The 71,243-nt window shown below is 37.4% G+C and overlaps 5 protein-coding genes and 1 long non-coding RNA gene across 8 annotated transcripts in view; 4 read left to right on the top strand and 2 right to left on the bottom strand.

Moving 5' to 3' along the window:
- The window catches only part of LOC105053866 (exonuclease 1), a 20,628-nt gene extending 10,306 nt beyond the window's left edge, over positions 1 to 10,322 (bottom strand). For both annotated transcript variants that reach the window (XM_073252136.1, XM_073252137.1), the window contains exons 1-7: positions 10,068 to 10,322; positions 7,707 to 7,826; positions 7,298 to 7,421; positions 6,962 to 7,099; positions 6,578 to 6,787; positions 5,067 to 5,241; positions 4,895 to 4,968 (exon numbers count right to left, since the gene is read on the bottom strand). In XM_073252136.1, the coding sequence (XP_073108237.1) occupies positions 4,895 to 4,968; positions 5,067 to 5,241; positions 6,578 to 6,787; positions 6,962 to 7,099; positions 7,298 to 7,421; positions 7,707 to 7,826; positions 10,068 to 10,228 (1,002 nt within the window). In that variant the 5' untranslated portion in view covers positions 10,229 to 10,322. The remainder of the gene's footprint in view (positions 1 to 4,894; positions 4,969 to 5,066; positions 5,242 to 6,577; positions 6,788 to 6,961; positions 7,100 to 7,297; positions 7,422 to 7,706; positions 7,827 to 10,067) is intronic.
- Positions 10,323 to 20,323: 10,001 nt separating this feature from the next.
- LOC105053873 (glucosamine inositolphosphorylceramide transferase 1) lies at positions 20,324 to 24,792 on the top strand. The gene is made up of 4 exons (XM_010935199.4): positions 20,324 to 20,654; positions 20,752 to 20,874; positions 22,623 to 22,790; positions 22,927 to 24,792. Exons 1-4 carry the CDS (start codon positions 20,394 to 20,396, stop codon positions 24,610 to 24,612), a joined length of 2,238 nt encoding a protein of 745 aa, XP_010933501.1. The 5' UTR covers positions 20,324 to 20,393; the 3' UTR covers positions 24,613 to 24,792.
- A 165-nt stretch (positions 24,793 to 24,957) lies between these two features.
- On the bottom strand, positions 24,958 to 30,503 carry LOC105053881 (uncharacterized). Its single transcript, XM_010935212.4, has 5 exons — positions 30,063 to 30,503; positions 29,762 to 29,895; positions 27,706 to 27,853; positions 25,433 to 25,539; positions 24,958 to 25,354 (listed from the first exon to the last, which is right to left on the bottom strand). Exons 1-5 carry the CDS (start codon positions 30,376 to 30,378, stop codon positions 25,313 to 25,315), a joined length of 747 nt encoding a protein of 248 aa, XP_010933514.2. The 5' UTR covers positions 30,379 to 30,503; the 3' UTR covers positions 24,958 to 25,312.
- Positions 30,504 to 44,615: 14,112 nt separating this feature from the next.
- LOC105053889 (methylmalonate-semialdehyde dehydrogenase [acylating], mitochondrial) lies at positions 44,616 to 52,318 on the top strand. The gene is made up of 19 exons (XM_010935224.3): positions 44,616 to 44,750; positions 44,833 to 44,930; positions 45,052 to 45,126; positions 45,229 to 45,390; positions 45,486 to 45,564; positions 45,684 to 45,838; positions 46,066 to 46,129; positions 47,254 to 47,333; positions 47,809 to 47,874; positions 48,098 to 48,148; positions 48,270 to 48,421; positions 48,576 to 48,666; positions 49,977 to 50,057; positions 50,765 to 50,842; positions 51,041 to 51,076; positions 51,145 to 51,188; positions 51,315 to 51,393; positions 51,767 to 51,857; positions 51,976 to 52,318. The coding sequence occupies exons 1-19, from the start codon at positions 44,726 to 44,728 to the stop codon at positions 52,080 to 52,082; spliced, it is 1,614 nt and encodes a 537-aa protein (XP_010933526.1). The 5' UTR covers positions 44,616 to 44,725; the 3' UTR covers positions 52,083 to 52,318.
- A 1,290-nt stretch (positions 52,319 to 53,608) lies between these two features.
- Positions 53,609 to 61,887, top strand: LOC105053902 (uncharacterized). The gene is made up of 3 exons (XR_002165496.3): positions 53,609 to 53,976; positions 56,746 to 57,409; positions 57,529 to 61,887. It is a non-coding gene; the product is annotated as an uncharacterized lncRNA (long non-coding RNA).
- A 6,075-nt stretch (positions 61,888 to 67,962) lies between these two features.
- Positions 67,963 to 71,243, top strand: part of LOC105053909 (gamma-glutamyl peptidase 5) — a 5,323-nt gene continuing 2,042 nt past the window's right edge. The window contains exons 1-3 of one of the 2 annotated variants that reach the window (XM_019846037.3): positions 67,963 to 68,471; positions 70,922 to 71,088; positions 71,187 to 71,243. The exon at positions 71,187 to 71,243 is cut by the window's right edge and continues 111 nt beyond it. In XM_019846037.3, the coding sequence (XP_019701596.1) occupies positions 68,279 to 68,471; positions 70,922 to 71,088; positions 71,187 to 71,243 (417 nt within the window). In that variant the 5' untranslated portion in view covers positions 67,963 to 68,278. The remainder of the gene's footprint in view (positions 68,472 to 70,921; positions 71,089 to 71,186) is intronic. The other variant, XM_010935251.4, reaches the window with a different exon arrangement.

Raw genomic sequence — 71,243 nt, 5'->3', positions numbered from 1 at the left:
CCTATTAAACTCCTTTTTTGCCCTTCAATCTAAACTGAAAACTTTGTTTAAATTTGATAGAAGCTGGTTGGAATTTGATGGTATCTCAAACATTGTATCTGATGCTTGGAAGTATGTTGGTTCACACTCTAATGCTGCATCAAACTTAGTCCAAAAATTGAGAGCCACCAGAATTGCACTAAAAGATTGGTCGGCTTTGGTGAGAAGACAAAGTAGAGCTGATAAAGAAAAACTAATGGGAGAAATTCAGAAGTTGGACCAAAGGGAGGAGATTGCCCCTCTCTCACCTTCCGATAGAGACCTTAAGGAGGCTTATAGACTTGAATTGCAAAATATTTTTAAAGCTGAGGAAATTTACTGGAAGCAAAGGTCAAAGGTGAAATGTTTGATGGAGGGAGATTGTAATACAGCTTTCTTTCATAAGATAGTAAGTTATCATAGAAAAATAAATTGGATCAGCTCCATTGAATGGAATGGTACTGAGGTTTCAGATTTGAAAGGCATCAAGAATGCCTTCACCGATCATTTTAAAGGGATGTTTGACAAGCTGCCTACTGCAACTGTGGAACTGGATTAGGAGGCTCTTTCTAAGGATTCATGCTGAGATCTCACTAGTCTTGGTCTTCATTTTATGTTAAAAGAAATCAAACAAGCTGTGTTTAGCTTTCAAGAGGACAAGAGCCCAGGTCCAGATGACTTCTCTATGTGCTTCTTTCAACACTTTTGGGATATTGTTAGTGCTGATATCTTGTTCCTTTTCAAGCAAATCTCTGAAAATAACCTCAACTTGGAAAGGTTGAACTATACTATCGTCTCTTTAATTCCAAAAAAAGATGCAGCGAAAACTCCTTCGGACTTCAGGCCAATTAGCCTCATCCACAGTTGTATGAAGATTTTCACTAAGGTCTTGGCTAATAGATTGTAGCGTTTCATGCATCAGCTTATTGACCAAGCACAAACAGCTTATATTAAAGGAAGGTCTATTCTTAATAATGTTTTCCGTGCACATGAGATTACTTTTTTCACAAGAAAGTTAAAAGAGGAGAGTGTGGTGTGTAAACTGGATTTCTCTAAGGCTTTTGATAGAATAGACCCTTTCTACCTCATCAAAATCCTCTTTTTCAAAAAGTTTCCTCCTTGGTGGATTGATTGGATTAAAAATATTCTGATGTCTAACAAAGTGGCTGTGAATGTCAATGGAGAATTAGGGGATTGGATTTTGGGTAGGCATGGGCTTGGATAAGGAGATCCACTCTCACTTGTTTTGTTCATTATTGCGGTGGATCCTCTTTGCCGCCTTCTAAATCATGCAGCTTCATGTGGAATCTTTAAGGGATTGGGCAGTCCATGGATTCGTGGTGGCACCAAAATGCTTCAATATCCAAACGACACTAATTTTTGCTAAAACTAGAAAGGAATTCATGGTAGTGTTAAAAATTATTCTATATAGTTTTGAGCTGACTTCGGGTCTTTCAATTAATTACCGCAAGAGTTCCATCTCCCTTGTTGGCCATGTTGGTGATAATGTAGAGGCTTGTGCTAGGTGGCTCAACTACTCTTTCTCTCCTTTGCCTCTAAAATATATGCGGTTACCACTTTGTAGAAATAAAGCTTCAAGGAATGATTGGCTTTTGTTTCTTCAAAAATTTGAATGAAAATTGGCAGCTTGGAAAGGGAAATACCTATCTTTTGGGGGAAGACTAATTCTTGTTAATACTGTTCTCATTGCCCTCCCTCTCTATTACATGTCCTTGTTCAAATTACCTGTGTGGGTTGTGAGAAAAATTGATAGGTTGAGGAGATCCTTTTTATGGAATGCAAACAAGATGGTCAATGGAGTATCTTGTAAAGTTAATCGGAGCATTGTGTGTCTTCAAAAGGATGAGGGTGGATTAGGTGTATTGGACATCAATCAGTTCAATCAATCCCTTCTTGCCAAATGGGGATAGAGATATCTAACTCAAGATTCGGGTTTATGGAGAAAGCAAGTGCACTTTGCCTATCATAAAAAGGTGGAACTATCAATGTCTTGGAAGCCAAGAAGGAAATGTTTGAATATTTGGAAGGATATCATTGATGCTCTGCCTATGGTCTAAAATAGATCAAGGTTTCACTTTGGTAATGGGAAGGATATCCTTTTTTGCAAGAACACTTGGACTTCTGATGCTCCTCTATAGACTTTGTTCCCGAAGCTATTCAACATCAACAGGAAAAAGAATGGAGTGATTGCTGACTTTTATAATTTTAGATCTTCGAGTTGAAGACTCAAAAGGCCCAGGCACTCTTCATTGCAGATTCAGACAGAATTTGATTGTCTCCTTTCTATCCTTACTATTATCAGCCCAAATCAGGATTGCGATCATGTCACTTGGGAACTTGGTGGAAAAGGCTCCTTCTCTGCTACATCTTGTTACCACTTCATCAATTCAAAAGGGGTGAAATATGAGTTTGCTAAATCTCTCTAGGCTCTTCCTGCCCCACTCAAAGTTAGATGTTTTTTGTGGCTTTGTTGGAAGAAAAAACTGAATACTAGAGAGTTACTTCAAAGAAAAACTGGTAAGCATTTGGGAGGATGTGTCCTTTGTGGTCAGAGGATGGAAAATATTGATCATATCTTTTTCTCCTTTCAATTATTCTCCTATATCTGAATGAATATTTGTCTTTGCCTTGGCGTTTTGCACCCTTAAACTTCTTTCACTGATCTTAGTATGAGGTGGAGAAAAAATATGTTTTCAGTAACTGCACGGCCGATTGTAGTTTTTCTCTTCACTGCAATCATTTGGAATTGTGGGAAAGAACACAATGCGAGGATCTTCTTAAACAAGTTATCTTCAGTTGATTCCATTGCTATACAAGGGCTCAAAACATTTATTGAGTGGTCTTCTTTATGCCACCAGAAGATACTTCCTGAAATTTGTAGAATTTGGAATAAAATTGGTGTTCTTGCTTCATCTCTTCAGTGATTGGAACAACATCTTGAATGACAATGTTACTCTTCCTTCGAATGAAGCTCTCTTTGTTGATTACTAGTACATGATGTAGGCTACCATCTTAGTCTCAAAATGGAGGCAAAGTATCTATCGTATTTTGTTTTGAGTATCATGGTCTCAATGGTACTTGAAGTATCAGCTGTATTTGGTTCTCTTCTAGAATGGTGAAGCAGAAACTTCAGGAACAGGACTTGCCTATGTTAGAACTCTTTATAACCCCTCCCCAAATGTTCTAATCCCTGTATATACCTCCTTTCTTTTTGACTTTGTTATGTAAATCTTTCTTATCAATAAATTCTGGTGGCATTTGCCTCCTTTATCATCAAAAAGAAAAAGACTATCTGGTCTCGAAGATCACTTGTGCATGCATGGTTCTCATGTTCCTTATACTTTGTCAATTGTAGTACATTAAATCTGTATTTCAGAACTAGCTAGCAAATCATCAATTCCACCAAGAATGGTTTACCTTACAAGTTCTCCATAGAATAATTTTGAAAAGCTGGTTTTCTAGAACAACCTGTAGAGTCTCATTTCTTCCTCTTAGTATGCAATGCTATTATTAATATAACCACAACATTTCTCGTATACTTCAATATATGGTCGGTGCACAAATCTTTTAAGGATCCCCAAGATTCCATCCTCATATATCAGCAAAGGATAAAAATTAACAAACAATAAATGAGTAAAAGAGAAAAAGACAGCACAGAATACCATAAAGAGCTAGCCTTGTCCCAGCTATTTGGGTTAGCTTTATTTGTGCTCATTAGCCAAGATTTCCTATTTAGAGTTACCTCCAATGTTATTACAAAAGACAACCTAGACAATCCTGGCCTGATTCCACCACAATTAGGCAAGGATGCTGCATCATCTAAACTAAGGGGATGCCATAGGATTCTCAAATGTTGAATTTTGGATTTCTTTTACTTTGAAATATTTCTTATCGCGATCTATCAGCCAAATGTCAACCTCTATCTTTCTTCATCCAAGCTTGGGACCAGCACTGGTGGAATTGGAGCACAAGATATCATGGTTTTGAAGAAAAGTGCAGGATAAAACAAGTGAACCACTACAGAACTTGGCTTACAGGATCTAATTGATTGGTTAAGCTACTGCTCCTTCATGATAAGCTATCAAGGGATTTTTTTTAAAAAAAAAAATCAAAAATGACAATCTACCTAGCAAGCAAAAACTCACAATTATCCAATTCGAATGGCACACATGGAAATCTAGATGAGTACCTAAGGTCAGTTATCTACCCTTTCCACATCACCTGAGGTCTCAGCATCAGTACAGTTCCAAATTCTTCCTACATTCAAGGCATGAGTAAGTTCAAAGGAGTGAATCTCTTATGCAGACTGTTCACATGGGATAACTACTCAAACAGGTCAGTTCGTTCATGGAGCTCAATATGACAAACTGACACCAGGCACGAGGTACAATCTAAACAAGTATAAAGAATAAGTCCGTCACCTATAAACTTGCAGAAAGCAGATGGCTCATCAAGAAACTATGATATAAGTGGGATACCTTACATTCCATAGCTATTTTTATGAATAGCATGTTAAAAAGAGTGGCATTTCTATCACAAACTTATTAAGAAAACAGGAAAAAATAATCATATAAAGAAATGGTATCGATATATGACAAAAATTGGTCAAAGATGTTAAATACAAAGAATTAGACCATGAAGTGGATGATGCTTCCCTTGATAAGGGAAGATGGTTGTCAGTGAGTACACATCTGTGCACATGCTTGCACACAAACTGACATCAAGAAAGCTAGATGATGACATATATTGTAATGGATGAAAGATACTAACTTTATGAAGCAGAAGTTCATAATAAGCACTAAAATACATGCGTAATCTATCATTAAAAAAAAAAATCAAACTGATTCAATTGTACCTGGAATGGCATCTTTGTTAATGGATCAAGATCTCCTTGAGCTATTCCTTTAGCTACATTTTGCGGTAACCATGTATGAGAGGTTAAGAAAAGATGTTATCACAATGAAAAAGGAGATATATCAAAGTAATACATCGATACAGAATTAATCAAATATACTATCAAGGATATGGGCCCAAAAAATCCAAGTCTTCGCCGAGGTCATGAGGAACATCCAATACATGCACGATGTCTTCTTTCACAGGATCATAAACTCTCTGATGCTGGAAAGCCCAAATTGCTTTCTTGAAAGTTTCTTCATACAAAGGTGGGACAGAGACAGCACTGTACCTTAAGTGCTTGATTACCTGAAATAAATAATCCATCAAACACATCACTTATTTGAACACAATGAAGTTAGAAATTAATGGTGTAGCTTCAATATGGAACAGTTACAACCAACAGGGACAAATGATGTATAATTGTCCTTAGTTCTCCCCTGCACTTGATACATCACCACTGCCATCTTTAACATGCCATACAAAATTCAGATAATCAACCAGTTCAGTCCAAATATTACATTCAAGAGGTCCATAACTAGATAGTGCAATAACCAAGTTAGAGGGATGCGAAAGACAAGTAATCTTGCCCTTTTTGGGGGTTAAAAGGCAAGTAATCATTGTTTTCCCATATGCCACTCTACATTTATTGACCATCACCTTAAATCCAGATACTATTTTGCTTATCTCTCTTTCAGATTTATTAGGCCTTGACTGTAGTGTTTAGTCAGCACAACACCAACCAACAGGTGCACCAGGTCAACCACCTTTAATGATCACATACAACTCAGGAAGGGAAGGAAACGAATAAAAGCATGCACATGGTGACCCAAGGAAATTTGAGAATGCAGGCTCATGCATTGTTGGAAAAGAATGAGTGCACAAATTAAGTTACCATGATATTAAATTAGCATATAGAAGTTCTTCCCCAGTATTCTTACATCTCGACCTTTTCCAAAGCACCACTTCCCCTTCCTAGAGCAGTACACTGATGATCTCTTTTTTCTCTTTTCTTTCTTCACACAGCAGCTAACCAATTAAACACCAAAAATTGTGACCTAGCATAGAAAAAACAGCCATGCAACTGGAAAAACTAGCAGCGATGACAGAAAGTAGACAAACTTTGTGTTTTGGTTCTGAACAGCTGTGCTATTGGAAAAAAACTAAAAGGTACAGACATGAAAACTATTCCAGCTTTGTTCTTTCAAATTGGACAAACACTATCCTACAACTGAGAGTATTTATCAGAAATGGGCAATGAAGATAAAACTATTAAATTCAACTAAGAGAGTAATAACCGAAAAATGGCAACAAAAGACATGAACAAAAATGAACAAGCATGCACATCCACTCCCTCACACATAAATGCACTCAGCGTCTGCACACAGCCACACATACCAAACCCCCTCCCACGGGCATATGAATTTGAGTGTTGATGCATCCCTTCATGTACTCGGTTTATGTGAACAGTCAGCATTATATAATTATCATAGCAAATTAGAGTTCATGTAACACTAAAGAATGCATCAACAGAAATATTTCATTCTTACAGGTGCATCAGCAATTCAATGCTAAGTCACTCTTTTAGGGATATTATTTACCTGCTGTCAATAACAAATGATGAAACCCGAAATTTATCCTTTACCTTCTCATAATTTTTTAGCTTCTGGACAAGTGCATGAGCCCGTTTGACACCCATACCAGGCAATGACTGCAGGTAGTCGCACCCACTAAAAACGCACATCTCAAGTAACATCTGTTTAGTGAATCCAGTAAAGTCTAGCTCCTTATTCCGGCCTAACTTTGAGCTCTGAAACTCAACTCCCTGCCCAAATTTGTCCATTTTGAAGATAATCTAGAAGAAATATTTTCAGAATTAGCATCCCAGAAAACAAGGCAATGACAGCACAACAAACAGATTCACATAGAAAAGGGGAGCACATTAAGAGAAAGAAGGGGGAAGGTGGGAAAGGTGCCATAGCATATTTTTATGAACTAGCAGACAACCAGTCATGTAACAAATACTTACTCTGGAACAGCCAAATGGAATCAAGTCTGAGTCTTCAGTGATGACTGCATCAACAAGCTTGTTCATGGACAGGAATGTCATTTGAGCATCAGCCTCATAAGGTGCCACAATATAATCCACTTTTTCCTGCTTCAAGACCTGCAACAGAGCATTTGTAATGGATTGTAGATATTGCATGAAATTATTTCCGAATGAAGATACAGACAAAGAGTCAATCATGAAAAGCATAAAATGGTTAGTTTTAGAATGGCAAGAAATGTAATCTCCATACCAAAAGTAAACAGTCCTTTTCAAATAGTTGTATCTTTAAGAGCATAGAATATTGTTTTACTCTACCTGTATTAATTCAAAAGCAATAGAAGGTGAAATATCGACAGCTTTTTGGTAACATTCATAGGCGGCAGAAGAATTGCCAGTTGCCTCATGTTCCATTGCACGCTCAAGATTTTCTTTCCTTGCCCTGCATTATAATATGAGTTTATAGCATGAGTTAGGAATTTTTTTCCCGAACAACTGACAAAATGCAAACATTATTTCCTATCAATAGTGTCAGAGTTAATACAGTGAAAAAAAATTGTATAACTTGCACCTTTTCTTTTTGTAGCTAATAGACTGTTAAAGATGTAGCAACATTTTCAACAGCAAGATACTAGCCCTTATTATTATACTTCAATGCATGCAATTGAAATCAAAGTATGGTGTTACCACTGTATCTTCTAAAGACATGACTAATTTTGACAAGTACCTCGCCCGCTTCATTTCTTGGTCACTCTTCATTGGGAGAAGCCCTCCATCAAATATGAGAATAGGTTTGACACCATGATGCCGTAACATATTTACTCTGTGCATGCAATAATCAATATGCCTGGAGATTCAAGAACAAAGTTAATTTCATTTAACTTCGTATAAATGAAATATGAAAAAAAAGTCGTTATAGGTCGATATACAAATTTGTTTCCCAAATAGCCAATATAGCAGATATACAAAGATGATACTAATGAATTGCTCCGCTTCCACATTCGAGGAAGCATGTATCAAGGTTTTAAATCTCATAGGATGGAGCTGTCCCATTTTTCCTATTGAATGGGACATGCCACTGTCCTGCCCCATCCCGAACACCTCAGAAAGGGGATGTCCCAAGGCATACTAATCAGGATGCTGTGACGATGACAAGATGCTTTGACACATGAGATGGTACCCTAACCCGATGTCCTATGGGATGTCCTACTTGGACTTAAATCCTTGGCATGTATACTTCAAATTACTCCATCAAAGGAAAGGCATGAATGACAAAATTTAACTTTGAGAAGCACAACTATGAAAAGAAGAAAGTATGAAAGACGTAAATCATAACTATTGAAGCCTTTGGGACAGACTTGCTGGCTTATATATGGTGAATATGACAAAAAAAGAATTAGTGAAAGATGAGGTCAAAGAGGGAAATTTGTGGTGGTGAAAATAAAGAGGAGAAAAAAAAACATAAGCTTATTGATGACTATTGTGAAGAATGTAAAAGGAACTCTAGGAAAAATTAGAAATGGAAAGGAAAAAAGGGCATATTTGCTACTACGGAGCAGCGATAATTGACAGCTATATATTTAAATAAAGGAGATGTCATTATGGCAGAAATTGGCACTTTATAACAAGGTTTAAAGTCATTGCTATCTTGTCGTACAACAAATGCAACTGTTTGGTTTTTTAGGGCATTTTTAGTTTCTAGAAGGAGTTGAAACAGAGATCAAAATGACATGGAGATCATGAAACTGACTAGTTGAGTTAGAAGCTCCATTCCATGTTCTCAGGGCTTCTTATACTTTTGCACAATAATGTCAGTCAGGAAAATGGATCGTGTAAATTCACCAAAAAAAAAAAAAGCCAGAAGAGTACAAATTACCCATCATAAACTTGTAAATCCAAGCATGTAAACATATTCGCATAAATGAAATTAACATGATCAGAATAGAAATTTTCATTCTCCGTTTCAAGGGGCTTCTTGTACATTTTCCGTCATTCACAAATCACAATAATTGTCGACCAAGAAAATTTGTGGCACAAGCATTTTTATAGTCCATATAAACGTCTAAGTTTATTCACACGAGCACGTTTCCATTCATAAGGCAAGCTGGTATAAGGTTCCACATCTTGCTCGTTATTTCATTTAACAACAAGTGGCAAGCAAGTAGTGTACAACTAAAAGATCAGGTAACCTTGAGGTTTTACAAGTTCACTCCTTTTCTTATTCGTCTTCCTTTTGTGCAGGTTTGCCTTAATAACCATATACGCAGGCGCTAAGGGGAAAAGGAAAGATTTAAGAAATTAGACCTAAGGAAAGAAAAAAAATACAAGTGCATGTTGCATTATCTTTTTTGTGATTACTTCATTGTTTTTCTCCTTTCAATAGGGGGGGAGGGTGCATATTCCTTCCTTTTCTTATTTATTTTAAAACGGAAATTCTTTTCTCAGAAAAAGTATAATACGACGGGAGAAGGAACTGAAAAGTTATACGAAGAAAAGAGAGTGTGAAATCATCTTTCTATGACCACAAATTTCTTCCTTTTCTTCTGTTTTCCTTTTCCATACGGGTTTGTTGAAAAAGAAAATCGTAGAGAAAGAGAACAAATATTCAAAATGAATTCGTCCCGACTCTAAGAAAGAAAGGAAGACCTGTGTCAAACTTTCTTTAGATGATCAAAATTCCCTTCTTTTCTTCATTCCTTCAAATGGGTTCGTAAAAAAAATATAAAAATGCGAAAAGATTAAAAATTCGTAACAGAAATAAGGAAATAACACGGACCCAAGTTCTATATTCCAGCTTTTTGTTTTCTTTTCGTTTGAGATTTATTTAACAAGAACCTCGATGAATTAAAAAAATGGCAAAAAAAAAAAAAACCGAAACAAAAACTCACGGCCAAATGAGGCAAAGGTTGAGGAAACATGAATCAAGAACAGAGACCCCGGATCAGAAAAGGGAAAAGATTGCGAAAAGAACACAAATACCTTTCTTTATCTGGTATTATGGCATGGATTGTGAAAAAGAATCACGAAAATTTCTCTCAAGAAATGAAACAAGAACCGGAAGAAAGGGATGGAAGAATGGGTACAGTACTTGGATGTGGGCAGGCCCTTGCAGAGCTGGACGCTGCAAGAGAGGGCACCCTTGTGGAGCCAGGAATAGGTGTCCACCGCCACGGTCTGCCCGCGGAGCTCCTCCGCGTTGATGGGCGCCATGATCGACTTAAGCTGTGGGAGAAGCCCCTGGATCCCCATCCCCAATTCCTCCTCTTCGATCCCTCCCAACCCCGATCGATCGATATTTCCCTCTTCTCTCTTCTCCTCTTTCCCTCGTCCCCCTTTCGCTCGCCTCGTAGCTTGCCCCCAAGAAATAATGAGTGGGAGATCGGGCGGGAAACGAAATCGGGGAGATGGGCACGTGCTGTTCGCGTGTCCTTAGCATTTGAGGTTTTACTTTGGTAGGTGGTACTAATGGAGGCATGGTAATTAGCACTGAAGCGGCAAGAAAATTTGCTCGTCATGCGGCTAAAAAAGAATGTCAAAGAACATTTGGCTCGCTCTTAGTTCTCACGATTTAAGAAAGGTCTGCTCCGTGAAATATATCGTTTGGAAAATAGATAACAGGTTTTTTTTGAGAAAAAAGGGACGGGTTATGTGCATAAAATATTGGTCATTTGAGATAAATGAGAGATGTTGCTGCACTTCTTCGATGGAATGTGATGAGTTAGGAAAGCTCAGATTGCTTACCCAGCTGGAGTAGATGGGTACTAGTCTAGATCTTGGACGAAAATTCACTCACCAAAAAATGAAATGAGGTTTTTTCTACAGAAGGCCCTTCAAAGCCTAAATTACAAAGTGTTGGAGAGAAAAAACAATGAAGAAAGGTAGTAAGAATAAATAGTGTTTGGAGAGGGATAGTATCTAAAGAATTCTCCCTTTTTCAATCTTTTTTTTCTTATAGGAGAAGGTTTATTAGGTGATTAGCAACCACAGTAACCCAAGTAGTAGATTGTTGAAAAGCTGTTAGTGATTGGTTACCGACCAACTGTCCATCTATGAAAAGTAAGCACCATTATAACATAATACCAATTCAGCATCATCCGCATGCCAATAATTTTTTATAGTTCTCGAAATATAGCATAGCCAATGGAGAATCAGAGCGGAGATGAAATGAGATCGGTTGAAAATCGATGATGAAGATCTTGTCCAAGAGCCAACCTTATGTAGTCGGTCATCAATTGATGACATTATCGCTACGTGGGGCATACATTTTAAGTCATCCGTATTATAATGCTTTGTATCTGTCACATCCTTGAAAATCGAAAACGTTATCAGATTGACTAGATTTGGCCCAACAAGAGATGACCCTACTCAACATTCAAACCCATATATGTATATTGGCTTTTCAAATTATGCTACTCTAGATTTATATCTAAATAGAAAAAAAAAATGTTGCTGATTTTTTTTTTAAATCCCTAGAACTCATAATATCTTAGGCACTCTTTGTTTAAGCCTTGGCATATTTGTTCGGCTAAAAATCTAAATCCATGCAAATTCATTCATCAATGCCGCATTTGACCTATGATCAACATCAATAAATTCGTGTTACAGTCAGTTTTTCAACTATTTATAATAATTGAAGACCTAATTAAAAAAAACTAGCTAGAATATATTATTTGGATTTTTTGTTCATGTATAACAGTATAAGTATCCAAGTTTTTCTCGATAAATAACTAATATAAGATTAAATACATGCTAGTATGGATCCTTATAACATTTTTAGTGGATTAAAACATAGGCATACATCCAATTGCTAAACTAAAATTTATGATATCCATATTCTTCCTTCCCCTCTACCTTTCTATTTTAAGTCTGTATCACGTTCATATATGTTGGCTCTAGTCTACTCTAGTATATGGACATCTATTCCATTTGCTACACCTAAATTCATTATGCTCACAATTATCTTTACCACTTTGCCTTTCCATTTCAAAACATGCATCGCATGTGTCACGTTGCAATCTTTCCACACTATTGGGACAAGAAAACATCGAATACAATACTTTGTAAAGATATAAAAAAATTACAAATTAGTTTGCGTGAAATAATTTATAGATTATAATTACTTCTTTATCATATCAAGTGCTGGATGATTTCGAAGAAGAGTTTGTGACCTTGCTGACCACCTTTCCCTCCCCCTTGCCTATCTCTTTTTTTTTTTTTTTTTTCTTTTTTAAAAGAGTCTATCGTATTGAAGAAGGTCCATCGTATCATGTCCCCTGTTTTTCTTTCTGTACAAATGTAAGAGGAGAAAGAGTTGAAATTTTTAAACTTATTTTTTTTCTTATAATTAGCATACCTGCTTTCAAATAACTAGACACTCCAAGGAGATAAGTGAAGAGTGAGTGGTAGTTTCATAAACACCTTCCTCTCCTCCATGCCCAATTTTTTATGTTCTTTTGTTTATTTTTTATCGATACATATTACACATTCCATTTGTTTGAATCACTGCATATTCACTTAAGGACAACTAAATAAGAAAAAGTGCGACAATTAATGGAGAGGATTTTTGTCGTGTCTTCTCCAAATGATCTTAAATAATAGAATCAGTTGTCTTTGAAATTCTCTATTGTATTAAACAAGCCATTTGCATTGCAAATATAATATTATTGATTGTAATAACTAGTCACATCGAAGAAAAAAGTTTGAGGGGGCAAGTAAAGGGCTCAATAGCTACGACACTTGTAGCTTGTGATTGAAGAAGCAACAAATGCTAGCTGCAAAAATATAATATTTTTTATATGTTTTTTATTTGGAATAACTATGGTCAGCCTGCCATCACAGCTACTCAAATGCGAGTTTTCAAGAGGGGTCAACCAACACAAATTCAACATCTTTTTATATAATTCTATAATGGTGCGTTTGATTCATGTTCCGAAATAAGTAGATTGGAATAAAAATTAGGATAGTCGTATCTTTCAATATTTATAATTCATAATTGACATCAAAATTAAAATTAAAATAAAATTTAAATATTAAAAAAAATAAAAATTAATTTTGAGAGATTAGATTATCCTTATTCCTCTTGGAATCAGATAAAAATAGGATTCTCTTCGATTAAACACCCCGAATAGAATTACTTCACTACAGTAAAAAGAGTAGTTGGCGATGCTAATAAATTTTTTTTCCAATGCCAATAAGCGTATGAAAGCTTCGTGCCGACGCTTTACAGTGTTGAAAGTTTAAAATTTGTCAATGCTAAAAAATATCGATAATGACAAAATTCGGATGCGGTGTGTCTCAAGGTTTTTTAAAAACTTCGATAAGAAAAACATTTGCGACGCTTTTAAACATCGTTAATAAGTGGCTAACGATGCTTATAAGCGTCATTAATAGAATGGTTAATAATACTTAAAAACATCATCAGTTTTTTTTTTAAACAAAATATGTACATAAATATGAATATAAAATTTGCTGTATAAAATTATATTAATTAAACAACATAAATCTGTACAAATACGACCACCCATGTTATTGTTAATAGCAAATTTGGGCTAAAAGACATTGTTTTATATGAATAAAAACAAAGTGTTGATGTTGGTCCATTACAATCAAAAGTTCAACAAAATAAAAGCATATAGAAAACATGGGGCTACTACAAAAAAAAAAGATGTCAATCATCTGCAGGTGGATGGCCATCGCTGTCTCCACAAGTGCCGACGTGCCGCCATCTCCACGAATGCCTGACGTGTCGGGAGCCTACAAGAAACATATAAAAAGCTTGAGTTGCAAATCCATATATAAAAATAAATTAATCATTAAATTGATACAAATTTATATATTTAATAATATATATTTACATGGGATGCGACGCATGGTGTCACCTGGCATTTACATAAATAAAAATCAGAATCAGTTAACATAAATAATAATTTAACATAATAATTAATGTAAAATATATACATCATAAATATTTATTACCAATAACAATTAAACAGTAGTGTCTCCTTCAAATTCCGTCCTAACCAACGTCGCTGTAGCATTTACATTATCAGCTGGCACAAAATTGTAAGGCATCCATAGTATATAATGTCATCATCATCTTTCACTTGGTTTTCCATATCATATAAGTCTCTTGGTTTTGTTTTGATGATAGTAACCCAATCCTTATCTTTTGCATCTTATACATAAAATGCTTGATAAGCTTGAGATGAAAAAATGAATGGATCATCCTTCAATAACACACCAGTGTGTATCAATCTTGAAAAATTTACAAGTGTAAATCTATTTGCATCTTGTTTTAAATCCCTTGGTGAGTTTATATCTATCCAATCACATCCAAACAATACTACTTTAAATTTTTCATAATAATCTAACTCATAGATATCTTTAAGTGCACCATAATAGATTTTTCCATCCACTTTCGCCATAACACTGCTATTCTGTGTTTTTCTAAATTTTTTACACTTTTTTGTATGAAATTTAAAGTCATTAATTATGAAACCATTATATTTATTCACAATCTTGTTAGATCCTCGAGCAAGGGCTATTAATTCATTTGAATTATTTTTCTCCATCATCTTTGATATCTAAAAAAAAATGATATGAAGTGTTGATGACTCATTCGATGTTAAATATGTATCCAAAATTGATGTATCCTTTAATTAAATATATCTTAAACCTAATTCGAAAGCCACATAAGGAATAACTCGACCAACCATCGCTGCTCAATCTTTGTATTAGGACGAATGTTATGATTGGCTAGTCGTCGAGAAATTAAAAATTTACTACATAAAATATAAATATTTGATTTAGAACATTATATCTGATATAATATTTAAAAATTTATTGTCTAGATCGTTATTACCTGGAATAACCATTAACAAGATAAATGAAGATGGTTTCATGCACATCCACGGTGGTAAATTATAAAGTATCAAAACGACTGGTCAAGTGCTATAGGTAGAACTCAGGATTTGAAATGGATTGAAGTTATTAGAAGCTAAACCCAACCTAGCACTGCGAACATCAGAAGTAAAATTAGGATATCTATCATCAAATACTTTCCATGCAAGACTATCTATTGGATGTCGCAATATTCCATCCTTCGTGTGTCCTTCATCGTGCTATCTCATTGATGTAACTGTTTTTGATGATGCATAGATTCTTTTCAATCGGGTATAAAAGAAAGTAATACAATACCTTCGTCGGTTTCTTTTCACTCTGTGTTGCATCCACTTCATTCATTACATCATCCTGATCTTCTTTATATGTTATCCTTCATGAAAATCTACATACATTGCATGACTCTTGATTAACATTTTCATTTTGATATAACATACAATCTTTCGGATAACTATGAATCTTTTTATATCTAAGATCCAATTCCTTTACTCATAATAAGATGGTGGTAAACCAATGTCTTCTAAAAATGCATCCTTTAATAACTTGAGCAGTATGGTAAAACTCTTGCCAAACCATTCATTCAAATATTTTAAATAGAATAAATATACAAGAAAAAAAATCTTGAAGAATTTCGTACAACTCGGATATAATTCTTCATCTGCATCTTTCATTAAGGTGTGATATCGAGCTGTCTCATCATTAGATACATGTATAGGCTCCTCAACATGTATACACTCCGTATGCGTACATCCCTTAAACATCTCAACTGCTTCATGTGTACTATTAGATTCTCTTAAATTTTGAACACCAAGTCCAAAAACATATGTGATTAAACCCCTCATATCATCATCTCTTACAGGATTGTCTTGTAGGTCAGTGGATCCAAAATCAGATAGGAGTTGGTTATGTGATGATGGCAACATAGATTCTCCATGAAAAATCCGATCAGTATAACTTCTTAAAAAACCATTCTATATCAAATGTTCTTCAACAATTTGTGGATTTAAGGAAGAACTATTTATATATTTCCAGCATGGACATAAAATCTTTTCATTCAAACTACTTTTCTCCATATCAAATTTAATGAAATCATGAACTCTATCTAAATATTTTTTGCTATTTTTTGGTCTATTTATGCAACTTTTGTCCATTGTAGGATAAAAATGATCGAACTTGCAGCTTACCTAAAAATAAGAAAAATTATACGGTCAATATTAATGCAATGAGTAAAAATATCAGTCATTTTATACAACCCAAAAAATAACAACTATTGTAGTTCATTATAATAACTGAAGACTCAAAAACACAATTAGATATGATATTAATAGTAGACTAGAAAAATAACTCAATAGCTAAATACCATTTTATCATTCAAAATGGTTTACATGGTAAATGCATCCTATTATCAACTAATAGGTAAAGAAGGTTCTATCTTATTCAGAAAATATATTAATTTTATAGGTCAATTATAGTAATCAAACGTCATACAACAGGGGCCGAAAGAAATTTCGACAATATTTTTTTTAGTTCTTCTGTGTAAAGAGAACAAAAAAAAATACTGTCCGAATTTTTTTTCGAACTCTCAATATACCGTTTGATTATTGTAATGACATATAAAATTATTTATATTTTCCAAACTGTCCATACTGGACAATCAATTGACCAATGTATATAATTTTTTTATCCATACAAAAATAAATAAATATATGAATATAGTAGAATATGTACATTAATCAAAAAATAAATCTATGGTTCTATGCAATATAAATTTTATTAAAATTAACTCATAATTAATACAGTCTGGCATCTTTCATCGATCTGAACATGCAGGACGTGCGATAACTGGATGCCTTGGACGCCAATTAGGACCAGAGGCCTGAGTGCACAGGGCCGAGACCCAAGTCCCATGTATCTAATTAATTAATTAATTAAACAATAAAGTGATCTATAAACAAATAGAATTTCATATTATAAGTAATAATCTCATCTCAATTGACATAAATATAGCTTAGATTTTAACTAATTAGCATTACTATTTTCAGATCTAAGGATAAATTTTAAAAAATTAATCAAAAATTTTAAAAATAACAAAATATCCACAAACAAATAGAATTTCATAGTACAAATAATAATCCCAACTAAACTGCCATGAGCATACCTTATATTTTTACTAATTTTTTATTTTTTTTCAGATTTAACATAAATAAATAGAAAATTAATCTAAATGAATAGAAAACATACCTGCTAGTGGTGGCCCATGGTGGCGGCATCAGTTTCGACGACAGGGACTGGCCGATGACGGCGAGCAGACCTCGTCGGAGCTGGACGTCAGTAGCATGGCATAGGGAAGACGTTGGAGAGAAGAGGGGAAGAGGAGGAGAGAAAAAGAGAAAAAAGGGAAGGCCAGGCCTGTTGGTGGGGAGGAGGGGGTGTAAGCCATTGGTTCCAACGATGGGGACTGGTCGGCGGTGGCAAGTAGACCTCATCGGAGCTGGACGGCGACAGCGCAGCACAGAAAAGACGTCAGAGAGAAGAGGGGAAGAGGAAAAAGAAAAGAGAGAAGCCCACGAAAATGGTGTGTGTAGGCATCGGAGGAAAGCGGGAGGCCAGGATGGGTGCCGACGATCGGAGAGCAAGGGGTGCGGAGGACCACGGGCGAGTGCAAGGGGGGTCTGGGAGCAAGGGGCATGGAGGACCACCGATGGGGGTCGGGGAGGAGGGGGCGGTGGTCGGAGGAAGCGAGAGACATCGAAGGAAAGCAAGAGGCAATGATGGGTGTCGATAGTCGGGGAGCGAGGCACGCAGAGGACCATGGGTGGGTGTGATGGGGGGGGTGGATAGGGTTAGGGCATGGGGGAGAAGGAGAGGCAATTAAGCAAGCCTATCGATACTTTTTAGCACCGTTAATTGATGACACTAAAAAGCGTCAGAAAATTTAAAATCTAACGATGCTTTTCCTAAAAGCATTAGCATTGACCTTGGTTATACTTTATGATGCTTTAAAGCATCGTTAAATCTCCAATGCTTTCAAAAAATGTTGGCAGGTCGCAACTTTACAATGTTTTAAAACATCGTTAAATCTTTGATACTTTCAAAACGTGTCAACAAGTTCGCACGACTTGCCGATGTTTATCAAAAGCATCGGTAAATAACTATTAGGAATTTACTATTTTACTATAGTGCTTATTCTTATTCCTACTCCATAATTTAGCCATCCCCCAACTAAACATGCCCTAAATTTCATGGTATTAGAAATAATACTTCCATATCCAAGTATATTAAGCATGGCATAACAATTAGACCTCTCTCTCCTTATTCTATGAGGAGAAAAAAGATATTCGCAAGTTTTCTCCCCTACAATATGAGTCTCTGTTCTTATCGACCTTGAGTTCACCTCCCCCTTCGCTCTCCCACCCTCCTCTTTCTCTATTTTCTTTCACTCCCCCCCCCCCCAATATAATATTCCCAGCCCATTAAATCTAGTGAGATTTCACAAAATTATCCAAACAGATCATTAAAATCCTAAAAGCTCATTTCAAATCATGACATTTCAAAGCCCCTTAATGATAACAACCTATACATGCATGTATTGGTCTTCTAGCATTTAATAGAAAGATTTATCTTATAGAACTTGTTTGGTTTATGAAAAGTGTTGCGGCTCGTTTTGGCTAAGTCGAAAGGCTGACGTTTGGTCCTTATGCAGGAAGTACTGAAGTGACCTGCAAAAAAAGTTTGGACAGAAAATTTTCGCTCTTGCGAGGACCCTCCGACAACATGCCAGATTCGAGACATTCAGGATACTACTGTAATATAAAAAAAATTTACTTGATTATAATATTTTTCTAAAAGTTGATGCCTAGATATCATAATATAATATCTAGCAAAGTGGTTCATGCATATTTGGTTAACCATAGAAAAGCGACATACAAAATATACTTTTCAAAATAACTTATATTTGGTTGAGTACATATTTTATTAGAAAAATTATATAAAATATCCATTATGCCCTAATAAAGTTATATAAAATATCTATAAACATCACATGTATAATTTTAAATAGCTATTTTTAAATATTTTAAAATTTAAATGATTTAAATATATTTTTAAATATTTAAAAAATATAAATTTTAATAGTTAGATAACTTTTTTATATTATGATAAATTTTAACGGCTTATTTTTAGTAGTTTGGCATTAACTATTAAAATAGCTATTAAAAAATCATGATGGCTTAAGGATATTGTGGTGAAAAAAGTTACCTCATTTTTTATGAAAGACATAATTTTTTTCATGTCACATAGATTTTTCTTTTGAATGAAACATGAAATATTTACTCTCATCATGAGGTATTTTTTAATTTTACTTTGACCATATTTTTCCTCTCTTCGACTTAACGAGTCCATAACCTCCTCGTGGATGCCACATCCACATCCTCCCGCTCGAGTAATTCAAACTAACGTGTCCAACCGGTCAATCTTCTTATCCACAGAGACGGCTCCCTTGTTTAATCACCGTCCACTCTTGACTCCGAATATAACGTTTCCCCATGACGCATCTCCCTCCAACGGAATACCTGCCTTCACGTCTAACATTATTTTCTAAACCTTTGGACAGATCGGTCGGGTTGGACCTTTCGGGATCACCGACTTCCATCTCCCTAAATATTCGCCCTCCCAATGATCATGCCGACCCCTCTCATCTGCTTGCATAAAAAAGATTCCCTTCTATTTTCTTGTCTTGAGCCCTTTTCCGACCACAGAATCCTAAAGAGGTCAATTCTGGAGTCGTCCATCATTACGCTCGGGGACCCAAGAACAAGAAGCCAACCAGGTCCAACCCACTGTTGATTCCACAAAATCCACGCTGTTCACGTCCACTTTGTCAAAATATCTAGACGGACCGGGTCCAGTCTTCTTTCTTTATTTTTTTGTTTTCTTTATTATTATTATTTTTTTTTGAAAGTTCTCTTTTCTTCTTGGTTGTTAATTGTTTGGAAGTTTCCGTTCGGATGCTCCAAGCGGCCAAACAAAAAAAAAACGAAAAGGAAAAAGCCGCCGCGCCGCTTGTTTTATCCGTCTCTCCCGGCTTCGGCTTCTCCGCGAGGCGCCCTTCCGCGATCGTTCTCAGCGTCAACGCCACGACCATGCACCAAGTGCAATTGGACCGCGCAAATCCCACGGTGGATAACACGCCACGCGATCCTTGTATTTCACCGTTTTTCGATTGCGCGCTTTCCACCGTGCATATGCTCCCGGTTCACTTGCACCTGGTGCATGTAATAATTTCTCCACGACTGGGGCGGAAGCGAAGAAAACCAAACCCCGATTAAAATAATAATATAATAAATATTTCTTTTTTTTTTGGTAAGAATAATAAATATTTCTCAGTGCGAACAAATATAAACGGAACTTAAAGTCTTTGGACCTCGAGGTTCCTGGGTATAACTTTCTTTCTTTCTTTTTTTTCTCTCCCCTTCGTTGGATTCGTGGGTGGAGACTGCGAGGGATGGTGGGGTGAATGGCTGGAAGGATGAGCGCGAGGTGGAGGTGGGAGCATTGCCTCCGTTCGACCACTCTCGGCTTCTTCTTCTCCGCCGCCGTCCTCCTGGGATCGGTCGCCACCCTCTTCGCCTGGCTCACCTTCTCTCCCTTTCCAAGACCCATCGCCTCGGTCTCCTCCTCCTCCGCCGCCCTCGGCTGCCGCCCTGACGGCGAGGGGTCCTGGTCCATCGGTATCTTCTATGGCGACTCCCCCTTCTCTCTCAAAGCCATCGAATCTGTGAGAATCTTCTCCTTTTTCTTTTCTCTATTCGTTTTCAAAGCTTTTTTTTTTAGCTTGGTATGGATCCTGATTGGGATTTGGGTGATGAGGACAGAGGAATGTATGGAGGAACGAAAGCGCAGCGTGGCCGGTGGCGAATCCTGTGTTTACGTGCGCGTCGGCTTCGGATGCTGGATTTCTGAGCAATTTTGTCGCCGATCCCTTCCTCTATATCCAGGTGAGTGATAGATTTCGCAGTGGAAGTATCGAGCTTCTTGTGTTTGCTTGATTGTTTTCTGGAAGACTCGAGATCCTTGTTCTTAAGCACGTATGAGTAAGTTTGCTTTATTGTTAATTGGTGGCGGGATCTTGGGTTCATATGCTGCTGTGAAGTTGTAGGTAGCGATTTTAATGGTTTAATGGCTGAGAAGGAGCGGCGCTTCTTCTTGCATGAACTTGTGTGCGCTGGATAGGTGAAAATAGTGAGATAAAAATTTCTTTGTTTATTAAGGACTTATTATTTAAATTTTTTATGCAGGAGTTTAGGCAATTCACTTTTAGTAGAATCTTGAGTTTTTTTTCTTCAAAAAAAAAAAAAATCTTTTAGAGCTCGGAGTTGCCCTGTAGTATGGAATTCAACTATAAGTGCGTTATTTGATATTAGATTCTCGTCATGGCAGCGAGAAAAGGTTATTTCATAGCATTCATAGTGGAGGATATTGAATTTAGTTACATTGACCGTAGAGTTTCTGGTTGCGGTGAGGAGAAATTTTTTTCACTATCCTTAAAATATTAGTTGCAGCAGAAAGCCAATTTTTTTTGAGGGTATCATGTGTTTGTTCTCTTGTCTAACTGAGCTTAGGGTCGTTCAGGTCCTCTGTCGTGTGATGTTACAAGAACTTAAGCATAAAGAAATTCATATCCTTTAGGAATGGTTGACCCTGTCAGTGCGGGGTGATGTGATTGACAGATGCTGGCATGATTGTGTCCAGATTTATTGGATTCATCTCTCTTCATCCTGGGTCTGGAGTTCTGATTTTTGTGAATGCTTGGTTTTAGTGGATGATACTGTGTTATTTCCTCTTCTGCTTCTGATCTCTGTCCCAGCTTTCCATGTTTATATTGCAATCAAGGTTTGATTCTGGAAGAAAGAGTATTCGAAGAGAACTGTGAAGCAGCACTCCCTCTCTTTTAAAACAAGGAACAAGTAATAACAAATTTTTAGAGAGAAAGTGAAGGGCGAGCCTTGGTTTTACCTAACTCATCCCGAAAACAAATATGCTCTGTCCATTGTTCTTAGAATGTTGTTAGCTATTAAGTGTGAATAAATGCTGTTCTGATGCTATTTAGTTGTATTTTTTCGAGCTTCCTTTCTCATTTCTGGTTTTCTTTTCTGTGCTTATGTGTATCTTATTTTTGAAGATTGTATACTGTCTCCAATCCAGGGGACTTATTGAAGACAAAATAAAGCTATCCAAATTTGAATGGAAGTGTGGTGAGCAGTGTGTACCTAGGATATGTGTGTGCATATATAATAATTGGTTGTGGATGGATTTTTTTTGTCCTGCTTCTTTAAGATGCATAGAAATTCAAGAATCTACAGCATTTTTTCCCTCTCAACTTGCTTTGTTATCTGATCCAAGAGTAATGCAACTTGCCCTGCATCTTCTTCTAGGCAATCTGGGGAGGGAGGAGGATATCTGATGCATTGGATATGATGTTAAGCATATTTGACTTCTACTTAGTTTTATAAGGTTGCTCTTGTAAGCTCTGTCTTTCTAACTATTCTGAGTCTGCAGATTAATGTCATGTTTTGGTGTGTGGGGCATAAGTAGGGGACATGTTTATGGAGACACTTCATCAATTTTTTTATTCTCAAGAAATGAAGTTCACTATCCCTCAATTACCCAAAACTAGTGTAATTGGACCAGTTCTGCTGTTCTCTAGTTACTTTGCTGATGGTCTCTGATAGTAGCTTTTGTTCAGGAAGATGCATTTTATTTGTTTTTCGAGACCAAGAACTCCATCACATTGCAAGGAGACATTGGTGTTGCTATGAGCAAGGATAAGGGTGCGACATGGCAGCACCTGGGTATTGCATTGGATGAGGAATGGCATCTTTCTTATCCATATGTTTTCAGCTACCAGGATCGAGTAAGATCAAATTTCTTCTTTATTGAATGTGAAATTGTCATTGCTTGGATTCTTGATTGTCGAAACCAACAAACTCCTTAAGCTTTCATTTTTTGATAACTTGGTTTTTCTTCTTTTCCATCTTTTGAATTCTCAGATCTACATGATGCCTGAAGGCAGTAAGAAAGGGGAGCTCCGGCTGTATCGAGCATTGGATTTTCCCTTGAAGTGGAAATTGGAAAAGGTCATCCTGAAGAAGCCCCTTATAGATTCATTCATTATAAAGTATGATGGTTACCACTGGCTGTTTGGGTCAGATTTTAGTGCTTTCGGTGCCAAAAAGAATGGAGAGCTTGAAATCTGGTACAGCAACTCTCCTCTTGGTCCTTGGAAACCCCACAAGCAGAACCCGGTTCATAACACTGATAAGAGCTTGGGTGCTAGAAATGCAGGCAGGCCATTCTTTTACAAGGGCAAGCTCTATCGCACGGGGCAAGATTGTGGTGGCACATACGGGCGGCGGGTACGTGTGTTTAGGGTTGAGGTTCTCACCATGGACGAATTTGAGGAAGTTGAAGTCCCATTTGGCATTGATGAGCCCCGAAAAGGCCGTAACACTTGGAATGGGGCTCGTTATCATCACCTAGATGTGCAAGAGCTTCAATCAGATGAATGGGTTGGAGTGATGGATGGTGATCGAGTTCCTTCGGGTGATTCTGTTGGCCGGCTTATTAAGGGCTACACAGCATTTGGGGCAGCTATCACTCTAGTAATACTGTCGGGAATGTTGTTAGGTGTAATCAAGTGTATTTTGCCCCTTAGTCGGTGCCTTCCCATCTCAGGAAAGCGAAGTGATGCCTTCCAGGCGGGAGAGAAGCATCGTCATCTATATTCTAAGTTTAGATGGCTGTTTGCTCATGTGAACAAGCTAGGTTCTCCAATCCAAGGAAGAATCAAGCCTACCACCTGTACAGGCCGGTCAGTTCTAGCTGTTATATTTTTGTTCATAGTTGCATTAACCTGTATTGGCACCCATTACGTATATGGGGGCAATGGTGCAGAGGAGGCTTATCCGATGAACGGACACTTCTCTGAGTTCACACTGCTCACCATGACATATGATGCCCGCCTGTGGAATTTGAGGATGTTTGTGAAGCATTACTCAAGATGCTCTTCAGTAAGGGAGATTGTGGTAGTGTGGAACAAAGGCCAGCCTCCAAATTTGAGTGACTTGGATTCCACCGTGCCGGTTAGGATCAGAGAGGAGGAGAGGAACTCTTTGAACAACAGGTTTAATGCAGACCCACTGATAAAGACACGGGCAGTGCTTGAACTTGATGATGATATCATGATGACATGTGATGATGTGGAGCGTGGATTCAAGGTCTGGCGTGATCACCCTGATAGAATTGTGGGATTCTACCCACGACTCGCGGAAGGAAGCCCGCTTAAGTATCGGGATGAGAAGTATGCTCGGGGACGAGGAGGGTATAACATGATATTAACAGGAGCTGCATTCATAGATCATAATTTGGCTTTTAAAAGATACTGGAGCAAGGAGGCAGAGGAGGGAAGGAAGCTGGTTGATAAGAAATTTAACTGCGAGGATGTGCTTCTGAATTTCTTGTATGTGAATGCAAGTGAGTCAAAGAAGACGGTAGAGTATGTGAAGCCTGCCTGGGCTATAGACACATCAAAATTCTCTGGTGCAGCTATCAGTCGGAACACACAGGCACATTATCAAGCAAGAAGTGAGTGCCTCGTTAAGTTTTCGGAGTTATATGGGAATTTGGCTGCCAATAGATGGGGTTTCGATAGCCGGAAAGATGGTTGGGATGTATAGTAGCATGGGCTTTTGGCATGGTTCTGTCTACAATTTTGCCCATTCCATCTCGTGACTCTAGTTGCCATCTGTAACTGTATTTTATTTTGTGTTATTTTGCACTTTGGGGAATATAGACAGCTGGGGCTATCTAACATGTAAGATTATTTTCAGAGGTAATACATTTTCAGTTTTCCCCAATATTGTCATTTTATCAATATACTCTTGTCCAGACCTTCAATTACCAATTTTCCTTGTTCCATTTTCAGTTACCAACAGAATGCCAAATTGACTTCAATATCCAATGTTTTGTGAAAACGCTATGCAAGTAAGCAAATTTGCATCTATAATAAGCATCCACCAAAGTGATGAGAATCAATCAAGACTGCCTTATGATGGCCTCTGATTTATCCAAAAGTATGTTGGTGTTTCTGCACATATTAGAAGCTTATTTATTTCAACATCCTGTTAACTTTTTGTCATCTAATTATCTTCCACCAGTAATGAAGAAAGAAGATTACATAGATGATTGAAAACCTTAATACAAGTGTTTTACAATGAATGGATGTTGTTGGAGAAGGCATGCTGTGGTGTAAAGGCCAAATTATGGCAGTCTAAATTGAAGACATGTCGGCAATGGTGGTAGACAAAATGAAGCCCTTCATCTGTAAGGTCATTTGGAAACTGATGGAATGAAAATAACGGAACCATGCTCCTCTGGTCAAAATTTACAGCTGTTCTTCAGAAAAATGACAATCTCTTGCTGCAAACATCAGAAGATGGAATGCTTTAGTTAGCCAATTTTTATATTGAGAAATTCAAGTGCAGAATTGCTACTTACTATTAGGCATAGAAGCACGCAACCAGTCGCCCCAGGAAACAAGGCATACCAAAGATGCAACTGATGGAACTTCGCACCGTCAATGAACAAGATCGGTAAGCTTGCAGCTACAATTCCCCGAACACAGAATGGTAAAATCACAATCAGTTATGCGGTGAAGAAGTGCTAACAACATAAAGCAAGCAAAAAATGTTAGGCCAAATGCTACCAATTGGTTTAAGACTCAAACATTTACATATCAGTTTTTGTGGCATGCAAAACTTAGGCAGTTAATTAACTCCATGGCGATCCATGCTCTAAGTTTATTTTAACAGTTTGGACAGGATCAAGCTAATTCTACTGGATGGATGCATTCACATCTAAGCCATTATGTCTTTCTTTATTGCAAAGAAAATAAAACATCGACTGTCCAGTGGTTTCAAATATTAAATTAGGTGGATCCTTAGAATATGCAATGAATTTTGCTATGAATTTTGCATTTCATCATTAATTTTTGGAGCAAAAAGCATTCAAATTGGTTACTTAATTAAGCATTTATGATTATGAAAGCAGCTAGTAAGATCCAGAAGAGGACTTGACCTGTTTTACTCACTTTTGTTGTCACTAGTTTCTCCTTGGACCAGTTGATGTATGTATTAGTTTCATATACCCTACTGAGCTACAAGAATGCCAAGATTCAAATAAGGAATTGGTTAGACTTAGTAAAGAAGTCTGGATTTTTAATCTTTCAATTTTGGATGCACTTGAACTGCTAAGATATGATCTTTAGCCCTGGTAAAATTTAGGGCCTGGTCCCCAAGTACACAAATATTACCATATAAATATGATGAATACCATTTGTACTCTTATTCATTGTTCTCCACTCAACACACAATGTATAATTTTGATTTTTGCTTTCTAGTCTCCATGAAGGGAATATTCTTCTAACTTCATGCATGAGATGCAATATGCCCTCTCAATTCTTGAAACACTATAAGATGTCAAGAATGTTTAAAATTCTGAGACCATGAACGAGTAGAATCTTTTTAGTAAAGGAAGCTGTACTACTGCATGTCACAAGTACTGTAGACTAAAATAATGTATTCCAGCAACTTGTTCATGGCTCTTCACGAGCCATTGGGACTGTTAGTATAATATTTAGTACAACACCATATTGTGGGGCAACCCACATATCTTATCCTATTGTTGTATCACAAACAGTTTGCCTGAAACTTCTTTGGGAATCTGAATACGATAGTAGCAGCTAAATGCTATTTGTAAAACAATTATTTCTTTCTTGCCGCACTAAAATTACCCTTGGTTGCTACCTGCTGAGCAGAGGGGTGTAGGGTTGTGACCGCTAGAGCAAGCCCCACTTCATGTAAAACAAATTATTTCTTGAAAAAGGGTGGGTCAAGTGAATAAATAGTTATGGTTCGAAAACTATTTAAATAATGATTTGTTCCATCAAGAGGTAAAGATTTTTAGTTCCTTTAGTTCATTGAGAATAAGATTAACCAAGTTTTGCATGTCATTCCACATATGTGTCATATTTCATTAACATCTGTTTCTATGTACCAATAAACTAGAGGATGATTAAAAAGAATGATGATGAGATAACCAAAGAAGCTTGTTTTTCATATATGTGTCATCCATCCCTTAAAACTAATTTCAGATCATAAGAACTTATCAAGTCTGAAGTGCATTATACCATTTTCTTTTTTCTGTAAGTATTTACCTCGATGACTGTGTCATATTAGATATTTTACTAAGCATAAACTGTTTTGCACATATAAAAGAAATGCCAGGGTCTTATTAAGCATGTATTATCTTGATATATAAAAAAAAATGATCAGAAGCCACAGACTGTCAAAGCATCCTTTCTTGCAAACAGTTGTTAACAACGTTGATGAACCCAAAGATACAAACATTAGTTCAAGATCCATAATGGCTTGTCCAGAAACATATCAGGCTCATTTATTCTATTTAACCCAAATCCAGAAATCTGACTCATCCTGATTAAGTTCAGAGATCAATCAGGTCTAAATTACTGCAAAAGTAAAGTTATTTGGTTTGATATGATTTCACCCCATTTCTCTTGAAATTGACTTGATCACTGAATAGGACCCATTAAGCTTAATTTGGACATGCCTTCAATTCATAGGTCAAGACAGGGTGAAGTTTTATCTGTGTGGGTTGAAACAACCCATCAATAACCTCAAGCCATACTTGCGGGCATAATCTTGATGTATTATAAGTTTATAACACATATTTACAAATTGTGAGAAAAATACCTGGAGTATGGGTGGCACCTGTGATGATCATGAATGCTATAGATGCAGCAAGAGCAGTTCCTCTTGCCAACCAACCTGGCCCAAATATTGACAATGCTAATACCCCAAATGCTGCACAACCAACCTGGGCAATGAACATATTGTATTTCTGCACCACCATCCAACTTCAAGATATCATTATATAATAAAACAATTAGTAGTTTAACAATTCATTTGGCTAAAAATAGATCCCTTCGCATGCCTAGATATTAATCTTCATGTCTGGAAAGCAGTTCCATCAGCTTCAGGTCATACTTTAGCTATTGTGATCGAAGATGTGCAAACAAATTATGGACATGCCTTGCATTACATATGCACATGAACTTTAATTCTGTGTATCAGTAATATGTTATTTCTGATAATGCTTACTTGTTAGCATAAAGCGTCATAATGCCCGCTTGTTACCAAAGTGTACAACCAACAGCATGGCATGGAATTTGATGAGACTTTAAATCTTGTTAACATATCTTCCACTCTTTGTATTGTTCGTTCTAGTGAGTAATCTGACGGCTAGATATGATTTACAGTAATCTTCAGTAAAAATTCTTTGCATTCAAACCCTTTTGCAGCCCCAATGGGTTGGGTTGCACAATGATGGACCTTATGGTAAGAAACTTGGAAGGAAGGAGAAAAGGAGTTCACCAAGTGAATTACCTAATGTTTGATTATTCAGTTGTTCTTCCTAGTAAGCATGGCCTCTCCTGTAGTTTTAGGTGAAGTTACTCAAAAAGGCCCAACTGAATCTTATCCCTTTGTTATGATCAATCCAATTCAAAATTTCATACCACAAGGACAGCCTAAAAGTTTCCTTACATAATTCACATTTTTTAAGCTGACTCTAAGATAAAATATTGAGCTTTCATGATGACTAAGAGAGGCACAATGCAAAAACTAGTTAATTTTAGGGTCCAAGGTTAGCTTTTCAACAAGTGGATGAATACCTTAAAGTATTGTTGGCTTATGCCTCCAGAAGGAATCAGACCAAGAAAATCCTCATATTATGCCTTCGATCTTTATTACCCGTGGTTATCAATTTTTGAATTACTTAAAGAGAATCTGAGCCCCCCAAAGCATCTTGTGATTGGTTGGTTTGTTTCATACTCCCTTCACTGGGAAACCTCAAGCTGATATCCGAAGAATCGATAGCTTCTTGTTATCCATCAATTGTGGCAGCTGATTTCTTGCCTGTTTAAACTGAAGGATCTATGGCGCCTACATTTCCTGAGAACAAGCTGCCTAGGTTCATGCCACATGCTTTCACAGACTACATACGAGGCAACTCTTTCCTCAATCGAACTCGCTTGATTCCAAACAAATCTGCTATGTAGGTCCTCATTCAATATTCTTCTTGATCACAACTTGCCACACTAAAGTAACCCTTTCAATTTATATCTCAGCATTTTCACCATCTGACAGTCACTAATCCTGAAATCCTTGTGTCAGACATCTTGTTCATCCATTAATTCATTACACTATTGATCCATAAAAAAGGGGAGAAAAAGCATAGTCCTACAATCTAACAGTCTGCAGCAATAGCACACGTTTCATTATAACAACACTGCCACAAACTTAGGGCCTAACTTCTCCTTCCCTGCTTCTTCCAAAACAAACTTGCATAGTTCCTGATGTTATACTACCAACATGTCTTGATGCTTAACTGTCCTGTTAGTGTTGAATTTGCTTCCCTATGAATTAATCACATTTGATGAACATCTCAAAACGTAAATGCTATTATCCAATCTTCTACCTCCATTTTTTTTTTCAATAAAACTGCTACTGTGTATTTTAGCTGATTCTCAAGCAATGCTCATCTTTACTCCCAAGAGCTAGGCAACTTTTTGTGTGTGTGTGTGTGTGTGTGTGTGTTTTCCTGGGCTTTCAAATTTCACTGTAAAAAAGAAGAAATCAACTGCCACTTCACTCAATTCCTGTATGTAATATAAGCAGCCCCAACAACACCCATGGACCAGCATGGATGAGCAAAAGCTTGCTAGTTTTCAGAGATGATAGTCTTTACCTGGGCAGCAGGGGAATTTGGAGTGGCAAACAACACAGCACATACCGCCCCCAAAGGTGCAATGGTGAAGGACAGACCCCTTGAAGCCATCATCTGGTCCATCCTCCCCAACAACGCCATCGCCGCAAAAGCACCTGCACCATCCAATCCAAAACCCACACATCCTTCTTTTATCTTCCACTCCATCATCATTTACCATACATTCAAGCTCATTATAAAGGACAATATAAACCTTTTTCAAGCGATGGTAATTATACCCGATTCAAGAAGACAAATCACATTCTAGAATGGGAGAGTTCACCTGCTGAAGGCCAGACGACATCGCTGAGGCTGACTCTCGAGGCCGGCGGTGCTTTCTCGGGCTGCTTCCACCAGCTGAGGCCGCCGCCGCCGCCGCCGCCGGTGCTGCCGCTCGATCTGATGACAAACCGGCTTCTGTTGCTGCTGTTTAATCTAGCAGTAGCTATATCATCTTTTTTTCCACTCTTCTTCGTCCTCCAGAGAATTGGAATGGAAGATGGTGGACTTAATGATGAGTTGAAGCAGCAGGAAAAGGTGGAGGTCTTTTTTGGACCAAGCAGGCTATTGTAGTAACCTGGCTGGTGTTGGACAGCCATTCCTCTCTCTCTCTCTCTCTCGTTATTTGAGGGAAGAGTTTGGGAGAGGGAAGGAGGGAGGTGGGGACTATAGTCGATGGCAAACGAGTCAGAGCCAGAGGGGCCTCTTGGAGTAGAAGGAAAGGTGGGCAGGAGGGAGGATAAGGAGGCTCTTCAGTGGCTCCAAGAGCCAATGAAGGGATGTGGATAAAGTTTTCTAATGCCAGGCCAGCCATTTTCTCTCGAAGACCTGAGACTATGGTCCCTTTCATCATCTTTTGCTCCGTTGATCCATCGATATCTATCGTAATGTGGTATAATATATGCTGCCATGCTTCCAGCCTTGCTCTCTACTTCCATCAAAAAATAATTTTATGGGAGCAATATGAGCCCTGGACTCATCAGAACAGCTCATTGGGCAAGTCCCTTGCTCCAAGTCTGACCTCGTATGGGAACAATATTTACTTCTGCTCTGCTGGTACATCAATTTGGATGCCCATTTTGCTCTATTTGGGGAAACCTAAGAAGAAAGAGAGATTCGCATCGGCTGCCAAAAATTAAGGAGTTGACTTCAACAAGAGTATGAATAAATGATGCTAGAATGAGTTCATGAAGCATGTTCATGGATAAAGATGCATATTATCTTCCTAATAGGGTCAAATAAGCTCTTTGAGCCGATTCAATCCTCTTCTCGTGTCTTGGCTATCCTCTCCCCTAGTATGGTTAAAAGAGAATTTTCGATGGATCAATTATTGATTCTACTAGTGCTGGCTTTATATCAAAGAATGGCATTGATCAAATATTGTATATTGGATTTATACAAAATGCCTGATTCAAAGACCGGTCCTGATTAGTGGCGGAGCTCAAGAGGGATCAGGAAGGGCCACTACCTCTCAAAAAATTTTAACATATTTATTATCTATGTATTTATATATATATATATATATATATATATATATATATGGTGCCCCTCTCAATATTTTAGTCTTATACATATTACAAATCCATCAATTAAAAAAAAAAATATAATTGATTTATATATTAATTTTTTATTAATAATAATAATTTTTTTAAAATAAAAATAATTAATTATTTATTTTTAATTCTTTATTTATTCTTCAATCTTTAATATGAAAAGAATTATTGAGTTTTTTAAATAATTAAAATTATTTTACAGATGGCATAAAGATAATATTTTTTACTTATCTTTGTTTATATATAAAATTAAATATTTATTTATATTTTTATAATATTTTTTAAAAATATATATATTATATTATATTATTTTATTATTTATTATAAAATATTTTATTTAAAAAATTATCAATAAATTATTATTTTATCCTCGCAATATTTGATTTCAGCCTCCGTCAATGCTTAGCCTCATGCGAGAGGGCTAGAACAGGCTACAATGGTGGAGGGCGTATGATTGCAATAGTTGCGGACAAACGGAGATACGCAAGAAGGACAAAAAATAAAAAAGGGTGGGCGTGAACCTTGGCCTTAAGTCAGAGGGCTAGAATGTGAAATTTGACAGTCTAGGATAACAGGAAGTTATGAGAAAGGATTTGAAAAAGCCGATCGCGGGGATATTTTAAAAATATTATTTTTTAAAAATATTATTTTTTAATTTATTTTTTTAATTTATTTTTTAAAATACGATAGTTGGATGTAGTGGCATGGATACGGCGAAATCACGTACACGTGGTTTCTGCTTGAAGCCGTATGTTGAATATGCGGCTTCAAATGCCGTAGATAAAAAATTTAAATTTAAATTTAATATTAAATTTAAAATTAATAATATATATTGAAGTTATGATTTTATTAAAAAAAATTAAAATTAATATTAAATTTAGAATGGAAACCACATGTTGAATCGCATCTTCAACATACAGTTTCTCATTTTTTTCGCATAGTTTTTTTTTTTTCCACTCTACTCTATCGAGGAGTGCGGATAGAGGGGTATGGGAAGTCGCTGGTGCTCTCACGGAGCCACGGGGGCTAGAGTTCGTCGGGGCCAGAGAAGGGAAGAGGAGGAGATGGTGGCGGGGTGGGGTCGCAGAGGGTGCGGGGGTGGTTGCACGGGGTGCGGGAAGTGCGGGGGGTGCTTGGGGCTGGAGGGGAGTTGGTGGCACCAGAGTCGGGAGAGGAGAGGGAAGGGGCTTTGGTGGTCGTACGAAGCCGGATGCGGATGGTGGGTGCTGTGTTAATGGCAATGGGGTGGGGCTGTGGCGAGTGCGATATGGATGGCCACGGCCTGGGCCTCACTAGACAGCCATAAATCGGCGAGGGTGGTGGGAGGGGGTCACGGCAGGAGGAAGGAGCAGGGAAAAAAGATAAAAAGAAAAAAAAAATATTTGAAAAGAATGAGAAAAAAAGAAAAAAAATATTATTATTTTATTATTAATAATAAAATATTATTTAAAAATAAAAAATTTATTTCTAAAAATTAATAATAAAATATTATTTTTAAAATATTACTTTAAAATAACAATCAATATATTATTTTTAATAATAATAAATTAATATTTTAAAAAATAAAAAAATAATATTTAAAAAATAAATACAGGAGAGAGAGAAGAGATAATAATAATAATATTATTATTTTTTAAAAATAAAATATTATATAAGAAAGATTATGTGCAAGCAGAGAATCTGTAGGCATTTCTAACTCTCTTGATCGAGGAGATGGTGGCGGGGGTATTGTGGGCAAGCAAGAGGGTGGGTGGCAAAACCGAGCGAGGGAGCACTAACAGTTAGCACGAGCACGAATGGAGGATGGAGGGGGCGTGGGCGGAAGGCAGAAGGCATGCATTCGCTAGGGCTGAGAGAGACGAAGGGAAGAAAAAAAATATTATTATTTTATTAATAATAATAATTTAAATAATATTATTATTTTATTATTTTTAAATAATTTTTATAATAATAATATTATTTTATTATTAATCATATAATAATAATAATTTTATTATTTTATCACTAAAATAATATTTTATTGTTTATTAAATAATAATATTTTATCAGTAATCAAAAAATAATAATATTTTATTATTAATAAAATAATAATATTTTATTATTATTATTACTAAAATAATATTTTATTATTAATCAAATAATAATATTTTATTATTAATCAAAAAATAATAATATTTTATTTTTAATAAAATAATAATAATTTATAATAATAATAATATTATTATTTTAAAAATAATATTTTTTTTCAATAATGTTTTACTATTAATTTTTTGAAATAACTTTTTTAAAATAATATGTTATTATACAAATAGTATTTTTAAGTTAATAATAAAAATATTATTTTAAAAAAAATAATATTATTATTTTAAAATTAATATTTTTCTTCTTCTTTTTCTGTGGCTTCAAATATTATTAATATTTTTTTTTATCTTTTTTTTTCCTTCCCTTTCTTTCCTCTTGCTGTGACCCCTCCCACTGTCCTTGTCGATTTGCAGCCGCCTAGTGAGGCCCAGGTCATGACGATTTGCGTCATACCCGCTGCGTTCCCGTCCCACCACTATCCATACTGCACCCACTGTTTGTGCTGCATCCGACTCTACATGACCACCAAACCCTCTCCCCTCCCTCTTTGCTTTGACGCTATCAATCTCCTCTCTCTCCTTCCTAGCCCCAAGCACTTCTCGCACCCTCGCGACCGCCCCTGCATCTTCCACGGCTCCATCTCGCTGGCATCCCCTCCTCTTCTCTCCCCAGACCTCGACGAATCCAAGCTCCTGTGGCTCTACATGAGCACTGATAATTATCCGTGCCTCTCCATCCATGCTCCTCGGTAGAGCGGAACGGGAAAAAAAAAAAAGGTTGGGAGAAGCAAAAAAAAAAAAAAAAAAAAAAAAAAAAAATCACATGCTGAAGATGCATATTCACTAGAATCACATTGTTAACGTATAGTTTCAATTTTAAATTTAATATTAAATTTAAATTTTAAATTTTTATCCATGTGATTTGAAATCGTAGGTTCAGCATGCTGTTTCGCCGCGTCTATGCCACTTCATCCGAACTATTCTATTTAAGAAAATAAATTGAAAAGAAAGATAGGTTGGAAAATATTAATTTAAAAAATAATATTTTAAAAAAATTCATGATCGAGGAGCCACTCTCCGAAAGCAAATTTAGGCCACAAAAATCATGGCGCATCATATACCAAACAGGATCTTATCTTGTTTCGCAGTAATGGATGTTGGCGTACAGCCCGAGGACAGATATTTGTGTCATTTATTGTCACTTTTCAAAAAAAAAAAAAAGCCGTACGTATCATGGTGTATTATTTGATCGACCTCCTATTTTTAAAAGAAAATCATTGTATAATTTAGAAAAAAATAAAAAATATTTCTACAAAATAATATTAATGCATTAAAATTAATATTATATTAGTAAAATAAAATATAAATGAATAAAACAATATATTAATACATTAATATAATGATATTTTATCAAAAAGTATTAAAAATATTTATTAGTAAAATAAATATTTTATATATTAATAAAAATATATTATTTTTTAAATAATTATGTAATGAATAAAAATAATATTTTAAAAGTGGCATATTTTTAAAATAAAAAATATATCCCATGCATCGCACGGGTAATATGCTAGTATATCTATATGAAAACAGAGGCTCTGTTGGTGAGTTGGTAGAGCCTCCACACTCCAAGTCTATGATTCTTTTTATTTTTTTTGTGATAAATTTTTTTTTATATTTAATATGACATTTGTGGTATATGCTTTGAAAATTAGCTAGCATCACGAGGAAGGTAAATATCATATTTAGCCTTTATGGTACCTTCTCTTGAAGCTCCTCCGCTACTGACCTTTCTACTCTAAGCATGTCCACAAAGGTCTTAAGGAACTTCCTCCATCACCGAGTTATATACTTCGACCATGTCATCAAAATGCTTCTGCGGCTCTTTAGCTGCTAGCTTCTCTATCTTGATTGAGTATCTAAGGAAAATCTGATTTTTGATGGCAGCTAAGATCTCAACTTCGAGTCGAGCTATCTTCTCGAAAGCCTCCTTTACTTCTTTGATAGTTTTCTTCATCTCTTCGGCCACCTCCTCTTTGACAGCTTTTGCTTCGGCATCGACTTCTCGGACCTTCTCCTCCATAGAGGCTCTGAATCAATCGAAGTTTATTGGGTGCCCATAGAAGAGACAAAAGACTGGCTATATGAAGCAAGAAGTAAGTGATGAAGAAAGACAAGGTGGGAGGCAAAGTTCAATAAAAAAGATAGACTCTTCATTAGCTGTAAGTATCATTACAAGTCTCTTATTCATTATAAAAGTTTAAATTAAAATAAAGAAAAGTGCAAAAAAAAGGCTAAGCCTCTGAAGAGGCGCCATCAACCTTGACGTGAGGGGCAGCTAGGAGCTCGACATTTGTGGTGAGCTCGATCTCGACAGCAAGCTAAATCTTGAAAACAGGCTCGATCTCCACAGTAACCCCGAACTTGCTCAAATCAAGACCGGAGAATAGCAGGGCAACTTGGTTTTTGTAGTCTAAAGCTGATCTGGTATGCCTCCATTGCACCTTCGGTGACCTCTTCTTCAAAATCTTAGGATTCTTTGTAATCAAAGATCGTTTGAGCAACCGCATCCTTGACGGTGGTCTTACTGACTGCAACCTTCTCTTCAGTAATTCGGGCGGCTTCCTCAGTGGCTGTCTTCTTCTCCTCCAAAGCTGCAAGGGCTAGCTTGCAGAGGCTGAGCTCTGCAATGGCCTTCTTCTCTTTGGCTAGCTAGGCCTCAAGCTCAGCCACCTACTTTTGGGTAGGAGTGAGCTTGGCATCTAACTAAGCCATCTCTTCAATTCTCTTTGCCTCTTGCTCCTTAGCCACCTTGAGCAATACCTTGGCAATTTCAGCCCGAGCTTTGGCATATGGACCCTCTCCTCCATGGAGTAGTTGAGTCAGTTGAAGCCGGTTAGCCCCTCATGCATGATAGTTATATCATACATTAGCTACAAAAAGAGCACAAAAAGTGACTAAGTCGAATGATGGGGGGCATCAACAAGAATGGAAAAGAAAAAGAGAAGCAGGCTTATCCCGAGAAGCAATGTGCAGGATGACGACATGATCTCATCCATGAGATTAGCCTTCCTCTCCTCCTAGTCAGCATGCAGCAGAGTCATCTTGCACTCCTTCGTCATTATAATCGCATGACTCATGAAATGACGAAACAGCCAGATGCTTCTTTTTAAGGCGACAATAAATGCTGAGCTACTGAAAGGATGACTCTCAGAAGAAATTCAGGGATCGGAGCTAATATGATGACAAGACTATCCTTTTTCTCTGAGATATGATGAGATCAGGGGTAGTGGCAGCCACTTGTCAAGGCAATTTTTCAAACTCTTAATCTCGGACCTCTACCTAGAAGATCTGTCTAGATCGATCACCTTGGTGAAATGCTGGAGAAGTCCTCGAGACCCGATCGATTGGCACCACTCATCCTCGGTCTAGTCAGGCAGGGACCAAAAATGATAATGGTGACTTGCGATGATAACATTACAAGACTACCTTGGATCAGATCTTGTCAGCTCATTCTTGAATACATAGGTAATCAATTGAAAAATGATGCCACCGACTCAATAAAGTTGATAACTGACCTAAAGTACTATAGCTTCTAATGTGAAAGCTCTAGACCTAGGCCAGGACCAAAAATTTCAGCATTACTGAAAGTTCAACTCGTTAAACCGACGATGTCACAGAATAAATGAAGGAACAATCCTCGAGATCTAGGGATGGTTGGCATGAGAAACATTGAAGAAAACCATCTCACACAAAAAGGTACATGTTCATTTTGTTCAAAAAAAAATCATTGCAAATCAAGTTCATCTAAATAAATCGTATTACAATGAGAAGGAAAGCACAAAATGCAAGCTTGATCGATGTTTTCGATGCAAAGTTGGACTTTGTTTGGTGGAATCCTTGATGATGAAATTTTCTTGACAGCAATTGGTCTCCACTGAAGGACATTGAGGATGGCATAATCGATTCCCTCATCAAAAAATCGTCTATCTTCTAAATATTCCTTCTAGGAGGTTCTGAAAGCTAACTTGGGGGAGGCGAAAGAATACCCTTTAGAAGGGTCCAAGATCTTTCTATAGAGCACAATGTTGAAGAAGTCCCCAAGCGGTCGTTCGGTCCTTGTCTACACCAACAGCCGGCATGGGCTACTGCATCCTCGACCAAGCCAACACTAGGGAGATGGAACTTCAATAATGGAGAGTCCCACCTCAACCCTAGTTGGGTTGATTGAAACATTAGCAGTACCTCTGAGCCAACGCCATCGCTGTTCCATAGTCAGAGCAATAAGATTTTTAAATACCTCCCATGCCAAGCCTGAATGCCTGCAGCTGTACCCCTAAAGGGGACCCCACAGCTAATCGGGAGGTAGGAGAAAATTCTTCCAGCAAAAGATGAACATCAATGATTCTCAGACATCCGATGGAACGACGCTACCATGACATCATGAGGAGACGGACATGGCAAGCTTAACCTTAGGTGGCAAACCCCCTCTGTTTATAGAAGGAGTGGACAAGGGTGCATCCAGCCATCACCTTAATCGCATGTCAAGTGTTACCACCGGAGAGTCCTCTAAAACTATGCCTTCTAGCAAAAAGTACCCCAGTCATCCTCTCTAGTAGAATATCATTTTTGAGAAATGCTGGCATTAAAGGCCACACACCTCAAAGCCCCCAGACTATATGACTCCTCACCGCATGATCCATAAAGCAAACTACATTCGACAATCTGTTAGATGCAATATGAGATCTAGCAGTGCCCGATATGTAGTAGATGTAAACAAATCTGGAATTTTGAACATTCCACCCACCATGTATTGTAGGATAAGGTGCTCCAAGGAGAGAAGTCAGATTAGTAACTGATGGCTAGCTATTCCTTTTGCTTGAGCCACAAAGTCGCTTCGGGCTCGATAGTGGGGAGCAACTGCTATGGGGATTGCCCATCATCAGACCCAAACTCTTTTCCTTAGATCATAGTCGAGCATCCATTAATGAGTCCAACAAGACTAGACCACCTCCCAAGACAAGATGGCACTACGACATCGATTTTCATTCAATCTCCACATTAGACGGTCATTGACTCCAAGGTTGGGATCTAATTGACAAGGAACAACATCCAACGACCTGTGTGAGCACCAGTACGCCCATGATGGGACCTCTATTCTATCCAATCTCAATCTATCGACCTACTTGATCATGTAGGTAATTTCTGAGATTCTTCAGCAATTTCTAGAATGTGGGCATGATCAACGACCGAGAGCCACGACTAATAAATCTGATCTACAGGCATGACTAACAATCATGATTATGAGATAGTGGGCGAATTCCAATGACTTGTTAGATTGTGGTTTTATAGGGCCTAATAACCTACCATATTTTGGCATAACAACTTATGACTCCATCTTTATATAAATGAGGTAATAAAGGAATCCTCAGATAAAACGGAACTGAGAGTTAATACTTTGCTATCACTTATCTCTCTCTCCCTCCTTCGACTGTTCTTTAAACTTCGGCTGACTTAAGCATTGGAGGGTATCCCATCAGATACACTCTGGCAAGAGGGCTTTCTTTGTAAGTCCGTTGGCCGTGAGGAGTGGCTTGTGTCTGTCAACTCGCTCGACTGACTTTCCGATGCGGTGCCACTGGAGTTTAGTGGCAACAGGTTCTAACCCCCCATACCCACACTTGTAGCTCCTCTCCATTGGGAATGGAACTTAGGATCCGGGGTAGGTTGAGTGCAAAGCTTCCTATGGTCACACCTTTCAAAAGGCAATCCTTCTGGAATCAATCTTGTCCTTGCCAAAGTGGGAAACATATGAACTAAATTTTAGGACAACATGCAATTTAATAATGAAGCATCACCGTGATAGATTGGTTTAGGTTGTCATCCATTGTTGGCTGATGTTTGTTGCCTAGAAAGGTAACAACCCAGGATGAGGGATGATTAGGTTCTTTCAAAATTTTATGCAAATCTAAATCTCAACACCTATGTGCCTTAATTTAAATAAATTTGCTCAAGTGCAGGTGAAGTGTATACAATGTGCAGCAGTGAAATGTAAAGCAAGAATTAAGAGCAAAGTGGAGCAAGCAAGAAAAAAGCACAATACATGTACAAGTTTATATTAGTTTGGTGTAACCCTACACTTACATTTACTCTCTAAGCTTTTTTTAAAAATTCTACCATAATCAATTGGATTACAGTGCATTTATTTTATTTAAGCTCATAAATAAATTCAGTTGATTTTTCAGAATCACCAATTAAAATTTTTATATCAATTATTTTTTGGATTCACAATCAATCGAATCAATTTTATAGGATCACCAATCACAACTTTGTAAGTTCAATTTCGAATATGGACGAGCCTAATCCAAGTTTCTTTCATCCTAAAAAGACTTAAAAAAAATTTAAGAATATAAGATGTAAAGTTTCAGTACAAATGTAAAACAAAAAAAAAAAAAAAAATCTTTTGAAGCACGGAGTAGTTGGTGATAAGTTGCTCAAATAAACCTTAATTTCCCTTCTTAGATGCTTGGAAAGATGTAGTTGATGACAGAATAAATCACTTTTAAATGCTTACTAAATTTTGTGCACAACTTTTCTTTCTTTTCTCCTTTCTTAAGGATATTTAATAAACTCTCTCATAAATGAATAGTTTTTCTCTTTAATTTTCTTCCTCTTACGTTCTAAATAATTAGCCTTTTGTAAGCTTGAAAGTGGCTGGAGAGTGAGATATGACCGTTAAGATGCTTGGACTAGCCATTGGAGCGGAGAAATGGCCATTGGAGATGTGCAAAAAAATTAATCGTTACGGCTTCCTTGTGTTAGGAGTCGATTCGAGTTGCCCATGAGTCAACTCGACTCTTCAGGAGTTGACTCGAACTTAGGATTTAAAAATTTTATATTTTATCTTTCTTGAGAGAGTCGGCTCACCATCTTCATGAGTTGACTCGATCTGTCTAGGGGTTGGCTCGAGCTCTTCAGAGGTCAACTTGGTTTGAGGTTCCAAAAATGTAGCTTTTTATCTTTAATGAGAGTGTCGACTCTTGCTTGATATGAGTCGACTCAAGCATGTACCAGTCTGCTCCAACTATATCAGAGTCAACTCCTCTTCTCCTAAGGTCGACTCTTGAACTTTTTGAAACTTAATTTTTTTCTATTTTCTATCTATTTCAGTGCAGGGATCGGCTCCTATCCTTCCGAGGCCGAGTCCACTAAACTAAAAACCTCTTATTTCTTCTTTGAATTGCCTTAATTTAGTTTCCTTGTAGGGATTTGTCCCAAAGTTAAAATTTTCATTTTAAGCATTTGAAAAATCCTACATTTATCCTTAAAATATGTGATTAGAATCATAATTACTCAAAATTTGGTAATCATCAAAATTAATTATAGAGTCAATAATGTTCGAAGACATATTGTGATTTACTGTTTGCTATTTGATTAAATATATATTTAGGAAGTTATTTTGACTTGTATAGATTTGGTTTCTCATTCTTTTGGTGATCTAATTTTGTCGGATGCTTACAGTTGTATTTATAATAGAGTTCTTTAAAGTAGCCAGATCCATGGTTGGAAAGGTGGCAAGTGTTTGGAAAGGTGCACATGGTTGTTCTCATGCGGTGACGATCACTAAGTTGCCAAGGAAAACCAGACAGACTCTGACCCGTTGGAACAAAGAAGTTGTTCCAGATATTTTTGACAAGGCTAAGCAGCTTGAGGAGCAGATTCAAAAAATGCAAGAGGATATCAGCTAATGGTGATCAAAATATTCAGTTGCAAATTCATCTCTCAAGGAAGGTGTCTGAGTACAATTGGGTGCTAAAATTGCAAGAACTCTATTGGTGTCAAAAGTCTTGGATTAGATGGCTAAGAGAGGGTGATCAGAACACTACTTTTTTCCATCATTTGACCATCATTCGTTGCAGATGAAATATAATGACCTCTATTACTAATTCTCAAGGTCTTGAGGTCAGTGATGACAGTGAAATCACTAGTACCATTATCAACCATTTTAGTTCTCAGTGGCAGAGTCAGGATCTTGGCTATGATATAGTGCTCTCTTCGATCCATGAAAAGATTACTGCTCTCCAGAACCAGCAACTTATCTCGCAGATTTCGAACAATGAAATCATTGAAGCTCTATCTCAATTACAATCTGATTGTGCCCCCAGGCCCTCCGGCTTCCAGCCTTTATTCTACAAACAGTTTTGGCCGATTGTTAGGAATGAGGTGTTGGCTGCTGTTCATGAAGTCTTCAGCACCTGCTCTATGCCTAGGAATTGGAAGAAAACTTATGTGGTGTTTATACAGAAGAAAGACAATCTTTGGGAGATTAGAGATTACAGGCCCATAAGCCTCTGCACCACTATGTACAAATTTGTGGCCAAGGTCATTGCCAACTGCATGAATCCCATTCTTCCCAATCTGATCACGACGGAACAGGGTGCTTTCGTGCCTAACAGAAATATCTCAGATAATCTCCTGTTAGCTCAAGAGATATTTCACTCACTGAACTCTAGGTTCATGGATCAGTCTCTTACGGCTATCAAAGTGGATATGGAGAAGGCCTATGACCAGTTTATTTGGAGATATCTTGAAGCGATACTTTGCAACTGTGGATTTCGCTCAAGGTTATCAAATGGATTATGTGCTACGTGTCCTGACCAAGGTTCTTGGTCCTTGTAAATGGAGTGCCATCCCCCTGGTTTCACTCTTCCGGAGGTTTATGCCAAGGTTGCCCCCTCTCACCTTTCATGTTCATTCTTTGCTCTGATATGTTATCAAGATCTATGTAGGCTCATGTGCAAATAGGTCTCACCCACGGTTACCAGCCTCGCCAAAGAGGGTCCCGTATAACCTATCTTCTCTTTGCGGATGATCTTCTTTTGGTTATTAAGACCACAAAAAAGGACCCTCGTGTTCTGAAAACTGTGGTGAAGGCAAACTGTAACCAATCTGATCAATGTGTCAATATCAACCAGTCCTAAATTCGTTTCAGTAGTAGAATTCAGCTGTCAACTGAGCAGTCATTATGAATCTTTTCGGTGTGCCCTTGATTGAAGATGTGTGGTGTTATCTGGAGCTCCACTGTCAACTTTCGCTTTGACCTTCTTTGACTTCAGTCCATTGTTTGACCGTGTTGATAAGAGGTTGGATGTTTAGAAATGGAAGCAGCTCCCTCAGGCTGGCTGCCTTACTCTTTCACAATCTATTTTAAATGCTATCCCTATCTATCTCCTATATAATATTCCGGTTCCTTGGACTATTATCACAGAGCTGGAGAACATCTTTAAGGTATTCTTCTGGGGTCATGAGAAAGGAACTAGGAAGCTGCATTTGCTGTCTTGTGTGACGGTGTGCAAACCAACAAGTCAAGGCGGCCTGGGGTTGCATTCTCTCAACGCCCTGCAACAAACTCTCCTAGCAAAGTCAGTTGGTAACCTGATAATTAATAGGAACTCCTTTTGGGCTAAGCTGGGGTCTTCAAAATATAGATTCAAAAGTTGGGTCGATTATAAACCGGCAAGAGGTGCCTCCTTTTTGTGGCATTTAATTGTTAAAACAGCGAAATGGGTTCAACATGGTTTCAGGGGCAAGTTGGAAATGGCCAGAGCATTAGTCTTCTCTATGATTGTTGGCTGTTTGATAGACCCCTCAACACCTGTGCACTACCTACGCATACCCGGTAGATTCAAGTGGACTGCAAGGTAGCCAACTTAATGTCTACCGAAGGGCAACGGGATATTGGTAAGTTAAATAGGGGCTCTTCACTCCTGAATTGAGCTCCATGATCCTGTCTATCCCCTTACCTAAGAACAGTTGCAGTGATCGTCTAGTGGAGCAGAACCTTGTGGGATCTAAACTCCGAGTTTTTGATATTTATAATCATATCATTCATTCTCAGCGCCCGATTCACCCAGTTAATCTAGCCTGTATCGGGAAACTGCAAATCGCCCCACGTGTCCAATTATTCTAGAGGAAAGTTTGTTGGGGGCGACTTCCATGTAAGGCTTTTCTGCAAGCCAGAGGTCTCCTGCATCAGCAACAGCCGTTATATGATCCGTGACATAATGAATTAAAAGACATTCAACACTGCATGGTCTCTTGTTGCTGCATAGTTGGGGTTTGGGCGACTCTTCATAGAACTTATCTTTCAACTCATGCTATCAATTCTGTAGATGACCTTGTTAATCTCACTGCCAATCCCAACATCCCTTGTCCACACAAATCCATTGTATGCTATACAGCTTGGTTGATTTGGAATGCAGAGAATGACTTCATTTTCAATCAAAAAGCGCACAGTGCCAATTACATTTACCACTCTGCTCTCAGGTATGCTCATGAATGCCTTCAAGCATTCCAAAATTCTGCCTTGGCTAATGACTCGCAGCTCTAGGTTGCCAGTGGGTCTGTAAGCCTACCTTCTCATTCCCATCTTGTTGTCTCTTAGGTACCTCCTCCCTGTGATCGAGCCAAGGTGTATTTCGATGCTTCTTGGTGCAATGAAAGAGGAAGCTATCAAAACGTCTGCCCACTTGGTTTCTGAACTTGAACTCCTCGTGATGGATGGGTCTATATATGCATTTTCGCTCATGAGGTATTGTCCGTTTTGATTCATCGCAGATACCGTATGATTTTATCCTATGTAAAGGATACCTCACGAAGGAAGAGAAGGCTCCAATCCTATATAAGTTATAACCTCTTTTGACTCTCAATCCAAAGATATTGTTCTCTCATCATAGATACATTCTTTTTTTTTTTTAATTTTGATAATTTTATATTTTGATTACATTTTTTTTTGTGCATTTCATCTTTTAGTTACATTTTTTTGGAAAATTCGGCATTTGAGTATCATGCGACTCAAGGTAAATTCTTGTGTAGACTGGGTGTACAATAAATGATGTATGCCGAACTGATAAAAATAAAGATCAGAATTGATGGATGGTTGGAAGTTGATTTGAGATTGTAATTAATAGAATAATCAATAAAATACAACTCAATCTCCAACCATCCATCAATCCTGATTTTTGTTTTTATCAACTTAATGTACAGTATTTCTCGTGGATTTAGTCTGCACAAAAATTTCTCCCCAACCAAAACAGCAGCAAATGCTGCTTTGATGACGCGGCAATCAACTACTGGCACGGGTCCAGTCCACAATATTATGGGCCCCATCAAAAGGGACACATTGGATTAAAAATTCTATTCGCCGTTTGACATCGCAAAAATATAGATAAACACCGAGCGAGCTCTTCTGTCCCATCTCCAAAGAGCTCGCCTATAGCCATTGTCGTCTGTCTGTGTTCTTCTTCCTAAAGATGCTCCGGTCCTCGCTCCACCGAGGTAGTGATCTCACCTCTTCACCCCGAACCATAACCCTAGTTCTTTTCTCTAACTAGATCCGTCCTTCTCTCTACTGTTGTAGCTGCTGCCCTCCGGCCATGGAGATCTCCGGCCGCCGCCTTCGCGATCCACCGCCTCTCGACATCCGCCGCAGCGTCTCCGAGTCACGGGACCCTTCCTGTGAGTGTTGGATTCGGTTCTCCAGTCGATTTCTAGGGGTTTTCTACTAATCTTCATGTGTAAAAGCTTGCCTTTTTTTTTTTTTGGGAAAAAAAATATATGATTTGATATCGAATGGCAGTCAAGATTGCGGAATCTCATCGGGGGTGAATTCTTGGAATCCCAATCTGAAGCTTCGATTGATGTCCTAAACCCAGTATGATCCGAAATCCTTCTATGTTGCCACTGAGTAATTGTTCGGTTGTTCCATTTTATAGTATTGATTGATTGATTGATTGACTTCTGTTGACGATGGTAGGCTACCCAAGAAGTGGTCTCTAGGGTTCCTCTAACTACCAACGAGGAGTTCAAAGCTGCAGTGAATGCAGCGAAGAGTGCTTTCCCAAAATGGAGGAACGCACCCGTCACCGCGCGGCAGCGCATCATGCTCAAGCTCCAAGAACTCATCCGGAGGGACATGGTGAGAGTGTTGTAGACTTATATAACCGAGGGTTTAGTTGCGTTTTCATCTCTCTAATGCTGGGACTTCGGGTGCATTGATGGTGCTTGTCTCAGGATAAGCTTGCCGTGAATATCACCACTGAACAAGGGAAGACGCTCAAGGATGCCCAGGGTGATGTTTTCCGTGGTTTAGGTCAGTTTAGAAATTGTGGATTTTGGCGTAGATTTTAGTCATTGAAGTTGTAGGTCAAATTTGTTGATATTGTTAATAGGATAGGTCAGTCTATAACTCTTGCGGTTTTGCCCTTTCAGAGGTGGTGGAGCATGCTTGTGGAATGGCCACTCTTCAGATGGGTGAATTCGTTTCCAATGTTTCAACGGGTATTGATACATATAGCATTAGGGAGCCTCTTGGCGTGTGTGCAGGGATATGTCCGTTTAATTTTCCTGCAATGATTCCATTATGGGTATGCCTACATTGACCCTTTTCAAGTATCTTTTTCTTTCCTTTCCTCTTCTTTTCTTTTCTTTTTTTCTTTTTTAAAAAAAAGAGTTCTATGCATCGGTACATATTTTACCGATCAATCTGCAGCATGTGAGATCTGTTTAACAAGGCACACCTAGATAGTTTATCTCAGATCTCCTTTAAGAAAGCTGAACTCCTTGGCTTTGGATCTGTTTTTATTGTATGCAGATGTTCCCTCTTGCAGTTACGTGTGGCAACACTTTCATTCTAAAGCCATCAGAGAAAGATCCAGGTGACCCATCCTATTCTGTTATTAATAGTTCCTTGGTGTATTATTAGAGCAAGAGTATTAGGTTGTCAGTGAAATAGAAGATGAATATAACCCAATCCTATGTAATTTGCACGTATACTTCTTAAGGGCATCGTATGTGACCACTATACAACCAGAAAAATAAATTTTTATCTAATCTTAGACTTTAGTTCCAACTTATAGAGGTCTGGGAAATCATTTAGGGCCGGAGGGAGGGGCAGGGGTTGGGGGGCCTGCTGGCATATCCCCCTCCCCTGAAGCTGGGGACAAATATGCAACCCTTTCAGTTCAGAGACATATTCTATATGTGCCCCCCTCCTCATCAGCTGCCATGTCAAGCATCAAGACCCCCTTATATGAAGATATTCAGAATCTGCTCCCTGCACTATACATTTTTAATGGATGGCAGACAGTACACTTCTCATTTGGAAGTTGCCATTGCTTAATTTGTGAGTTAATTTGTTATTCTATGCTGCATGTGTTCTTTAAAGTACTCTCCCCACCCCTCTACCATCCACCCCCCAACCCACAAAGGAAAAAAATAAAAGATCCATTCCCTGAGCTGATTGATTGCATCAAGAGTCAATCATCTCCTATTAAAGTCAGTCCCGCAAAGTTCCAGTTTCTCCCACCAAAAAAAAAAAAAGTTCTGGTTTCTTCGACTTGCTACTCATAATATGAAATCTCATGTTCAAAGTCAACGAGAAGTGAGATGCTCATTTAAGTTGGACTTTTGTTCATATTTAACATCCACTGACTGAAAATAGGTGGAGCTAAATTCAGAATTTGTGAATTTGATGGTTATTTACTGTTTAAAGTTCATCATCAATAGTTCTTGAGTTTTAGCTTCAAATCTGAGTGGGGAACATCATAAATTTTTTTTACACATTTTGAAGCAAAGAGAAGTTGAATATGTTATCTTGAATTGAAAGTCATAAAGGGTTATCTGTATATATTTTGTAATTATCATAAAGGCTTGTGAATTATTTGCACAAATGCATACGTATATTTTTTAAAAAGGGAATGAAAATTGAGCTGATACCCAGAAAATGAAATTAAACAGAAACTGATCGATGAGGTTAAATCATTGTGTTATTTTCTTTCAGGGGCTGCCATGATGCTTGCAGAGCTAGCACTGGAGGCTGGTTTGCCCGATGGAGTCTTAAATATTGTTCATGGTACCAATGTAAGGATTGCTTGAGCAACTTTCATATTTTCACTGTAGTACAGTTTTTAGACTTTAACATTTGTAACTCAAATGTCACCATTCTATTATTGGCACTTGTCTACTTTCAGAATTATACCCATCTGGCTCTGGAAAACAGGGAAGCACCATCTCTGCAGAGTTGCGTGTAGATTCACTTATGTTAGATTTCCCCTTAGTCATGTTAAACAAATGCAATTAATTTACATGGAATATGACATTTATGCTTTGTTTCGCATGTACTTTGAGTAGTATGTTTATCCACTCTTGTATATCAACTGAACCTTCTGCAACTGATACAACTACTGTTGAGATTTCTTAGGCATTCCTTTCTTAAGACATTTGAATATTTCCAGCCAAGTTAATTTGTTATGTATCCATCCTGAGCTAATTTAATTTGTTATTTATCCATCCTGAGCTAATTTTTTAACTTCTGACATATCTTAAATCTGGACAGGATGTAGTTAATAATATCTGCGACGATGAAGACATTAAGGCTATATCATTTGTTGGTTCAAACACAGTAAGTTAACCATTTGCTTGGCCTACATTTTAATTAATGATAGTAGACATTGGACCTAATTTACTTTTGCATGGGAAAAATTGTCAACCAGATTAGGGTGGAAATGTTGTTACTGTTGTTTAGATGGTCATTAAAGATATAAATGTAAGTGGATTTAGGGGCATGATACTTGACATCCCAAGTTTTTTTATCCTTGTCATATGTTTTTTGATTTTGTTTATAGGCTGGGATGCATATCTATTCCAGAGCTGCTGCTAAGGGAAAACGTGTTCAGGTAAACTGGTTTCTTTATCTGAAAAGAATTTGATCTATTATTTTTTTCTCCTAAACATTTTCAGTTAGTGCTTGTCACATGTATTAGATATGTTTGCTATTGATTAGTTGCCTTTCTTCAGTCAAACATGGGTGCAAAAAACCATGCAATCATCATGCCTGATGCAAGCGTGGATGCTGCTTTAGATGCGTTGGTTGCTGCTGGTTTTGGTGCTGCAGGGCAAAGGTGCATGGCACTCAGTACTGCTGTTTTTGTTGGAGGCTCAAAACCATGGTAAAATTTATTCGATTAAAAGTTTTGTTTGCTGCATTCTTATGTATGTAGGTATTGAATATAAAGGTAGAAGTCTATATATGTCCTATGTGATGAGGCATTTAGAGTTTGATTAGTTGTAGATGTCACTTCTTACTAGCTTTAATATTTCCAGGGAGGACGAACTTATTAAACGTGCCCAAGCACTGAAAGTAAATGCAGGAATTGAGCCTGGGACAGACCTTGGTCCAGTGATCAGTAGACAGGTGTGGTTTATCAGACCATTGACCTTGTTATCGTATGTATAGAATTATAGATAATTATTCACAAGTTGTCATGTAGTAAGTCTGGCCATGGATTGATACTATGCAATTATGAAATTGACAGCAAGCTATCTCGTCTATATTGACTCGTCTATATCTTTATACATGGGCCAGGCAAAGGATCACATAAGTTTTTCTATGAAATTGTGAAGTTGTTTGACTCTTTTCATTTGCCTCAGTCTTGGATTAATTTCAACCACAGATTGCAAATAGAAGCCAAACGTTCTGCTTCAACAAATTTGATGGCTATGATGGGATGCCTTATTGTCCTGAGAAAATTTCCATGTTATTTTACTAGCATTGCATAATATAAATGCCACTTTCAATTAAATATATTTGCTAAAACTATTAACGTATTTACAGATCCATGCTGATCATGTCATTTGACAGGAAATTGTTTAGTTAGAGATGACTTGCTGGCAACATTGAGGGTAGATCATTCGCCCAATCATGGATGTTATGGAAATCCTTTCCTTATTGTGTGAGGGAGAAAGAGCATGTTACAACTCAGAGTTGTAAACAACAATGTGCTGCCTCTCGTTTTGGAATTCTTATGTTGTTTAAAAATTTGTCGTTTCAAGTCTAAATCACTAATTACTGAAGAGGAGAAGCATGATTTGCATTTTTTTTTTTGGCTGGAAATTACTGTTGGGTGGATGGAGTGGAATATGCTTTTGGATCATTGTAACTGTGACATTCTTTTGAGAGGAAAATGATGCCTATAAAACAAGTTAAGGCTGTTAAGGTGGATGAATTATAAATCAGCAATGAATGTGAACACATTAAACAGGCACCATGAAGATGGTGGTATGAATGTTATGTGTTGTGCTTTGAATGGAGAGATTAAAACAGGATATGACAGACGGTAAGCAGGACCTGAAAAAAAATAAAGAGTGGCTTGGCTGTGTTTAAAACCTTGAAAACAGAAGAAGAGCTAAGATAACTGGAATGGAATTATGAGAAGGTTCTAGATAAAGTTTGCGATATTGTTATGATAAGGCTTGTTACTGTGGTTATGATGTGATTAATATTATTTTGAAATTATATTCTTCTAGCCATCAAATTTTTTGCTGAATTTTTGGTTTATGTGGCAGACTATTATTATGTACTTTGTTTCTTTGGATTGTTCTCTGAGTGATTCTTCGATTGGCCAGTTTTGTGCTACATTTACTTTATCTTTGGTGCTCTTATGGACCTTTCATTTCTTTTGACATTTTTATTCTTCTATCCTTTGACGTGCTTCTGTTCAACAGGCAAAGGACCGCATTTGCAGATTGATCCAAAGTGGCATTGAAAGTGGGGCTAGAGTTTTGCTTGATGGCAGGGACATTGTGGTAACTACCGTGACCCAGCATGCTGATCTTTCGAACATTTAATTTTGTTGTCAGTAGCATATTCAACTTTTTATGTTGTTTTCCATGATTAATTGATTAGTTTAATTCTATTGATGCTGCAACTGTTGAAGGTTTAATCATAGAAATTTGGAAACTGCATTGACATTAAGATATTGTGATCTATGAGATCATGGAAAGAGAGTAGCAGGACGTCTCATTTAATTGTCGGGTGATATTTTTAACCTTAAGAAGGATCATGAGGTAATTCCAGGGTTTGCTTAGATGTTAGCTCTCTTCTGTCTATTGCTATTGTCAATCTTGTATAACTATCAATAAACTGAATGAGATAGAAAGACGCACAACTCTTTAATTTTTCAGATGTAAATGGCGTAGGACTTGACCCATTAAAAAAGGAATCAAAAAGGAATATGTCTATATGGTGAACAAGAAGATCTGTTGTTTCTATAGAATTTCATAAATGATATTCTAACTACTTTCTTTCTTGCATTTTGTGATACAATTGGTCCATTATGCTGCAACTGAGCAGATTGTATTTTTACTATGGCTTTGAGAAGTGGTTAAAGGACTAGTAATTGTTGCTGGTTTATTGGTAGTATTGCATCTACTTATTTGTGGAACTAAAAGTTGAATCAGCAATTTGCTTCCATAAGTACAATATTAATGTCAGCCATTTGGGTCATGTGTAGGTTCCTGGGTATGTGGATGGGAACTTTGTCGGTCCTACCATTCTGGCTGATGTCACAAGTCATATGGAGTGCTATAAGGTATAAAGATTACACCATTCTCTCATTTTATAGTAATGAATATGCATCAAACTCTGCGTTTAGAAAATTCTGTACTTGATATTGTGGTGGCTTTCAAGTAGTTGGACCCCATGTTCTTCCAAGTATGATATGACATCATTGCACTGCTATTAATCATCGTGAGTAATATTTGATGGTAATGTTTCTGGAAATTAACAGGAGGAAATTTTTGGACCGGTTCTCCTTCTGATGCAGGTATGCCCAACATTGTGTGCTTTAAACCTTTTCCATATTTGTAATTTCTGATCTTATTCTATCAACAGGCTGAGAGTCTACAAGAGGCTATCCATATTGTTAATAGCAACAAGTAATCTTCCATCTCCCCAAACACCCCCACCCCACAACCCCCCCCAAGAAAAAATAAGAAAAAAAAAAAGATACTTGTGATTATGTTGGTTTTTATTAACAAATCCATTTGACCTTGATAACTCAGGTATGGGAATGGAGCTTCTGTATTTACTACGTCGGGTGTTTCTGCAAGAAAATTTCAGAACGATATTGAGGCTGGCCAGGTAAGCTGTGCTAGACAAACATTGGAATGCCATTGTAGAGAACAGCTAAAGCAAACCTTTCCAGAAAGTCGAAAACTGATAAAAAAATGCTAGATATTCACATAATAGGTTCAAGTATGGAGATTTTTGAGCGTTGCTTAATAGGTTGAAAGGAACTCTTCTTTTCCTTCTTCTTCTTCTTTGTTTTTTGATGCGAGAAGCAAAAAAGGGCAAAACTATTAAAGGATTGCATTAACATTGTGTAACATGCTACTGTATAAAGCTGCTTACGACTTGTCCTTAAAGTATTTTGTAAGTGCTTGTCTTGTTTGTTACCGTGAGAAGTTATCTTTAGCATTTGCAATTTCTTACATGAGGAATTGTATATGTGAAGGTTGGCATTAATGTGCCGATTCCAGTGCCACTGCCATTCTTCTCCTTCACTGGATCCAAGGCTTCTTTTGCTGGAGATCTAAATTTTTATGGTAGGACCACTTCCTGATGCACATGTGATTTAGATGTTAATCTACCATTTTTTCGGAAGTAGATGGACATCTAGCATCTCTAACAAGTTCATGCTTGCATGTATGGTCAAATTGACAGGCAAGGCAGGCGTGCAGTTCTACACTCAGATCAAAACGGTGACTCAACAGTGGAAGGATTCACCAAGCCAGGGGGTGTCACTGGCAATGCCCACATCGCAGAGATGATAAAAAGCGTATACCTCCCGTTTTATGCATCGTCACTGGAATGCACCATGTACTTTCTAAAAGACTTGCGCTGTAAATATGAAAGCATTTTCTGGTTTTGTTTTCCTTCTTGAATCAGTGACACAATAGATGCAAAGTTACGCCACCATACTCTCTTTCTTGAGTTCTTAATTACTAGTTGCAAAGCTTGACTGGAACCAATAATTCATGTTTGTCCTGGTGATTTTCTTTTCGTCTGTCGGGCTGATATCCTTGAGAACAAGGCTTATTCTGAATTTATAGGTTGAATTGGCTGGCGCTCATGTTGGCTATTTTTCTCTCAAACATGCTGATACATTATTTTTGTTTTCTGCTTCCAAGCCTGCAAGACTTGCCTGATTTTTTTTTTTTTTTTTGGATATAAGACATGCTGAATTTAGAGACTGGCTGATGGTTAACTTTCAGAGATGTAGATAAATTTGGTTCAACGGATCATAAAGTAGTTTGGTCTAACACAAACTTATGATAGGTCTACCATCCAGCCTCGTGTGTCCACCTGGTTGGAACCCCATACAAGTATCTATTTTCTTTCTTCTAGTTTGCAGAGATTTGAACATGTAGGTCATATAGCTGGTGAATAATGGTGAAAATTGCATTGACAATTGTCTATCCAACACCTATTAGGAAGAAACAAAAAGAACAATTAGTGCAAAATCGAATATTATCGTCCATGCAATTGGCAATGTAGGCTTTTACACCATCATTTAAAATTAAAAAAGAAAAAAGGAAAAACATACTGCGATTAAAGTTCTCTACTAATGTTGGGGCTATCCAATCGGCTCCTCTTTTTGTACTGATGTTTGCATCAATTTGAGCAACAAGATGAAAGCATTTTTTTTTTTTTTTCGAGAAAAGATAAAATCATTTTCATTTGTCACTCAGAAAGCCAAATTCATTCTTTGTGCGTACTTGTGCACTATTGGAAAATTATTTTATGGCTTGCGACGTGGAGAATATGATGTGACCTAGCGTTTTTTTTCATCGCGACATGAGAAAAATTTACCTGGCATCAAGACTTTGTGGCCATAAATTAGTCACCCAAATAGTTCGCTTTTTGATCTTGACATTGCAGTGTGTGATTCCAGAAAAGGCAAAAACGAATTCAGCTTGCAAAAGTCTCAATAGCAACATTCATTCACGATACTACTTAATATTTTATATGTTCACCTGCCCCTCTCCGTAAATCAGTAATATTTGGTCATCATGCCCATTAAGGTTGAAAGATCGAGATAATATATTCACATCTATAGTTATTTTATTTAATATATATAAATATTTATATAAATTATAATAAAAATATAGATATAAATCGAATAATTAATTTTATAATTATATAATTAAAAATATTATTAAGTAGATAATGTGTTATGTTAATATGATCATTTATTTTTTTTTAAAAAAAATATAAATATTATATAAAATTAGATAATATTATAAATAAATTTAGGTACTCAGATATCGTTCGGTAGTTATTTATCCACGCTCATAACCATATCTATAAATACAGATTCAAATTTTCCTACATACTCAGGTAAACTCGGATGCAGATCCACTATCACCCCTGGTGCTCGCACATTCCCGTGACCTTCTTTCGTGAGGGAGATGATGGCGATGACGAGCTCCCGCCTTGTACTCTTCTCCGGCCCCTCCGTCGACAAACGCACCGCCGTATGCGATGGCGGAGGAGCACGAGGACGATTAGACGGCGGTGCTGTGACGCTGCCCTTGTCCCTTCGGTCGCCCAACGAGATAACGAGCGGTTCCGATCCCTTGCGAAGCGCTGCGTGAAGCTCCGGCTCAGCTCCTCCCGCCGCTCCTATGGCTCGGTCTTCGTCGTCGGCCTCGCCGCCATCCTGTACGTAGCCCACCGTGCCGCATTTATCCTCTCCTCGTTGACGGTTTTCTTTCGAATTTCCAATCCTTTCTTTGGATTTTAATTGTGGAATCGGATTTTAACAGCTGTTGGTTCGCTAAAGCTCTCGAAATGGTGCATTTTGTTACGAATTTTCTTGTTCGTGGGTAATTCTTGTCCTTTTTATTTTATCCTTCAGGGAGTTCGCTGAAGTTTCTAACCGCGTGATAATTTATATGTATGAAGTTCCTGGGCTTCATAAATTTTCTTCCAGAGAGAATTAGTGTTTACATAAGTTGACGGATGATGAATCCTATTGATTCTTTTTTTGTTTGCTTGTTGGAAAGGTAAGGGCTTAAATCATAAAAAGAAAGAGCCCTGGGTTATAGTTTTGAAGGAGAAGGAAAACAGAGCATCTTTTTTGGCTTTTTGCAAGAGGAATGCGGGGAGAAACATGTCTCTTCATTTCCTAGAGAGCATGAATGAGTAAACTGTAAAAGCGAAGGCCTAGACAAGACGGTCTTGGCAGAGCTATTATAAATCAAGATCACCAAAGGGCAAAGGAGTGTAAACAGGACTGCTTGTGGTCCACCTATCCAATCCCCCACCCTGGCGACTCTATTTGGTTTGGGAGAAAATTTTTCTTTCCAGAAAGTAACTTTTTAGATATATGTTTTTGGCATATTTGGCGGGCCACGAGAAAATAACTTATTAAAGAGTTACTTATATTTAGTTAAGCATGCACTTTCTTGAAAAAATTATATAAAATACCTATTATATCCTTGATAGATGTAATATCATACCTTTTTGCTCCCAAACTTTATATAAATCATAATATAATATTTATATTAATATAAATATAATATTAAATTATAATAATTTATTATATTAATATAATACTAATATATATTAATATTTTAATATAATAAATTTATCAATATACATATAAATATAATATTTAATATAATATTGATATTGATATTGAAATAATATTAATATATTATAAATATTATAGTATTTGTATTAATATAAATATAATGTTATATTGATATGAATATTAGGAATATATCACTATTCAGTATTTTATCTTAACCATCCATTGGTATTTTGTAGAATTTCAATTTTGGATCTTAAAAGGATATTTTAGAAAGAAAAAAAGGTTATCAATTTTCATCCCATGGGATATTCCAAAATCCTCCTCCCCCATGGATTTCCACTTTTCATGAAACATAGGAAGTGCCTTCCCATAGAAAAAGCTTTTTTTATTCTCTCTACTTTTAAAATTTCAACTAAATAAGAGGAATTCTCTCCACTTTCTAGGAATTACCTTTTCCTCACTCCACTTCCCATGAACCAAATGAGTCCCGAGAATAAAAGAAACAAAAATGAAAAAAAGAGGATAGAATCATAGTAAAAACTTAACTAGTAATGTAGCAACTAATTTTTTTCTTAATTGAGAGCATGCATCATTTTCAAAAATCCTGAACCTAGGGACTTTGCTCACCTTTAACACAAGAGATGAAAACCAAGCAAGAGTCATATAGTTGTACCTTAAGTCAAGCCTGTAAAAGCATGAAGAGATTTTTCCTCTGAGGAGCCTCTTTGTTGTGTCACGGAGGGATTGAAAAACTGAGAAAGGGGATGAGTGGGGATAGGAATAACAGAAGTCGGAAAAGGCATGAGGAAGGGCTTTATGCCCTAGATTACCAATGAATTTTGTTCTCCAAGCAAGACAAAAGAGTAGAGATTGACTGAACAGAACCTGTAGATTCAGTAAACAATCCTTTCTTTTAACCTAGATGTGCTGCAGTTTTAGAAACCTACTTCCTTTTAGGCAATTGCCTTGTCATACAAACTAAACAATTCCCTTCTGATTTGTGCTCTATGAGGAATGAAACTCCATATCTTAAAGCAAAGTATTTCATTTTTGAAAGAACTTTTTCTTGGGGAAACAAATAATATGTCTAATTGGCTATGCATTTCACTCAAGCTCATCCTTGGAAGATGCATTATATAGTTATTTGCCTTTTTGATCTTATTAATTTTTATTAATTGTTTCGAAGGTAAGCTGGCATTCAGATTTGTTGGTCATTTGACCTGATTGATAATGTGTTGGTGCATTTTAAACATGTCTCGAGTCTCTAAATATATTACAATCCCCATCCAACTCAGCGTGAACTCTTGTGCTCTCTCTCTCTCTCTGTCTCATACACACATACACGAATTATCCCTCACCTCCTCCTTTTTCCTTCTTCATTTGATATGTGTTGACGATAACATATATTCTTGTTTATGGTAGCAAATCATTATGGTTAACCTGCTTGTCATTTTGTTCAAATTTATGATGAATTTTGCTTGCTCTTGAACTTGTTTTTCAAGGTTCAGGGGAATTGAGCTCCAGCATCAATATAATGGTGCATCCTTTTAGGTGTTTATATAAGATATTTTTTAACCATAACCAGCAACCAGAAAGAAAGTCTGTGTTTTATATTATTCAGTTTTACTGTGGTTTCTATTTCCCTTTGCAATTAATCCATTTAATGATGGTTACAGTAGATAAATTTCATTCTAGATGCTCCATGCGACAACCACAAGTCTTAATTTGGCATGTTTCATTCTTCATGTGGTTGCAAGAGAATTCAAGGATCTATTTCTTGATTATGGTCAATATTGTAGTGTCTGCAACTGAGGACATCTATCTGTTTTACATTATTATTCTCATTTTAAAATCAAGCATATGTTGTGCTAACTAATGGCAATTGTCTAGTGCAGGACCCAGGTAATCTTGGCACACTAATAAGAGTGGCTGTGGCTTTCAAATGGGTATGTTCCAATTCTCTGTTGTAATGGCAAATGTTGTTCCCCCCGCCATTCTATTGTGATTGCTTACTGAAGATTCTTTAGTTCTTTACCAACCATTGTTTCATGTTTTTCTTCAAATTTATTGGGAAAAATCATTTGATCCAGAGAAAAATTGCAGTAATGAAATTCTTTGACAGAAACTTCTTTGACAATTTGGACGCTTCAAAAGTCATTGTGACTTTTCAGTGACTTGATAAACTGGCTAATACAAAAGAATACGGTCAAATATTATGAGTGCCTCCACTTGTCCAGAAAAGACAGACCAAATTAAAAATCTTTTTATGAATTGCAGTTTGTTTTCCAAGAGAGTTACTGCAGTTCATTGAAATCATCCAGAGTAGAAGGTTTACAGATTTCTGCATATGTCTATTATTCTTCAAAAGCATGCGTCATCAGCATTTGTCTATCATAGATCTTTGATTTAGCGTGCACTAACTCCACTCTTTGCAACAACTGATTTACCCCAACCATCAACCGGATGCCGTCTTGCTGCTTCCTGGTTGCTGGGATCCTTCAAATGAGAAAGCCCTCGGAGCAGTCCAAGGAGCTTCCTTTCCACTCCCTGTTATTTCTGGTAATTGTTTTCATCACAAGGCTTTGAAAACCAAATTAAAATGAAGATGTTAGGTGGCAATCCTGTGAATATTAGTAACGGATCAGACCAAATGTCTTCTCTATCTTGAGAACTTGCAGATGCATTGGCAAGCATGCTTCTCTGCCTGGTGTTAGGCCATGAGGGGCATGGCCTCTCCGAGCAAACTGTGCAAGCCTGCGAGCTAGTAAGCTTTCCTATGGCAGATGCCGTCGAGTCTCTTAATGTTTATGTTACAGCCTGAACACCTAAAATTGCTAGTGTATTTGATGAATATCTGGCTTCTCTTTGCATTTATTTCTTTCTGAATTCAACTCCAACCTAATATTCCTGTATATTACATAATGACATTTAAAAAGTAAAAGACTACATAACAAAAAAAAACCCAGTCCAACTACAAAATTTAGGCTTGTGTAAATAAAAGAAAACAAAAATTGATGCTTGAGCTGTGGGAGATCACAGATTTGCTTGATGGTGAAACTTAACCATCTTAAGTGAGCAAAGAAACTGAATGAAATCCGATATAGGTTATTAAGAGCTTTTTACATCAGAAAAAAAACAAAAAAAGAGAGGTTCTTAAGAGCTTGAGTTCTATTATGAATTGGCACAAAAACCCATTAAAAAAAGGTCAAAATCAACTTCAAAATCAATTCCTAATGGCAAACTTTTCCCCCCAAAATCCGCACAAAGGAGCAAGAGTGAAAAAACTGTGGAAATCTCCACCTAGTTGGATCAGCCCAGTGATCTCTATGATAGCTTGTAAATTCCAAATGTGAGATGGAATGGTTAAGTTTTGATATTTCACTCTGTGGGCTGGCTAATTAAAGAAAGTATTGTTTGGAGAGGAATCATTCGAAGAAATTGCCTGCCCATGGTACAACTCAGTAGTAAATAAGAAATATGTAACATAGAAACCTAGACCAACTATGACATTCTAATGCTTCATTTAAGAGAAACTAGTTTTTGGTCCATTTGGGATTCTTTCTAGCTAAGCCTGTGCACTGGCATCCAGATTCTTTTAAAAGGGCTTGAAATGTATCCAGTATTTGCTACATCTCCTTTCCATTTGTTTTTCTCAGAAATGGATCTTCATTGCTTGCTTATGTAGAGATGAGTTTCATGATGGCCTTGGGTCTGTTTTCAAACCACAAATTATCCTTATTATCTCTTCTACCTTTCAATAAACATGTAATAAGTGCAAAGTGTGAATGGTTATGTGAAATGACTAAATCCATGCTGTAGGTCTAAATATATTTAGAGAGCAATTGGTAAGAGGCAGGATTGCTATCAGTGGATCTCAAGATCAACCATCTTATTTACTTTTGGTAGAAGACTTTAATTATTGATGAAACTCCTATGAATCCCCAAATGCTTGACATCTCTGTGTCTGTGCCACAATGCTGTTGGTTATCTATGATTCTGAGACTTCATCTACTAAATATCATAGCCATGGGATGCAGGATCCTCAGAAATAGCAAGTTTAGGAATCCATGATTCAAGAAAAGCTTCTAGGTTGATAAACAGAGACTGATTCTTTGTTCAGACAGTTCATTGCACAGATCTTTATTCTTTTGAAGGTTTGGGGCGAAGGTTCATAGAGATCAACTCCGTCTGAACTAGTTCCAATCCTTTTAAAGTACTCAGCTCTCTGGGTCAGATTTTTTCTTGCCTATAATCACCCAGCAAGGGCTATTATCCTCATAAGTGTTGTGTCATATTTCTCATTTTAAACATCGGTAAACAGTAGCTGGTTCTGTAGACTGGAGAAATGGAGACCCCCATATATGTTTAATAGATGGATGAGATGCCGACTTCTCCTTCGAGATTCTGTTAATGGAAGACAAATGAAACTGATCATAGAGGTAGACAGCTGAGTAGAGATCTGATGACTTTGCGAAGAGTGTGTTTTTTTTGGCTGGTGGGGTCACGAGGTTCACCTGATTAGAAGGAGAAGTTCACCAATGAAGACATCCCTCTAACATCTAGCCTGGACATATATGCCAGGAAAAATTGTATATGAAGTATGAAATCCTAACAACAAGTGTTTTAAAGATTGGAATATTGGTGAACACGTGTTGACGTACAAGAGCAACAAGACAAATACTGCTACGTAGGACTGCACTGTTACTGATCCACCATTGATGTTGAGACATCAAGGAGGCTGCTACCCGCTAGCAATTGTGCTGGGAACTTTGAAATTATGGTAGTGAGGATGATAGCTAGGGTTGTTTAAAATGGGAAGTCTTACTGTGGTTGGTAGAACAGGTCAAGGGGGTGTGCTTGATGTGCTGTCTGATGGCATACTGTTGACAGAGCAATAACGTGGTGGTTAGAAAAGCGCAAGGTGTTGTTAGATTGCACCTCGAGTAGGAGAAAAAGCCAATCCGAGTTGCATCACGACCTCTTTGTTTGTTCTTTGTGGTGTATATGTCCTCTTTGTTCCAGTCCAAGTCTTCAACCATAAGCAAATAGTTTGCTTCATGACAGTGTTCTCAATTGCGCTATCTCGTCCACGTCACACATGGGTTGGGGTTGTATCTTTAAAGAATGAATTATCTTTTTTTCGCAACATTAACCCTTGGATCATACCTCATACAGATCTTAAAGTACTCTGAACAATCTCCTTGCGTGGCTATTGTGCGATCCAACAGTGCACATCATGGAAAAAAAAAAAAAAAAAAGGTGAATGAAAGGTATGACCCGAACCCATCACACGCATTGTTCTATCTCGTCTGTCAGCTTCATCTCCCAGTAAAGCTGGCATGTGAGAGTGAGTGGTGGTTGGGCTAACCACATCTTGTGTTAGTCTTTAGAGAAATATGGAATCTCCTCCAATCCGATTTTTTGCTTATTGTTTTAGGAAGGGCTTTCTGAATGGGCTTCTGTCCAAATCACACCCATGCTAGCATCCAAGTTCTTCTTGAGACTCACTCTTAATCAAGCAGTCACATGAGTAGAAATTTTTTGCGCACCTCATGCGGTGCAGAATACGGGCACCATCCATGATGATTGGCTCATGTGCAGGTTCAAAGTAGTGCGTGAAAAAAAAAATTTTTTTTTCTTAATCAAGCAATCACATGAGGAGAAATTTCTTGTGCACCGCGGGCGGTGCAGAACCGTACACACAGCCCGTTGTGATTGGCTCATGTGCAGGGCCGAAGTACGATATGCGAATTTTTTTTTTTTTTCTTTTGATCCCGCACATGAGCCAATCATCGTGGATGGTGCGTGTGGTTTTGCACCGCAGACAACGTCTCTTTCAACCCAGAACTTCATGTATTGTTTTAACATGATGTTCTTCGTGGCGGCCTAGACACCACATTTCCAGGAAAACTGCTCGTCTTGGGGGATGCATGAGCAATCTAGATTGGTTGACATATTAATATCATGCTCGCCTAAATATATGTTTATACATATATGCAAGCATGAAAATATGCAGGCACTTGCATGAGAGTAAGGGTTCGGGCTGCATCATTTGCATGAAAAAATGATTGATCTTTTTTTCCGGCATCAACCGTTGGATCATATTTGGGATTGATTTTAAAGCACTCGAGCCTCTTTCTTCTATCTGTCCGTATAGATTTTGAAGTAGCCATTACATATTTCAATTGCCGCGAAGAAAAGGGAATCATTCTTTCTCGTGGAAGGTACAATTTGATTCTTGGGCACAAGATCTGATATTAAGATGAAAGCGACAGATTCAGGAGAAGTTCCTCTCTTGATGCTACATGCAACTTTGGCTAATCCTTGCTTGAAATAATAATTTAGGGTATCTTATGAATTGCAATTCGACGAAGATCGAAGAACCCTTATGTGTCGTGCGCTGGCAATTGTAAAAGTCTCTTAAAAAGACATATGGCGACAAACGAATCCAACACTAAGCTGATGCAAAGCACACTATGACCACCGTTGTTTTAATAAACTAATGCAATTGTAAAGTAATACAGTGATTTTTTTATAAGAGTCGGAATCAGAACGGGTCATCCTAATTGGTTTAAAGAAGAGTTTTCGAGTTTGAGTTTGTTTGCCTACATCGCATCGATGCCTTCAAGTCTTCCACATGCCTCCTCTCTCAGGTAAGCTGGCATGAGAATTTCCAGAGTCTACATTTCTCTTTGGTACATGAATTGAGACAACTATTGGACTTCAACTTTCTTTTAGATTAACCATCTTACTTTATCTTTCTTTTTCAAGGAGCAGGTCAATAACTTTTATATTATTATTCTCAATTCGGTCGTGTGTTGTAGTGCTCAGTCTTTAGGTAGAGATGCCATGATAATCCCTTTCATGTATGCTGCAGTTGGCCATCTCCTTATCGCCAAACTTCCGGACTATTCTACATCATCTTCGCAATTTGATTAAAACTTTTAAGATGAATCATTCCCCACTTTTTCTGTATTATTATTAGTATAATGTAAACAACGAAGCTTGAACTATTGTTCTGAATTTCTTATGGCTTAGTTTCTATTTTTAAAGAGCGCTATGCAAACCTTTTCTTTTATGAAATACGTCTCAAGTGATTAAGCCATTGCCCAATAAAGAGAATAAAAAGAATGTATTTTTCTTTGCTGAAATTAAAGTAAGGGAGGCGGCAAACACTCATTTAGCTTCAGGTAAAATTTTTATAGTCGGTTCGATCATGAAAAAAATTATAATCAAACTGTCATCGTCTGCTACATGTCTCCCATCTAAAAAAAATATATATTTTTTCTTTTTCGCATCTAACTCCTTCTTCGGTGGCTCTGTCCCGATGCCTGCACCCCACCTCTGCCCCCGCCCCATCAGCTCCTGCACCTCAGCCTTCTAACCCCGCTTCGCGCCCTCCCCCCACCCCGACCCCCCACCTCGACGTCTGCATCTCGACCTTCGATCGTCTGCACTCTGATCCCCCGACATCGACGCACCTCTGCCGCGGCCTCCCATCCTTATACCGGCCCCGATTGCCTACACTCCAGCCTCAGCCATCTGTGTCGTCCCCACTGCAGTCCCATCCCTCCTCTTCTTCAGTTTCGATGCCATCAACTCTTCTCCTTTCTTTTATATTTTTTATTTTATTTTATTTTTATTTTGTGATCCATGAGTTGGAGAATATACGACAGATGATGATGATTTGATCATAATTTTTTTTATTATCAAATTAATTATAAAAATTTTATCCTTCGTGTGGATAACGTAAAAGAGGTTACGATGGAAGAAGAAAAAAGACTAAATAACGAAGAAAAGCTTTATTACGTTCGATCACAACCATTAATACTTCCTCAGTCCTTCTGTCACCTGGTTATCATTTTATCGACGTCACATGCACCATCCATGCCTTACAATAGCGATAAATGATCACAATGGTTCTTCTAATTGGAACTAATAGGTCACAGTCAGAAATATTGGGGGTTTGGAACAACATATTTAATTTGTGATTAGAATAGAATTTAGAATCAAAAAATCAATTACACAGAAATATATTTTAAAAAAATTAATTAAATAAAAAATATATTTTTGAAATTTTTTTTAAAAAAATAAATATGGTTGAATGGGATTTCAATATTAAAGGAGAGAGCTGGGATTGCATATGAAATAGAAACGTAACTCGTTCCAATTAAAAGATTGAAGTGGGTGCCATTCATTTCTATTTTTATTCTAAAATTCAATTCTTTCCAATCTAACATATCCTAAATTCATCATTTCATATAATTTGATCATCTATTTTCATACCAAATCAACAATTTGGCTTGCTCCAAGCATGCATATAACAGCTGCCAGCATAGTGCACGAATTGTGGATGTTCATGTGAAGTTTAAGGAATAAGTTGCTTTTTGTTTGGTAAAAACTTTCGTCTAAGCAACAATAGGGGTGTCTCCACATATCTCCAATAAAACTTTGTTGAAACAATAGGGAACCAGTGCTTTTAAGCAACATGACACGAAACATAGGGAGCCGTTAGAGGCCAAAATCCTGGAACAAGTTTCTCCATCTGATTGGGTATACTGCTCATCATAAACTCAAATCAATCAATCAAAAAAAAAAAAGAGCTTCGAATAAGTAACGGACAATGGTTTGGCTTCCACATATAAGCACGCAAAGGTTGGGACCCCACGCTTATCTTGTATTTGGACAAGAAGAGAAACCAACTAGTGGACGGCGAGGAAAGCTAAAGGCAAAGAAGCTAACTTTATTATCACACTTTTTTTTTTTTTTGTTTGGTAAATAAACTTTATTATCACACTTGGAGATATCCCCGAACATAGCGTTGGAGAAAAAAAAGGGAAGGAAAATGGAAAGCTTAAAAAAAGATGGCTACAATAAAACGAACCAACCACCCCAGCAGTTGGCTAGTTTTTATAGACATATAGTTGGGTTCCGGCAAAAAAAAATGTCAACATCTTAAGATGAAAGATTCAGATAATCCTGGAAATATATACTATTACGTTCAGGCTCCGTATTGCTTTAAAGCATCCTCTTTTGTTACATGGCCAAAGCTAATCCTATTTGTGGTTCCCAAGCCTAATGCACGGAACACTCCATTATTTGATATTCTTACTTGCCAACACATTTCTATTGATACACACATCAGTAAAAGAGAGAGAGAAATTACGTAGAAGGAAGTTGAATTATTTGGAACTTTGATAGTTATTCTCCTCTTTTCAAGAATGGGACTTTGTCACCGCCTGCAAATGTTATCAGCCTCCGTCGCACTTGTTTATCCACCTCTATATTCTCTACCACACTCGTACTGTTACGTAACACACGTTGCAAAAATTTTAAAGATCATCTGCGTAAATTTTGAAAATGATTCTAAAATTTAGATCAAATAGTTTTTAAAGAAAAATTAGGCAAACAAATATTAAGTATAAGTCATGCAAATATCGGGGTTTTTTTTTTTTTTTAAGGCGAGGATATGGTGCAAAAATACATGATCCTATTGGTATAGTCTTCCATGTAAGAGCATGGCTTGCGTGTTCCATTAAACGGGTATGAGAAATTATTGCCTACACTATGCCCAAATAGGCCGCTCAAATCCCATGGTGGATAACACACCACATTAACCTTTGTATTTTACAAATTCCTGATTGCGCATTATCCACCGTGTATGTGCTCCAAGATTTGTGCTGATCTATCTGAATGTGGCCTAGGCAATAATTTCTCCTCGGTTACCAACTTTAGCCCAGACAGCATCTTTCACTGTGTCTCCCATTAGAACTCTAGCCGAGTTTTAAGTAGTGGGACAAGGTAGGTACATAGCTTTCCATGGGACGCCATGCATGCATGACAGCCTATTACTTTGTGGCTGCTTTGTGATTCATGCACAAGATTCCAACCGCTTGAAGTTTTGAACGTGGCACTCGCAATATTCGTGTCAAAATATGGATGACATTATTTATCCTTTTCATATAGTTTTTGGGTGCTTAGCTAGGTAATCTTATATTATGCACTCTCCAAGCAGCATCCTAGTGCCGTCCAAGGGCAGTGTTTGAAAATAGGATCTCAGTAGCTTAGCCCAGAGCTGAAAGATATATATATATCTATCTATATATATATATATATATATATATATATATATATATATATATATATATATATTAAAGAAAAAAGAAAGAAAAGAGATGCTCTTAGATCAAGAATCTCAAATTTTTTTTTTTGAGGCCGAAGGGAGGCACATAGTCATCATTTTAAAGGAAAAAAAAAAAAAAAGAAAGAGGGAGAAGAAGATGTAAACTAAAGTAGTAAACTTCAAATTCGATCAGCGGTGATCAGCAGCATAGTAAACTAAAGTCAGTGCTGTTTGGCCTGCCCTACCCTACATCTCTAGTCTGTGGCAGTATGAGGTGGCCTGTTTCTCTTTCTGATCCCGGTCCGAAAGAGTCCGGAAACAGATCTTCTACAACCCAAAATTACTATTTTTGGTAAATTACCATTCAGAATTAAGTGCAGCAAGGCAACAAATCTTTTTTTCTACAAACCGAAGTCATTGGAAATTCCCCATCTCATCCCAACCCTTGAGTTCAAATTTTGCGGGTACCAGCGTCCCGGAAGCTTCCGGGACCCGATTTCATCTCGGGAGCGGCGCGGAGCACAGCGATGGTGCACATAGCCCATTTGGTGACGCAGCCACCATGTCATTCTTAATTCTGCTCCCCTCCGGTGCCATCTGAGCCCTCCACGCCCATCCAGAAAAACATACGTCCCCTGATCGCTCTTTGTGCCGTTGGGTTCGCCGATCCACAGATCTAATCGGATATAGATTGATTAAACACCGTGTGGATCAAAAAAATTATCAATCTAAATCTGATCTATTCATTACAAAAATTAAAAATTTAAATTTAATTTATTTATTCAATAAATAATTTAATTCAATCTATTTAATTTATTTATTAAACAGATCAAATTAAATTAAATAAATTAAATAGATTAAATAAATTTTTAATAGATTAAATAAATTAAATAAATCAGATTAAATGAATTAGAAATATATTAACTGATTTTTAAATAGATTAAATAGATTTTTAATAAATTAAATGAGTTAAATATATTGTTTGATACAATCAGATTTGAATATTAGATAGGTTAGACTGATCAAATATCTAAAATTTAAATTTAATATAAATATTAAACTATTTAAATAGAAATAAATTTAAATTTATTATTATTATTTTTTTGAGATTCAGACGATCATATCATTCTAAGTCAAGTATATTCTAAATAGCTTAAAAATAAAAGATTCCTCTATGATCCACAGGCAAGTCTCCTCGTTACCCATCTTTGGATTTAAATTATTCCCTAATGTTTGGTGGGAGGGATGGATGGATGAGACAAAAAAAAAATGATGGGCGAAAGGCAAGGTCCGCGAATCTTTTATTTATTTGGTAAGATATAAAAAAATAAATAGGCGATTTTATTTTTTGAAGAAAGAATACAGCTGCAGATTAGAAAAATGGATAATATTGTTGCCATTAAATCAGCAATCATTTTTTACTCAACAAAAGAGGTAAAAAAAAACATTTATATCATGCAAGGACTCTGATTTAATTTTTATATAACCAGGGATATTTTATGACCATCTCAACTGTTTTGAGACAAAAGGCACAGGCTGTGAAGTCTGCCGTCTGCAAATGAGTGGTTTTGTTTTGTTTTGTTTTTTGTTTTTTGTTTTGTTTTTTTCTTGTTTTTCTATCTCCCCATTTTATCTCCTGAGTCGATTCTTCCTTTACGTACAAACTAATCGTTGGGCGTTCAAGAGCAATAGGGATGTAAATGGAACACGCAGAAGTCCAGTATATCCTATCCATGTCTGTTTTTTATTTGGTATAATCCATGTCTGTTTGTCGCTCATATTTTAGTGCTCGCAAAGTCAGATATGAATCCCAATTAAACAAATGTGTATCAAACCTGTACTTAAGACAGAATAAATAATGATCTTCTCTTCCACGACCAAAATGTAACATGAGATCACCAAACCGCCAAAACAATAAAAAAATAAAAATAATAATTAATCAAATAAACAAGATGTACATTACCTTGATTTCTTCTTTATGACGATTTAGTAAATCTTGTTTCTGTACGACTACTTTTATTTATTTTATATAATCATATAAATTTCGTGCTCATATAAAGATAGATTTTATTTTATATAATCATATTTGTGCACTTGTATGTGAACCTGAGTGCGGTACATCGATGATGATGATTTATATCTGACTTGAATAAAAGGAGAATTAGAAACCTGTGGTACATTTCGGTAATTCGGCACTTTCTCTTTACATTCCGGTGTGGATTTCTGCTAGGTGGCTTTGTCACATACTGGGGCAGGTCTTTTATTGGTTTTGAACAAATTAAAGATGAGAATTCTGGCCATCTAATTCTAGCAACTAAAATTAGACTCTGTCCAAACCCTGCAGTAAATCCTATTCCAAGACAGTGTACCAATCAGTTAAAACCCTTGTCCTCCCTTTATTAACTCTTTCCCATCCTCTGTTTTGAGGACTTTAATCCAATCAACACGAGAATTGACTCCATAAACAAATGAGCTGGCAATGGCAGGCATCCCTTGACCTCAGAGAAACGATTCTTCTCTCTCTTAAGGAACAAACGCCAGCACATCAAGTCCAAACCCAACCAATCGGCCGGCGCCACATCATCCATCAAAACTAAAGCTGGCAGGATCCACCCAAGTCCGAATACTTAAAAATTACAAGAAACAAAATTTCTCTCACATTCCAATAATATCCCCGTCTTCTACGTGTCGACACCCCACTTTTGAGCCTTCGGTTCTGCTTTCCAAAACGCCCCCAGTACGGCGTCGGTGGGTGAACCACTCTCTGGCACGCAGGCAAAAAGCAAGCACGGCCACCACCCGCGAAACAGAGTAGAAACAAACAAAAAAAAAAAAAAAAAAAACCCGTCGGAAGGGTATTTCCGGCAAACCGAACCAAACTATACGATGGGTGCGAACCCATGGGTGGCGCCGTGCGTAAATTAAGCCGTGAAACGTGGCCACTTCCACACTACCCCTTCCCTCTTTAAAACGGCAACCCCCGCCTCCCCCATTCCCCCATCCTTCATTCATTCCGCCCTCCATTTCTATTAGTATTCATCATTCCATCACTCCTCCACCACCGGAGCTTTCTTTCTTTCTTTCTTTCTTTGAAAGGAAGAAAAGAAAGCTCCTTTCCTTCTTCTCTCGAAGTTTTTTTCCTCATAGAATTAGAAAGAGAGACAGAGAGAAATGGGAGGAGGAGAGATGGAGGGGAGGAAGAGGTTTGCCGTGCTGCTGTGCGCGGAGGACTCGGAGTACGTGAAGAAGGTTTATGGGGGGTATTTCAAGGTGTTCGTGGGGTTGTTGGGGGAGGAAGGGGAGAGATGGGATGTCTACCGGGCGGCGCGCGGGGAGCTGCCGGCCGAGAAGGATGTGGACGCTTACGACGGCTTCGTCATCACCGGCAGCTGCAACGATGCGCATGGCGACGATGTGTGGATCAAAGAACTCGTCAAACTTCTCAAAATCATCGATTCCAAGCGCAAGAAGGTCCTCGGAATTTGCTTCGGCCATCAGGTAATATTTTGGTCGTATTTTTTATTAATTTCTATAATTAATCATATTAATGCATCTCATTTTGCATTTGGATGATAAATTAGGCTTTTTGTTGTCGATAATTCGATATATTATGTCATGAGAAAGGAAGGGTAGAGAAGGCCGTTCACATGCTTTGTATAGGGGGCTTGGGGAAGTTGGGGGCATTTTGGTTCTTTTAGACATCGTCGATCCGGCTAACCGCTTTCTTCCGGCGAGGTCCGGGTGGGGAAGTCCGCGTGCAGATCTTCTGTATGCGGGTGGTGCGGATCTGCCACCGTATATTTCCCGTCTTTTGTCGTCGTTGGACGCTGGCTTCTGACGCCGTTCTGCTCTATTTTTGAAAAATTACAAATTGCCTTACGAATTACGATTCTAAAAGGCCGTGTTATATATTTTTAATTTATTCCAAGGACACAGCGACGTTTAGTAGATATTATTTTTCTAAAAATAAAAGATTTTAACTTGGTACGTGACTCACGTGACATCGTGCCAGCTGGACGGTGATGCGTGTCGGGACAACTCAGAAGATCCGGGCCCGACCATTTAGGGTTCCGTGTACCACATCTGAGAGACCCAGCCACGTTCTAGACTGTAGCTATATATATATAACTTAAAATAAAGAAAGGAACCTAACCTTGTAATGACCACAAGATCTTGGAAGGGCGAGAAGACCAACGTCCAAGTGGTCTAATATTTAATTGTTTCTTCGGGTCAGGACTCTTGTTTTGAACCGTTGAATGTCTGGAATTTGCCAGTGCCAGCCAGCCAATGCCGTTGATTGTCTGGTCGCTGTGGAACTTAATACTTATGTTTAGTCACATTTTGGCTGCTGACATGACAACTTTTTTCTCCTTCAAAAAAGAAAAAAAGAAGACATGACAACTTTTACCAGGACTAATGTCGAAGGAACCTAACTTTATGCATTTCTTGCTTTAGTCTGTTTGTTTAATTTATTCAAGATTTTGAATTTGTTTCAAGTATTTGTTTAGTCCATCAAAAGATTTGAATTTTATTACAAGTATTCTTCTGATTTGGTCACTATGGACGCTCATACTTTGTTTAGTCACATTTTGGCTGCCAACATGATGAATTTTTACTAGGTCTGGTGTCGAAGCAACCTAACTTTATGTAATTTCTTGGCTTAAGTCTGTTTGTTTAGTCCATTCGAGATTTTGAATTTGTTTGAAGCATTTCTTTGGTTCATTGAAGAATTTGAATTTTGTTACAAGTATATTTGCCGATTCAGAGGACCCAGTCTATTTATTAATGATGATGCGTTTTAGTCACATTTTGGCTGCGGGCACCAACCAGCCGATCTGCCGACAAGTGTAAAATGGAAATCTAGACGGTCGGATCTTTAGCTTATGGTTGCTGCTATTTTCTTCTTGAAAACTGATCACATGGCGGAGGGCCAAATGAGTGGTCCCTGGTTAATAATATCTGCCTTCTGTTTCTTGGCAACAGGGGAGATTTAAATCCAATGGCCAAAGAAACTAATGGCTGATGTTTTTTGGTTAGCTAATAGTTGAGAATTGAATACATCACCTGCTACAGATATAGCACATGATTGATATGGCGATCTAGCCTGCCGACAATTTTGGGAGTTCCCAAATTTTGGGTTCTAGTTTGGGTGGCTGTGATATTTGTTCTTCATTCGACTCACATGGCAGATGCTTCTATCCTTAACTTTGCTCGAGTGCCAGTGTTACCTCTACTATATGGATAAGCTCTCTATTTTGAGGTGTAAAAAACGTTTCTTATCGACTAGATGATAAGGTGCAAGGCATCTGTGTCCATACCTCATTAAAAAGCAAGCTGCATGCTCCTATAATATTACAGGAGATTGTTTGTATTAGTGTTTGTTGATCATTGCCATGTGAAAAAAAAAAAAAAAAATCTATGATGATTTGCATGCTACCATCAATTAGTATTATCCACTGATGGGCTTGTGTGGGAAAGATATCAATGTTGCAGGCTACACTCCAGAGTTGGACCACAGCGGTCAGATTCTTGGTGATCTGGTTCAGAAGTAGGTTTATGTTGCAGGAGGAATTTATGATCCAACTGAAAAAGAGGAACTTTATGAAGTAAAGAAAAAGAACCAATTTATTTCTCCACATAATGGAGTTATCAGATCTTGAATGTGATGGAACTGGGTGGGAGATAAATTTTGGAATGGCATGTCCAGTAAGCATGATATGATGATGTTGGAGTTGGGGCCCGGTGGCGGTCTCTAACTTCATCATTATTATGGGAGACTGGAATCCAATTATTAGGCGACCGAAAGTATCATGAAATTTTGCAATTGATAAGGTTTATATTTCAGAGTAACCATGGTTTGTCTGAATTTTTTAATATTTTTTCGAGAAAAAAGTTCGTCTAAATCCTTTTATCATTAATATTTGGCTTAAGACTACTGGCTATCACAGTTAAATTTGCACAGATTTTGACCCGAGCGTTGGGCGGGAAGACTGGCCGAGCCAAAGGATGGGATATAGGAGTCACCTGCATCCACCCCTCGCATTCTGCTCTTAAGCTTCTCTCTTCTCTTCACATCCCCTCTCATCTTCCGGTGATCGAGTGTCATCGGGACGAGGTAAGTGAAGGATATCCATGAATTGATATATCATTTCATTCTAGTTATCTGCTCTGATGCATTTAAATGCGACATTTAAAGAATTCTTTTAACTTCAGGTCTGGGAGCTGCCTCCCCATGCAGAGGTGATAGCTTGGTCTGAGAAGACTGGCATC

The sequence above is a fragment of the Elaeis guineensis genome, chromosome 2, assembly GCF_000442705.2.
Source record: "Elaeis guineensis isolate ETL-2024a chromosome 2, EG11, whole genome shotgun sequence".
Taxonomy (NCBI): domain Eukaryota; kingdom Viridiplantae; phylum Streptophyta; class Magnoliopsida; order Arecales; family Arecaceae; genus Elaeis; species Elaeis guineensis.
The sequence above is the reverse complement of the archived record's forward strand: the minus strand, read 5'-3'. Positions and strand labels throughout refer to the sequence as shown.

What these genes read in the sequence shown, in the direction of transcription:
- LOC105053873 (XM_010935199.4), top strand. Translation starts at nt 20,394, where the DNA reads ATGGCTGGAAGGATGAGCGCGAGGTGGAGGTGGGAGCATTGCCTCCGT. An exon ending in CTCTCAAAGCCATCGAATCT is followed by an intron (nt 20,655 to 20,751) that starts GTGAGAATCTTC and finishes TGATGAGGACAG; the next exon opens with AGGAATGTATGGAGGAACGA. An exon ending in TTTTCAGCTACCAGGATCGA is followed by an intron (nt 22,791 to 22,926) that starts GTAAGATCAAAT and finishes TTGAATTCTCAG; the next exon opens with ATCTACATGATGCCTGAAGG.
- LOC105053881 (XM_010935212.4), bottom strand. Translation starts at nt 30,378, where the DNA reads ATGGCTGTCCAACACCAGCCAGGTTACTACAATAGCCTGCTTGGTCCA. An exon ending in TGTCGTCTGGCCTTCAGCAG is followed by an intron (nt 29,896 to 30,062) that starts GTGAACTCTCCC and finishes TGGATGGTGCAG; the next exon opens with GTGCTTTTGCGGCGATGGCG. An exon ending in AGGTGCCACCCATACTCCAG is followed by an intron (nt 25,540 to 27,705) that starts GTATTTTTCTCA and finishes GGGGAATTGTAG; the next exon opens with CTGCAAGCTTACCGATCTTG.
- LOC105053889 (XM_010935224.3), top strand. Translation starts at nt 44,726, where the DNA reads ATGCTCCGGTCCTCGCTCCACCGAG. An exon ending in GTTGGAGGCTCAAAACCATG is followed by an intron (nt 48,422 to 48,575) that starts GTAAAATTTATT and finishes TAATATTTCCAG; the next exon opens with GGAGGACGAACTTATTAAAC. An exon ending in TGGAGATCTAAATTTTTATG is followed by an intron (nt 51,858 to 51,975) that starts GTAGGACCACTT and finishes TCAAATTGACAG; the next exon opens with GCAAGGCAGGCGTGCAGTTC.